The sequence below is a fragment of the Salvelinus namaycush genome, unplaced genomic scaffold, assembly GCF_016432855.1.
Source record: "Salvelinus namaycush isolate Seneca unplaced genomic scaffold, SaNama_1.0 Scaffold117, whole genome shotgun sequence".
NCBI classification, from domain to species: Eukaryota; Metazoa; Chordata; class Actinopteri; order Salmoniformes; family Salmonidae; genus Salvelinus; species Salvelinus namaycush.
This window is the reverse complement of record NW_024057864.1, coordinates 62,915-130,559: the sequence shown is the minus strand read 5'-3', so window position 1 is coordinate 130,559 and position 67,645 is coordinate 62,915. Positions and strand designations below refer to the sequence as shown.

Genomic DNA, 67,645 nt, shown 5'->3' with positions numbered 1-67,645 from the left:
CTGTTCATATCAACTCCTACCCAACCTCCAGGCCTGTTCATATTAACACCTCCTACCCAACCTCCAGGCCTGTTCATATCAACACCTCCTACCCAACCTCCAGGCCTGTTCCTATCAACTCCTACCCAACCTCCAGGCCTGTTCCTATCAACTCCTACCCAACCTCCAGGCCTGTTCATATCAACTCCTACCCAACCTCCAGGCCTGTTCATATCAACTCCTACCCAACCTCCAGGCCTGTTCATATCAACACCTCCCCAACCTCCAGGCCTGTTCATATCAACTGCTACCCAACCTCCAGGCCTGTTCATATCAACTGCTACCCAACCTCCAGGCCTGTTCATATCAACTGCTACCCAACCTCCAGGCATGTTCATAGCAACTGCTACCCAACCTCCAGGCCTGTTCATATCAACTCCTCCTACCCAACCTCCAGGCCTGTTCATATCAACTGCTACCCAACCTCCAGGCCTGTTCATATCAACTCCTCCTACCCAACCTCCAGGCCTGTTCATATCAACTCCTCCTACCCAACCTCCAGGCCTGTTCATATCAACACCTCCTACCCAACCTCCAGGCCTGTTCATATCAACTCCTACCCAACCTCCAGACCTGTTCATATCACCACCTCCTACCCAACCTCCAGGCCTGTTCATATCAACTCCTCCTACCCAACCTCCAGGCCTGTTCATATCAACTCCTCCTACCCAACCTCCAGGCCTGTTCATATCAACACCTCCTACCCAACCTCCAGACCTGTTCATATCAACACCTACCCAACCTCCAGGCCTGTTCATATCAACTCCTACCCAACCTCCAGACCTGTTCATATCAGCTCCTACCCAACCTCCAGGCCTGTTCATATCAACTCCTACCCAACCTCCAGACCTGTTCATATCAACACCTCCTACCCAACCTCCAGGCCTGTTCATATCAACTCCTCCTACCCAACCTCCAGGCCTGTTCATATCAACACCTCCTACCCAACCTCCAGGCCTGTTCATATCAACACCTACCCAACCTCCAGGCCTGTTCATATCAACTCCTACCCAACCTCCAGGCCTGTTCATATTAACACCTCCTACCCAACCTCCAGGCCTGTTCATATCAACACCTCCTACCCAACCTCCAGGCCTGTTCCTATCAACTCCTACCCAACCTCCAGGCCTGTTCCTATCAACTCCTACCCAACCTCCAGGCCTGTTCATATCAACTCCTACCCAACCTCCAGGCCTGTTCATATCAACTCCTCCTACCCAACCTCCAGGCCTGTTCATATCAACACCTCCTACCCAACCTCCAGGCCTGTTCATATCAACACCTACCCAACCTCCAGGCCTGTTCATATCAACTCCTACCCAACCTCCAGACCTGTTCATATCAGCTCCTACCCAACCTCCAGGCCTGTTCATATCAACTCCTACCCAACCTCCAGACCTGTTCATATCAACACCTCCTACCCAACCTCCAGGCCTGTTCATATCAACTCCTCCTACCCAACCTCCAGGCCTGTTCATATCAACACCTCCTACCCAACCTCCAGGCCTGTTCATATCAACACCTACCCAACCTCCAGGCCTGTTCATATCAACTCCTACCCAACCTCCAGGCCTGTTCATATTAACACCTCCTACCCAACCTCCAGGCCTGTTCATATCAACACCTCCTACCCAACCTCCAGGCCTGTTCATATCAACACCTCCTACCCAACCTCCAGGCCTGTTCCTATCAACTCCTACCCAACCTCCAGGCCTGTTCATATCAACTCCTACCCAACCTCCAGGCCTGTTCATATCAACTCCTACCCAACCTCCAGGCCTGTTCATATCAACTCCTACCCAACCTCCAGGCCTGTTCATATCAACTCCTACCCAACCTCCAGGCCTGTTCATATCAACACCTCCTACCCAACCTCCAGGCCTGTTCCTATCAACTCCTACCCAACCTCCAGGCCTGTTCATATCACCACCTCCTACCCAACCTCCAGGCATGTTCCTATCAACACCTACCCAACCTCCAGGCCTGTTCATATTAACACCTCCTACCCAACCTCCAGGCCTGTTCCTATCAACACCTCCTACCCAACTTCCAGGCCTGTTCATATCAACACCTCCTACCCAACCTCCAGACCTGTTCATATCAACACCTACCCAACCTCCAGACCTGTTCATATCAACTCCTACCCAACCTCCAGGCATGTTCCTATCAACTCCTACCCAACCTCCAGGCCTGTTCATATCAACACCTCCTACCCAACCTCCAGGCCTGTTCATATCAACACCTACCCAACCTCCAGGCCTGTTCATATCAACTCCTACCCAACCTCCAGGCCTGTTCATATTAACACCTCCTACCCAACCTCCAGGCCTGTTCATATCAACACCTCCTACCCAACCTCCAGGCCTGTTCCTATCAACTCCTACCCAACCTCCAGGCCTGTTCCTATCAACTCCTACCCAACCTCCAGGCCTGTTCATATCAACTCCTACCCAACCTCCAGGCCTGTTCATATCAACTCCTACCCAACCTCCAGGCCTGTTCATATCAACTCCTACCCAACCTCCAGGCCTGTTCATATCAACTCCTACCCAACCTCCAGGCCTGTTCATATCAACACCTCCTACCCAACCTCCAGGCCTGTTCCTATCAACTCCTACCCAACCTCCAGGCCTGTTCATATCACCACCTCCTACCCAACATCCAGGCATGTTCCTATCAACACCTACCCAACCTCCAGGCCTGTTCATATTAACACCTCCTACCCAACCTCCAGGCCTGTTCCTATCAACACCTCCTACCCAACCTCCAGGCCTGTTCATATCAACACCTCCTACCCAACCTCCAGACCTGTTCATATCAACACCTACCCAACCTCCAGACCTGTTCATATCAACACCTACCCAACCTCCAGACCTGTTCATATCAACTCCTACCCAACCTCCAGGCATGTTCCTATCAACTCCTACCCAACCTCCAGGCCTGTTCATATCAACTCCTACCCAACCTCCAGGCCTGTTCATATCAACTCCTACCCAACCTCCAGGCCTGTTCCTATCAACACCTCCTACCCAACCTCCAGGCCTGTTCCTATCAACACCTCCTACCCAACCTCCAGGCCTGTTCATATCACCACCTCCTACCCAACCTCCAGGCATGTTCCTATCAACACCTACCCAACCTCCAGGCCTGTTCATATTAACACCTCCTACCCAACCTCCAGGCCTGTTCCTATCAACACCTCCTACCCAACCTCCAGGCCTGTTCATATCAACACCTACCCAACCTCCAGACCTGTTCATATCAACTCCTACCCAACCTCCAGGCCTGTTCATATCAACTCCTACCCAACCTCCAGGCCTGTTCATATCAACTCCTACCCAACCTCCAGGCCTGTTCATATCAACACCTCCTACCCAACCTCCAGGCCTGTTCATATCAACTCCTCCTACCCAACCTCCAGGCCTGTTCATATCAACTCCTCCTACCCAACCTCCAGGCCTGTTCATATCAACACCTCCTACCCAACCTCCAGGCCTGTTCATATCAACACCTACCCAACCTCCAGGCCTGTTCATATCAACTCCTACCCAACCTCCAGGCCTGTTCATATTAACACCTCCTACCCAACCTCCAGGCCTGTTCATATCAACACCTCCTACCCAACCTCCAGGCCTGTTCATATCAACACCTCCTACCCAACCTCCAGGCCTGTTCCTATCAACTCCTACCCAACCTCCAGGCCTGTTCATATCAACTCCTACCCAACCTCCAGGCCTGTTCATATCAACTCCTACCCAACCTCCAGGCCTGTTCATATCAACACCTCCCCAACCTCCAGGCCTGTTCATATCAACTGCTACCCAACCTCCAGGCATGTTCCTATCAACTCCTACCCAACCTCCAGGCCTGTTCATATCAACTCCTACCCAACCTCCAGGCCTGTTCATATCAACTCCTACCCAACCTCCAGGCCTGTTCCTATCAACACCTCCTACCCAACCTCCAGGCCTGTTCCTATCAACACCTCCTACCCAACCTCCAGGCCTGTTCATATCACCACCTCCTACCCAACCTCCAGGCATGTTCCTATCAACACCTACCCAACCTCCAGGCCTGTTCATATTAACACCTCCTACCCAACCTCCAGGCCTGTTCCTATCAACACCTCCTACCCAACCTCCAGGCCTGTTCATATCAACACCTCCTACCCAACCTCCAGGCCTGTTCATATCAACACCTACCCAACCTCCAGACCTGTTCATATCAACTCCTACCCAACCTCCAGGCCTGTTCATATCAACTCCTACCCAACCTCCAGGCCTGTTCATATCAACTCCTACCCAACCTCCAGGCCTGTTCATATCAACTCCTACCCAACCTCCAGGCCTGTTCATATTAACACCTCCTACCCAACCTCCAGGCCTGTTCATATCAACACCTCCTACCCAACCTCCAGGCCTGTTCCTATCAACACCTCCTACCCAACCTCCAGGCCTGTTCATATCAACACCTACCCAACCTCCAGACCTGTTCATATCAACTCCTACCCAACCTCCAGACCTGTTCATATCAACTCCTACCCAACCTCCAGACCTGTTCATATCAACTCCTACCCAACCTCCAGGCCTGTTCATATCAACTCCTACCCAACCTCCAGGCCTGTTCATATCAACTCCTACCCAACCTCCAGGCCTGTTCATATCAACTCCTACCCAACCTCCAGACCTGTTCATATCAACACCTCCTACCCAACCTCCAGGCCTGTTCCTATCAACACCTCCTACCCAACCTCCAGGCCTGTTCATATCAACACCTCCTACCCAACCTCCAGGCCTGTTCATATCAACACCTACCCAACCTCCAGACCTGTTCATATCAACTCCTACCCAACCTCCAGACCTGTTCATATCAACTCCTACCCAACCTCCAGGCCTGTTCATATCAACTCCTACCCAACCTCCAGGCCTGTTCCTATCAACACCTCCTACCCAACCCCCAGGCCTGTTCATATCAACTCCCACCCAACCTCCAGGCCTGTTCATATGAGGCCATTGTGATTTCAAACCATACTCCCCATTATTATGACCCTCAAGTTGCTTAGACCGAGCAGTCCCTCTAATTCATGGCGTATTAAAACCCTCAGACTTTATCGGATGACAAGTTACAGGACTAAAAGTCTAGATAGGCACAATGAGACCGTGACTCCACCTAGCGACAACACAATGTCACCGCGTGTTTCTTTGTCACGCCTACTAGCCAGATCGGTTTGTGCTTTAGTCAACGTCTCATTTCTAGCCGTGCTAAACATTCCTGAAGAATGGAAAAATATCAACTACACCATTTCTATACTGTTAATAGAATATATAGCGGGGAGAACAAGTATTTGATACGCTGCCGAATGTGCAAATGTTCCTACTTACAAAGCATGTAGAGGTCTGTAATTTATCAAAGGTACACTTCAACTGTGAGAGACGGAATCTAAAACAAAAATCCAGAAAATCACATTGTATGATTAAGTAAAATAAATTTGCCTTTTATTGCATGACATAAGTATTTGAAGACCTACCAACCAGTAAGAATTACGACTGTAATAATATAATACAATGGGTTCTGTCAAGAAAATCATTGACAATAATAATAATAATCACTAATGAAATACACTCTTACTCTTTTAAAGCAGTGTGTGTTAGTGAGTGAGTCTGTCTGAAAACTAGCCATCAAATGCTTGCTTCCTCTGTCCTTGTTTCCTCCACTACTCTTTTGAAAGTGCATTTGTACTTTGAACGGGAGGTGAGAAATGGAGGAAACAAGGGGATAATCTCAATTTAATTTCCCTGATTGCTCAGGTCCTCTCTCCTTGCCTCTTTTTCAAAAACCCATTGGATAAGAAGGTGAAAGGGGAGGGATGTCTGACCACCTCATCCAATGGGTTTTCAAATCAAAATCCTATTTTATTTGTCACATGCGCACGAATACAACAGGTTTTATTGTGAAATGGTTAATTACAAGCCTTTTCCTAACAACGCAGATTTAAAAATTAAGAAAATGTGGAAAAAGGAAATAGTAACACAATATTAAAGGAATAACGAGGCTTTATACAAGGAGTACCGGTACCGGGTCAATGTGCTGAGGTACCAGGTAGTAACGAGGCTTTATACAAGGAGTACCAGTACCGGGTCAATGTGCTGAGGTACCAGGTAGTAACGAGGCTATATACAAGGAGTACCGGTACCGGGTCATTGTGCTGAGGTACCAGGTAGTAACGAGGCTATATACAAGGAGTACCGGTACCGGGTCAATGTGCTGAGGTACCAGGTAGTAACGAGGCTTTATACAAGGAGTACCGGTACCGGGTCAATGTGCTGAGGTACCAGGTAGTAACGAGGCTATAAACAAGGAGTACCGGGTCAATGTGCTGAGGTACCAGGTAGTAACGAGGCTATATACAAGGAGTACCGGTACCGGGTCAATGTGCTGAGGTACCAGGTAGTAACGAGGCTATATACAAGGAGTACCGGGTCAATGTGCTGAGGTACCAGGTAGTAACGAGGCTATATACAAGGAGTACCGGTACCGGGTCAATGTGCTGAGGTACCAGGTAGTAACGAGGCTATATACAAGGAGTACCGGGTCAATGTGCTGAGGTACCAGGTAGTAACGAGGCTATAAACAAGGAGTACCGGTACCGGGTCAATGTGCTGAGGTACCAGGTAGTAACGAGCCTATATACAAGGAGTACCGGTACCGGGTCAATGTGCTGAGGTACCAGGTAGTAACGAGGCTATATACAAGGAGTACTGGGTCAATGTGCTGAGGTACCAGGTAGTTGAGGTGATTGAGGTAATATGTACAGTCAAAAGTTTGGACTCACCTACTCATTCAAAGCTTTTTCTTTATTTTTTACATTGTAGAATAATTGTGAAGACATCAGAACTATGAAATAACACATATGGAATCATGTAGTAACCCAAAAAAGTGTTAAACAAATCAAAATATTTGAGATTTTTCCAAGTAGCCATCTTTTTCCTTGATGACAGCTTTGCACACTCTTTGCCCTCCTCTCAACCAGATTCACCTGGAATGCTTTTTCAAATTCCAGGTGAAAACATAAAATATTGAATGTATTTTTCCAGATAAAAATATGTTGCATTAATCAAATCCTTTTTTACAATCAGCACCAGAGTTCTCTGACATGGTGGAATAATGCTAATGTGAACATTCATGTGGTGGTGAATGTTTTTCCATGTCAACATCTTATCAATGTCATCAGAACAACATCATTGAATTGTTATACTCCTTTTAACTTGGCCTAGTACACAAATTAACTCAATGACAAAATTCAAGAGGTTTCAAGGTTAGAATCAAGGTCCCATGAGGTACAGTTGGTAGATCTGGGCGCTTGCAACGCCCGGGTTGTGAGTTCGATTCCCACGGGGGACCAGAACAAAAATGTCAGTACTATAAGTCGATCTGGATACCGCCCCAATAGATCCACAGATGATGCAATCGCCACCACACTGCCTTATCCCATCTGGACAAGAGGAATACCTACGTCAGAATGCTGTTCGTTGACTATAGCTCACAGCATTCAACACCATAGTACCCTCCAAGCTTATCACTAAGCTCGATTGCCCTGGGTCTGAACCCCGCCCTGTGCAACTAGGTCCTGGACTTCCTGACAGGCCGCCCCCAGGTGGTGAAAGTAGGAAACAACACCTCCACCTCTGATCCTCAACACAGGGGCCCCACAAGGGTGCGTGCTCAGCCCCCTCCTGTTCACCCATGACTGTGTGGCCACGCACGCCTCTAACTCAAATCATCAAGTTTGCAGACAACACAACAGTAGTAGGCCTGATTACCGGTACAATGACGAGACAGCCTACAGGGAGGGAGTGAGGGCCCTGGCGGAGTGGTGCCAGGAAAATAACCTCTCCCTCAACGTCAACAAAACACAGCGTGGTGAAGGCACAGCAGCCCCTCTTCAACCTCAGGAGGCTGAAGAAATTCGGCTAGACTCTCAAACTTTTACAGATGCACCATTGAGAGCATCCTGTCTTTAGCACCGCCTGGTACGGCAACTGCACTGCCCGCAACCGCAGAGCTCTTTAGAGGGTGGTATGGTCTACCCAACGCATCACAGGGGGAACACTGCCTGCCCCCCAGGACACCTACAGCACCCGATATCACAGGAAGGCCAAAAAGATCAACCACCCGAGCCACTGCCTGTTCACCCCGCTATCATCCAGAATGTCGATGTCAGTACAGATGCATCAAAGCTGGGACCGAGAGACTGAAAAACAGCTTCTATCTCAAGGCCATCAGACTGTTAAACAGCCATCACTAGCCGGCTACCACCCAGCACCTTAGAGGCTGCTGCCCTATATACATAGACATGGAATCACTGGTCACTTTAATAATGTTTACATACTGCTTGACTCATCTCATATGTATATACTGTATTCAATTCTACTGTATTTAGTCAATGCCACTGACATTGGTAGTCCTAATATGTATATATTCCATTCTTTTAGATATGTGTATTGATGTGAATTGTTAGATACTACTGCACTATTGGAGCTAGAAACACAAGCTTTTTGCTACACCCACAATAACATCTGTTAAATATGTGTATGTGACTAATAAAATGTGATTTGATAAGCATCTGCTGAATGACAAACATGTGAAATGTAAAAATGTAAAATGCAAATTACATGTTTTATTTTATTGAATTTGAAAATTCATACAATCTACCTGCAGTGAAGCCACTCACTATTTACATTGCATTCAGTCATCTAGCAGCCAATCCCATCCAGTGACCCACAACAGTAACTAGGGTCAAGCGCCACGCCAAGGAGCAAATCGACAGATCTCACACCCAGTCGAATCGACGACCCAAACCAGCGACCTCTCAGGCCACCGGCCCAAGGTCCCAAACGCCAAGCCACCAACCATCCAAGACCCACACACAGCCCCCCCCCCCCCAAAAAAACCTCGTCAACATCCTGGTACTCAAATGAAACTGGTATACTTACCTATTGATGCTATTTTTGTTTCTCCACCAGTTGATCCTGATCTAATAATTTACACTTTGCAATATCCAAATCATGCATCTAATCAAATGTCTTTAGTAATATCCAAATCATATCAAATCCAAGAGGTTTCAAGGTTAGAATCTAGAAATGCACATTCTATTAATCTATATAATCATTTACATTTTTAAATACCAATATTCAAATCTTTACTTCATAATCAAAATACACATTTAAAAATATGTATTTTGATTTGAGATATTATCATGTCTTAAAGAAAAACAAAAAAGTAACCCTGTTTTTGAGTAAGCTTTCATATACATTGATTTGATGTGGCATAAACCAAAACACAATTTCTTAAGTCAAAAATATAAGTCAGAACACAGCGCCTGTATTCTCTCACGTGATTTCAGGTCCTCTGACAGGGAAAATGTATTTCCACAATGAGAAGATTGGAAAGGCTTCTCTCCATAGTGTCTTCTTTCATGCACTTTCAGGTTCCCTGCATTTCTAAAACTCTTTCCACACTGGGAGCAGTGGAAAGGCATCTCTCCTGTGTGTGACATCTCATGCATTTTCAAGTTCCCTAACTAGGTAAAACTTTTCCACAGTGTGTGTCCACTCGTGATTTCAGGTAGCCTAGCTGGGTAAATCTATTTCCACAGTCTGAGCAGTGGTAGGGCGGCTTCTCCCGTGTGTGTTCTCTCATGCATTTTCAGATTCCCTAACCAAGTAAACCTCTCCTCACTGGGAGCAGTGGAAAGGCATATCTCCTTCTCATGTGTGTGTCATTTCATGCGTTTTCAAGGTCCCTAAGTGGGTAAAACATTTTCCACACTGGGAGCAGCTGAAAGGCTTCCCTCCTGTGTGTGTCATCTCATGCATTTTCAGGTTCCATGAATGGGTAAAACTTTTCCCACACAAGGAGCATTGGAATGGTTGTTCTCCTGGGTGTATTCTCTCATGATCTTTCAGATGCGCTAACTGAATAAATCTCTTTCCACATTGGGCACATTGGAAACGCCTCTCTACTAAGTGTGTTCTCTCATGTTTTTTCAGGTCCCCAGATGAGAAAAATTCATTTCCACACTGGGAGCATAGATATGGCTTCTTTCCAGTGTGTGTTCTTTCATGCAGTTTTAGATTGCCTGAGTGTCCAAAACCCTTTCCACACTGGTAGCATAGATATGGCTTCTCTCCAGTGTGTGTTCTTTCATGCACTTTTAGATGCCCTGAGAGTCTAAAACCCTTTCCACACTGGGAGCATTGATATGGCTTCTCTCCTGTATGTATCATCTCATGCGTTTTCAGATTCCCTGCGTGTCTAAAACACTTTCCACACTGGGAGCAGTGGTGTGGTCTTGCTGGTTTGGTCTTCTGTGGGTCTGGTTTCCCTGAAGGACTTTTCCCGTGAGAGTCTGGTCTTTCACCTGCTGAAGACAAACAGAATATTTGGTTAAACAGAGAGACCTGAAAGAAACCTCTACATCAGTGGTTCCTAAATGTTTTATAGTCCCGGACCCCTTCAAACATTCAACCTCTAGCTGCGAACCCCCTCTTAGCACTAGGGTCAGCACACTCTCAAATGTTTTTCCAAACTTCCAAAAAGCCTGCCACACACACACACTATACATTTATTAAACATAAGAACGAGTTTGTCGCAACCCGGCTCGTGGGAAGTGACAAAGAGCTGTTATAGTACCAGGGCACAAATAATCATAATCAATAATGTTGTACTTTATTTACCCATCTCACATATAAAACTTTATTTGTTAATCGAAAATTGTGAGTAACTCACCACAGATTAATGAGAAGCGTGTGCTTGAAAGGATACACATAACTCTGCAATGTTGGGTTGTATTGGAGAGAGTCAGTCTTAAAATCATTTTCCACACACAGTCTGTGCCTGTATTTAGTTCTCATGCTCGTGAGGGCCAAGAATCCACTCTCGTATAGGTACGTGGTTGCAAAGGGCATCAGTGTCTTAACAGTGCGGTTTGTCTAGGCAGGATACTCTGAGCGCAGCCCAATCCAGAAATCTGGCAGTGGCTTCTGATTAAATAAAATTTTCACAGAACCGCTTGTTGCAATTTCGATGAGGCTCTTTCGTTCAGATATCGGTAAGTGGACTGGAGGTAGGGCATGAAAGGGATAACGAATCCAGTTGTTTGTGTCATCCGTTAATTGTGTAACCCAACTCACCTCAGGTGCTTCGCTATATCACATTTGACATTGTCCGTAAGCTTGAGTTCATTTGCACACAAAAAAAGTATTATACAATGATGGAAAGATCTGTGTGTTGTCCTTGTTAATACAGACAGAGGAGAGCTCCAACTTCTTAATCAAAGCCTCAATTTTGTCCCGCACATTGAATATAGTTGCGGAGAGTCCCTGTAATCCGAGATTCAGATCATTCAGGCGAGAAAAAAACGTCACCCAGATAGGCCAGTCGTGTGAGAAGCTCATCATCATGCAGGCAGTCAGACAAGTGAAAATTATGGTCAGGAAAGAAGTTTAAGCTCGGCCCCCAATTAAAACATTTTTTTTTTTTTAAGTGTCAATACTTTGCCCCTTGATAACCATCACACTTCACTTATGTTGTAAAAGCGTTACATGGTCACTGCCCATATCATTGCATAGCGCATAGCCTTGTTTTAACAAAGTTAACTATTTTCACTGTAATGTCCAAAACGTCTTTCAAGCGGTCAGGCATTCCTTTGGCAGCAAGAGCCTCTCGGTGGATGCTGCAGTGTACCTAAGTGGCGTCGGGAGCAACTGCTTGCACGCGCGTTACCACTCCACTATGTCTCCCTGTCATGGCTTTTGCGCCATCAGTACAGATAGCAACACATCTTGACCACCAAAGTCAATTTGATGTCACAAAGCTGTCCAGTACTTTTAAAATATCCTCTCCTGTTGTCCTGGTTTCCAGTGGTTTGCAGAAGAGGATGTCTTCCTTAATTGATCCCCATAAACGTAACGGACATATACCAGGAGCTGTGCCAGGCCCGCCACGTCTGTTAACTCATCCAGCTGTAACGCATAGAATTCACTCGGTTGTATGCGAAGCAGTAATTGTTTCAAAACATCTCCTGCCATGTCACTGATGCATCGTGAAACAGTGTTGTTTGATGAAGGCATTGTCTGTATAGTTTTTTGGGCCTTTTCCCTCAGCATTGTCCCAGCCATATCCGCGTGGCAGCAGGAAGAATTAAGTCCTCCACAATAGTATGGGGCTTACCTGTCCTAGCCGCTCGGTAGCTCACCATATAAGACGCTTCTAGCCCCTTCTTATTAAATGGTACCTGTTGCTTTTATACATTTCTTACTACTCGAAAGTTGTCTTAATTCTCGCTCAAAAAACTCCCATGGCTTATTTTTCAAACTGGCATGTTTTGTTTCTAAATGTCTGTGCAAGAGTGAAGGTTTCATCGAGTTGTGAGATAGTGTTATGTGCAAAAGTACTGACTGAGGAAAGGCACTACTCCCAATATAAGTGAACCCAAAATCAATGTAGTTATCATATTTGCACCTCTTCGATGGTCCAACATCCCCGTCTATTTGGTGCTTTCCCGGGTAAGGGGACAGTAGCTCTTCAGCTGATTCTAGCATTGGATGTGCTCAGGGAAGCAGAACAACTTGTGTCGTCGACAGGTGCAGTACTGCTGGTAGTAGCAGTACTACCAGTAGAGCTGGTTTGTGTCTCTATGGACGAGGGCCTTACTTTAACCATTTCTCAATTTTCGAGCAAACGGAATGAGCAGCAGCTACGTTTGGCTACATATGGACCGTTAGTGGAATTCCCGCGAGAGAGGAACAGTTAATATGATTGGATGTTAATTATTTGACTAGGCTACCTGTATTTTACATTGTGTTGTTATTTCGCTGAACACTAGATGGTTTAACTTTATTTTTGGTAGTGAAACGAGACTACTAAGGCGATAAAAAATGTAAACTCACCCAAATCTATAGCCCCGTTGGAAAATATAAATGGACTGTTTGAAAATGTGAAGATATATATATAAAAATGTGAATCACATTTTTATTTGGCGTACCCCTGGGGGAATAACTGCTCTACATGATAAAACTGTCTTTCTACAAGGTTTAATCTAAACTAGATCCCTCAAAATGATTAATCTTCAAGACCCTGGTGCTTGGTTAAGGAAGCAGTATGGGGAACTGCTCCTCCTCCCTCCAATACCTTGACTTTGTTGTCCTTAAGCCATTTTGCCACAACTTTGGGCGTCTGCTAAATGACTCAGTACCGTAAGTCTCTCTGGATAAGAGCATCGACTAAATGACTCAGTACCGTAAGCCTCTCTGGATAAGAGCGTCTGCTAAATGACTGAAATGTAAATGTTGAACAGCAGAGTGCGTCATTACAGAGTGGCTGTAGTGTTAGTGATAATACCAAATGCTAACCTCCCCTGTTATTGTAATGGTGAGAGGTTAGCATGTCTTGGGGGTGTGATATATATAATGCTAACCTCTCCTGTTATTGTAATGGTGATGGGTTAGCATGTCTTGGGGGTATGATATATATAATGCTAACCTCTCCTGTTATTGTAATGGTGAGAGGTTAGCATGTCTTGGGGGTATGATATACAGTGGGGCAAAAAAGTATTTAGTCAGCCACCAATTGTGCAAGTTCTCCCACTTAAAAAGATGAGAGAGGCCTGTAATTTTTATCATAGAGACAGAAATCTTGCTTGTTTGTAGGTGACCAAATACTTATTTTCCACCATAATTTGCAAATAAATTTATTAAAAATCCTACAATGTGATCTCATTTTGTCTGTCATAGTTGAAGTGTACCTATGATGAAAATTACAGGTCTCTCTCATCTTTTTAAGTGGGAGAACTTGCACAATTGTTGGCTGACTAAATACTTTTTTTGCCCCACTGTATATATAATGCTAACCTCCCCTGTTATTGTAATGGTGAGAGGTTAGCATGTCTTCGGGGTACGATATTTAAGTGATACTACCAGAGTAGCCGGTGTTCGGAGGATATATTTTAGCACAGGTGTTCTGCCTCGGGCCACCCAACCGTGCCAATATATCCTTCAAACACTGGCTTCCAAGGCATTATCACTTCTAAACGACGGGTTACAAAATATTCAAATAATGACTGATATATTTTTCCTTAAACGTTATTTTAAAGAAATTATTTCATACCATTTCATCCTTCCGTGAGATATAGTCCTGACACAAATCTAGGGTTGCTACCCAAGGCAGTTAGGTTGCTAGAGATGCGCCCCAATCGTGAAATCTTTTTGTTCTCCATCTATGGACGCAACCCAGTCGTTCGTTTCAAAAGGTCCTGCTGCCATGCTGGCTGGCAACCCTCTTATCCCTTGCTTGCTAGCCAGCCAACTAACTATGGTTAACACTGGTCACATCAAACAATGTATCCAGAATAACAGCAAAGTAGCCGTATTTGCCTTTAAGCTGTTTGAACAAAAATATAAAACACAACATAATCCATCCACCTGACAGGTGTGGCATATCAAGAAGCTGATTAAACAGCATGACCATTACACAGGTGCGCCTTGTGCTGGGGACAATAAAAGGTCACTAAAATGTGCAGTTTTGTCACAACACAATGCCACAAATGTCTCAAGTTGAGGGAGCGAGCAATTGGCATGATGGCAGAAAAGTCCATAACAGCTGTTACAGAGAATGAAATGTTAATTTCTCTACAATAAGCCGCCTCCAACTTCATTTTAGAAAATATGGCAGTGTGCCCAACCGGCCTCTTAACCGCAGACCACGTGTAACCAAGCCAGCCCAGGTTCTCCACATCCAGCTTCATCACCAGCGTGATCGTCTGAGGCCAGCCACCCGGACAGCTGTTGAAACTGTGGGTTTTTCCCAACCGAACAATTTCTGCACAAACAGTCAGAAACCGTTGCAGACAAGCTCATCTGTGTGTGTATCGTCCTCACCGGAGTCTTGACCTGACTGTAGTTTGGTGTTGTAACAGACTTCAGTGGGCAAATGCTCACCTTTGAAGGCCACTTGGTGAAGTGTGCTCAATGTTTGAATCCTGGTTTCAACTGTACCGGGCAGATGGCAGAAAGCGTGTATGGCATCGTGTGAGCGGGCGGTTTGCTGATGTCAACGTTGTAGACAGAGTGCCCCATGGGGGCAGTGTGGTTATGATATGGGCAAGCATCAGATACAGACCAACGAACAATTGCATTTAATCAACGGCAATTTGAACGTACATTGTCATCGCCATTCATCTGTCGCCATCACCTCATGTTTGAATATAATGTGCATAAAAATGTCACAAGGATCTGGACACAATTCTTGGAAGCTGAATATTGTCTGTTCTTCCATGGCTTGCATACTCGCCACACATGTCACCCATTGAGCATGTTTGGGAAGCTCTGGCTTGACGTGTACAACAGAGTGTTCCAGTTCCCGCCAATATCCAGCAACTTTGCGCAGCCATTGAAGAGTGGGGCAACATTCCACAGGTCACAATCAACAGCCTGATCATATGCGAAGGAGATGTGTCGTGCTGCTTGAGGCAAATGGTGGTCACAACAGATACTGACTGGTTTTCTGATCCACACCCCTACTTTTTTTTTTTTTAAGCTACACTACATGGCCAAAGGTATGTCGACACCTGTTTGTCGAACGTCTAATTCCAAACTCATGGCCATTAACATGGAGTTTTCCCCCTTTGCTGCTATTACAGCCTCCACTCTTCTGGGAAGGCTTTCTACTAGATGTTGGAACATTGCTGCGGGGACTTGCTTCTATTCAGCCACAAGAGCATTAGTGAGGTTGGGCACTGATGATGGGCGATTAGGCCTGGCTCGCAGTCGGCGTTCCAATTCAACCCAAAGGTGTTCGATAGGGTTGAGGTCAGGGCTATGTGCAGGCCAGTCAAGTTCTTCCACACCGATCTCAACAAACCCTTTCTGTATAGACCTCGCTTTTTGCACAGGGGATTTGTCATGCTGAAACAGGAAAGGGCCTTCCCCAAACTGTTGCCACAAATTCAGAAGCACAGAATCCTCTAGAATGTCATTGTATGCTGTAGAAATTAAGATTTCCCTTCACTGGAACTAAGGGGCCGAGTACAAACCATGAAAAACAGCCCCAGAACATTATTCCTCCCCCACCAAACTTTACAGTTGGCACTATGCATTGGGACAGGTAGCGATTCCTGGCATCCGCCAAACCCAGATTCATCCTTCAGACTGCCAGACGGTGAAGCGTGATTCATTACTTCACAGAAAGTGTTTCCACTGCTCCAGAGTCCAATGGCAGCGAGCTTCACACCACTCCAGCCGACGCTTGGCATTGCTCATGGTGATCTTAGGCTTGTGTGCAGCAGCTGGGCCATGGAAACCAATTTCATGAAGCTCCCAACAAACAGTTATTGTGCTGACATTGCTTCCAGAGGCAGTTTGGAACTCGGTAGTGAGTGTGGCAACTGAAGACAGACGATTTTTACACGCTACGCGCTTCAGAGGTCCCGTTCTGTGAGCTTTTGTGGCCTACCACTTCGCAGCTGAGCCATTGTTGCTCCTAGAAGTTTCCACTTCACAATAACAGCACTTACATTTGACCGGGGCAGCTCTAGCAGGGCAGAAATTTGACCTACTGACTTGTTGGAAAAGTGGCATCCTATGACGGTGGCACGTTGAAAGTCACTGAGCTTTTCAGTAAGGTCATTCTACTGCCAATGTTTGTCTATAGAGATTGCATGGCTGTGTGCTCGATTCTATACACCTGTCAGTAACGGGTGTGGCTGAAATAGCCGAATCCACTCATTTGAAAAGTTGTCCACAGACTTACATACAGTTGAAGTTGGAAGTTTACATACACTAAGTTGACTGTGCCTTTAAACAGCTTGATAAATTCCAGAAAATGATGTCATGGCTTTAGAAGCTTCTGATAGGCTAATTGACATCATTTGAGTCAATTGGAGGTGTACCTGTGGATGTAGTTCAAGGCCTACCTTCAAACTCAGTGCCTCTTTGCTTGACATCATGGGAAAATCAAAAGAAATCATCCAAGACGTCAAAAGAAAAATTGTAGACCTCCACAAGTCTTGTTCATCCTTGGGAGCAATTTCCAAATGCCTGAAGGTACCACGTTCATCTGTACAAACAATAGTACGCAAGTATAAACACCATGGGACCACGCAGCAGTCATACCTCTCAGGAAGGAGACGCGTTCTGTCTCCTAGAGATGGACATACTTAGGTGCTTAAAGTGCAAATATATCCCAGAACAACAGCAAAGGACCTTGTGAAGATGCTGGAGGAAACACGCATCTATATACAAAGTAAAACATGTCCTATATCAACATAACCTGAAAGGCCGCTCAGCAAGGAAGAAGCCACTTCTCCAAAACTGTCATAAAAAAAGCCAGACTACAGTTTGCACCTGCACATGAGGACAAAGATCATACTTTTTGGAGAAATGTCCTCTGGTCTGATGAAACAAAAATATAACTGTTTGGCCAGAATGACCATCGTTATGTTTGGAGGAAAAAGGGGGAGGCTTGCGAGTCGAAGAACACCATCCCAACCGTGAAGCATGGGGGTGGCAGCATCATGTTGTGGGGGTGCTTTGCTGCAGGAGGGTCTGGTGCACTTCACAAAATAGATGACATCATGAGGGAGGAAAATTATGTGGATATATTGAAGCAACATCTCAGGACATCAGTCAGGAAGTTAAAGCTTGGTCGCAAATGGGTCTTCCAAATGGACAATGACCCCAAGCATACTTCCAAAGTTGTGACAAAATGGCTTAAGGACAACAAAGTCAAGGTATTGGAATGGCCATCACAAAGCCCTCATTGTCCATTTGGAAGACCCTTTTCCTTCCTCCATCCTATATAAAATGTGTGGGCAGAACTGAAAAACATGTGTGAGCAAGGAGGCCTACAAACCTGACTCAGTTACACCAGCTCTGTCAGGAGGAATGGGCCAAAATTCACCCAATTTATTGTGGGAAGCTTGTGGAAGGCTACCCGGAACGTTTGACCCAAGTTAAACAATTTAAAGGCAATGCTACCAAATACTAATCGAGTGTATGTAAACTTCTGACCCACTGGGAATGTGATGAAAGAAATAAAAGCTGAAATAAATCATTCTCTCTACTATTATTCTGACATTTCACATTCTTAAAATAAAGTGGTGATCCTAACTGACCAAAAAACAGGGATTTTTTTACTAGGATTAAACGTCAGGAATTGTGAAAAACTGAGTTTAAATGTATTTGGCTATGGTGTATGTAAACTTCCGACTTCAACTGTATATAGTGTAGCTACTCTAGCAAATATGGGCTTCCATAAAGTTGTTCAACAATCTTGGGCAGACGGCCAAGTTTCACATTGTTATTGTCACGTGCACTAATACAGCTAAATGCCGTTCTTGCTTAATGTTCCCCCCCCAAAAATGTATTGCATTCTATTCATGCTGGCTATCGCAGGCTACCTGAGACATGAAACCGATAGGTGGGAGGGCATACAGGCTACCTGAGACATGAAACCGATAGCTGGGAGGGCATACAGGCTGGGCTGAGACATGAAACCGATAGCTGGGAGGGCATACAGGCTGGGCTGAAACATGAAACCGATAGCTGGGAGGGCATACAGGCTACCTGAGACAAGAAACCGATAGCTGGGAGGGCATACAGGCTGGGCTGAGACATGAAACCGATAGGTGGGAGGGCATACAGGCTGGGCTGAGACATGAAACCGATAGGTGGGAGGGCATACAGGCTGGGCTGAGACATGAAACCGATAGCTGGGAGGGTATACAGGCTACCTGAGACATGAAACAGATAGGTGGGAGGGCATACAGGCTGGGCTGAGACATGAAACCGATAGCTGGGAGGGCATACAGGCTGGGCTGAGACATGAAACCGATAGCTGGGAGGGCATACAGGCTGGGCTGAGACATGAAACCGATAGCTGGGAGGGTATACAGGCTACCTGAGACATTAAACCGATAGCTGGGAGGGTACACAGGCTGGGCTGAGACATGAAACCGATAGCTGGGAGGGCATACAGGCTGGGCTGAGACATGAAACCGATAGCTGGGAGGGCATACAGGCTGGGCGGAGACATGAAACCGATAGCTGGGAGGGCATACAGGCTGGGCTGAGACATGAAACCGATAGCTGGGAGGGCATACAGGCTGGGCTGAGACATGAAACAGATAGGTGGGAGGGCATACAGGCTACCTGAGACATGAAACCGATAGCTGGGAGGGCATACAGGCTGGGCTGAGACATGAAACCGATAGCTGGGAGGGCATACAGGCTACCTGAGACATGAAACCGATAGCTGGGAGGGCACACAGGCTGGGCTGAGACATGAAACCGATAGCTGGGAGGGCATACAGGCTGGGCTGAGACATGAAACCGATAGCTGGGAGGGCATACAGGCTGGGCTGAGACATGAAACCGATAGCTGGGAGGGCACACAGGCTGGGCTGAGACATGAAACCGATAGCTGGGAGGGCATACAGGCTGGGCTGAGACATGAAACCGATAGCTGGGGGGGTACACAGGCTGGGCTGAGACATGAAACCGATAGGTGGGAGGGCACACAGGCAGGGCTGAGACATGAAACCGATAGCTGGGAGGGCATACAGGCTGTCGCAAATGTATTAATGAACAATTTGCCTAAATGGGTATTGGAAACACTTCAACCTCTACATTCTCATTAGACACCGTGTTTTTACGAAAATGCTTTTTATTTGAGGTGTGATGTCATTACGTGTTTTTTTTGTTTTTTTTAATCGACAGGAGATAGTCGGAAAACTGTCACATCTATTTTCTAGTGAGATTCGAACCTATGATCTCCTGTTCTCTACCCATAGAATTAGTCCACTGCGCCACCAGGGTGGAGCTAGAACACAACGTTTTACATTTGTATTATTTTAAAACTCATTCAAAGCTGTAACATTTTTAGTCTATCCAATCAGACCCCATTTCCAAGGAAACAAGCACTCATTAAGATCAGGTGTGGCCAATTAGTGGGCGTGGCCAACACACTTAACAAGATACAGGGTAGAGAAAGTTTTGTTGACCCTGAGAACGGAATGTATGTTTTTAAATAACATTTTAAGAACATTCTTTGAATGTTATTTGTTGTTTTTAATGGAAATGTTTCTTAATGTTCTGAGAAATTAACTTTATAATTCAGGGCATTCGGGAAGTATTTAGACCTTGACCTTTTCCACATTTTGATACGTTACAGGCTTATTCTAAAATGAATTGAATTAATGTTTTTCCATCAATCAGGGGCGGCAGGTACCCTAGTGTTTAGAGCATTGCGCCAGTAACCGAAAGGTTGCTAGATCGAATCCCCGAACTGACAAGGTAAAAATCTGTCCTTCTGCCCCTGAACAAGGCAGTAAACCCACTGTTCCTAGGCCGTCATTGTAAATAAGAATTCGTTTTTAACTGACTTGCCTAGTTAAATAAAGGTTAAATATCCATAATGACAAAGTGAAAATGGTTTTAGATTTATGTAAAAAAAAAAATTTTTTTAAATCAAATACAGAAATCCCTTATTTACATAAGTATTCAGACCTTTTGCTATTAGACTCAATTGAGCTCAGGTGCATCGTGTTTCCATTGATCATCCTTGAGATGTTTGTACAACTTGATTGGAGTCCTGGATTAGGCTGATATCTTGTTTAATGAGTTTTTGTAAACAAACTCTGTATAGTTGGAAAACCTGGTTAAAACAAATGTTTTATCTTATGGATGGTGAGGAACCCTAACCCAATCTACCTACCTCATCCCCATATTGTTTTTATTTACTTTACTGCTCTTTTGCACACCAGTATCACTACTTATCATCATCTGCTCATCTATCACTCCAGTGTTAATCTGCTAAATTGTAATTACTTTGCTACTATGGCCTATTTATTGCCTTACCTCATGCCATTTACACACACTGTATATAGACTTTCTTTCCCCCCCTATCGTGTTATTGACTGTACGCTTGTTTATTCCATGTGTAACTCTGTGTTGTTTCTGTCGCACTGCTTTGCTTTATCTTGGCCAGGTCGCAGTTGTAAATGAGAACTTGTTCTCAACTAGCTTACCTGGTTAAATAAAGGTGAAATAAAAATATATAATTTTAGCGTGGTTACATACATACCGGTTTCTCCAGCCCCCATCCCTTAGCTGTTTACCAAAACAAGCTTTGGGCCAGTAACTGAAACGTCGCTGGTTCGAATCCCTGAGCCAACTAGGTGAAACATCTGTCGATGTGCTCTTGAGCAAGTCACTTAACCATAATTGCTCCTGTCAGTCGTTCTGGATAAGAGCGTCGGCTAAATACATGACTACAATGTTTTTTTAAAAGTGGCATGGCGGCCATTTTGTTGTTGTTTGACAAGGTTTTGCTCCTGTTTTTAAAATAGTACTCACTGGTGTTAATCAGATCTCCAGTCTCGTCCTCTTTCACTCTGGAAGCTTCTTCGTTGCCTTTCACTGTGACATCCTTCTCTTCCTCCTCTTCTTTCACGACAACATTAAGCCACAGACCCTGTTTCTCGGTCCAGCAGACATTCTCTTCTTTAACAGGCGGGGATCTTGGTGAGCTCATGGTCAGGGATTTTAGCTAGCTAGTTAGCATAAGCGACTAGCCCTGTGCTAAGTTAGCTGACTAACAACGTAAATACGGGGGGGAATTGGTTAACTAGTAGATACGACAGACGTGTGTTTAAAACACCGAAAACGTCTAAAGAGCTCCAATGTTTCGGCTATGTTGGCTAGCAAGATACCGAGGTGGCTGATTAGCTGTTGTTGAAGAAGCGTCCCGTCCACTACATTTAATGCCACGTCACACTCTGGCAGCATCGCCTGTAAAACGCATATCGCCATCTGCTGACTGGAGTGGGACGGGTAATGCAGTTTAAGGAAATATTTATTTAATTTTTCATGTTGGTCTTTTGACCAATCACATGTAATATTTTAACATTAGATATTTTTCAGAGCTGATATGTTAGGTCCCCCAAAAAATATCTGAAATGGTCTGCCTTTGTAAACAGCCTACTGCTCCTGCATGGTGTAACAATACATCATGTAGATGTATATAATGAACAGACTAGGTCTATACTGCTCCTACATGGTGTAACAATACATCATGTAGATGTATATAATGAACAGACTAGGTCTATAGTGCTTGTACATGGTGTAACAATACATAATGTAGATGTATATAATGAACAGACTAGGTCTATACTGCTCCTGCATGGTGTAACAATACATAATGTAGATGTATATAATGAACAGACTAGGTCTATACTGCTCCTGCATGGTGTAACAATATATCATGTAGATGTATTTAATGAACAGACTAGGTCTATACTGCTCCTGCATGGTGTAACAATACATCATGTAGATGTATATAATGAACAGACTAGGTCTATACTGTTCCTGCATGGTGTAACAATACATAATGTAGATGTATATAATGAACAGACTAGGTCTATACTGCTCCTACATGGTGTAACAATACATACAGCTCTATGAAAAATTAAGAGGCCACTGCAAAATTATCAGTTTCTCTGGTTTTACTATTTATAGGTATGTGTTTGGGTAAAATGAACATTTTTGTTTTATTCTATAAACTACTGACAACATTTCTCCCAAATTCCAAATAAAAATATTCTCATTTAGAGCATTTATTTGCAGAAAATGACAACTGGTCAAAATAACAAAAAAGATGCAGTGTTGTCAGACCTCGAATAATGCAAAGAAAATACGTTCATATTAATTTTTAAACAACACAATACTAATGTTCACTTAGGAAGAGTTTGGAATTCAATATTTGGTGGAATAACTCTGATTTTCAATCACAGCTTACATGCGTCTTGGCATGCTCTCCACCAGTCTTTCACATTGATGTTGGGTGACTTTATGCCACTCCTGGCGTAAAAATTCAAGCAGCTCGGCTTTGTTTGATGGCGTGTGACCATCCATCTTCCTCTTGTTCACATTCCAGAGGTTTTCAATGGGGATCAGGTCTGGAGATTGGGCTGGCCATGACAGGGTCTTGATCTGGTGGTCCTCCATCCACACCTTGATTGACCTGGCTGTGTGGCATGGAGCATTGTCCTGCTGGAAAAAACATTCCTCAGAGTTGGGGAACATTGTCAGAGCAGAAGGAAGCATGTTTTATTCCAGGACAACCTTGTACGTGGCTTGATTCATATGTCCTTCACAAAGACAAATCTGCCCGATTCCAGCACCCCCAGATCATCCCCGATCCTCCACCAAATTTCCAATTGTTACAATTGGTGGAATCATGCCATATTTAGACTAGATAATGTTAAACAAGGTTGGTTTGCGGATCAATGAAATGGGGTATCAGTCGACTCAGTATCCAAATACTTTTTTTCTCAGACTCCAACATTGCATTGTTTTTCCTATGGAATAGTGTTCAATACACATAGGTTGACAATAAATGTGGCTCAATTCACAGTGGTTTGAGTCCCGCAATAAGAGCTAAGACACTAATGTTCTCTGGGTGTCACTGAGTTGACTGATACCCCATGTCATTGATCCACAATCCATAGGTAAGGCTGTACAGTAAAATAAGTATGCCCCCAATGCAATTCTAAAGTCTAATACATCCAGTGTGATTAAAAACAGATTTTTGTCAAATTAACAAATTATCTTTTGTTGATTTTATATAAACAACATTCTACATCTAGAATTATGCCATATTCACTTATGGCATAATTCCACTATTTGTATTCATTTGATTCACTGTCAATTACATACTTTTATTTTGAAGGCTAACCGCAAAGTCCACTATTGTGGCTAATCCTTATTGTGGCTAGCTTCACATAGATGGGTCCAACCATTAATCAAATAAGAACTGTCTTATAAATCAGGGTTATTTTAGATGATGACACCTAGCTATGTAGTTAGCTAACTAACTGTAGCTACTGAAACAGATGTCGTTTTACTATGTTTTTGGGGAAGAACGTTGTTTGCATCCATCAGCTAGCTAGCTTTTTTTTCTGACCAGCACTGTAGGTGCGCGAGACAACTTTACCAGCATCATAGCATACGTATCGATGAAAAGTTTTGACATATGAAATACAAGTGATCATGTAATCAATGTGTAATAATAACTACGTCATTTTTTTTTATGAACGCGTAAAATTATTATGTGACGTGCAGTCATATTCAGGTCCTGATTGGTCAACAAGCTTATTTGACACATCAAGTAGTGTTATTTGACGTGTATCTTTTTTGACCCAAACGTTGTTCCACATCCCCAACACACACAGAAAAACAGAGCCAGAGTAAAAAATAAAGACCATTTAATCACAGAGTGTGTACATAATCTACATAAAAACGGTCACACTCCATATTCAATTCATATCTTGGGATTTTAAAACATAAAACATAAATGTATTTTTGAGTAGGTTTTCTCCAATTTGATTTCATATGGAAATAAGAGCGTAAACAAAACCACAAAGCACCAATTTTCAGTAAAAGATGAGACAAGTGTGGGAGCAATGTGTGTGTTACCTCATGAATTGTAAGTATGTGAAAAATCACTGTCCACACTGGGAGCATGGGTAAGGCTTCTCCCCCGAGTGTGTTACTTCAAGGTCTTTCAGGTGCCTAAACTGGGCAAATATCTTTCTACACTGGGAGCATTCGTAACATTTCTCTCATGTGTGGTTTCTTTCATGTGATTTCAGTTGCCTTAACCAAGTAAATTTAATTCCACACTGGGAGCACTGGAAAGGCTTTTCCCCAGTGTGTCTTTGCTCATGATTCTTCAGGAAGCCTGATGAGGTAAAATTCTTTCCACACTGGGAGCAGGGATGGGGCTCTTCTTCTTTGTGTGTCCTCTCATGTGATTTCAGGTTACCTAACCGGTTAAAACTCTTTCCACACTGGGAACATTGGAAAGGCTTTTCGCCTGTGTGTATTCTATCATGTATCTTCAGGCTCCCGAACTGGGTAAAACTCTTTCCACACTGGGAACATTGGTAGGGCTTCTCTCCGGTGTGTGTTCTCTCATGCTCTTTCAGTTGCCTTACCCAGCTGAAACGCTTTTCACAATGGAAACAGTGGTAAGGCTTTTCCCCTGTGTGTACTCTTTGATGTTCCTTCAGGTTACTTAACCGCTTAAAAGTATTACCACATTGAGGGCATTTGTGAGGCTTATCTCCTGTGTGTATTCTCTCATGTGATTTCAGGCAACTTAACTGTGAACATCTCTTTCCACACTGAGAGCATTGGTAAGGCTTCTCTCCTGTGTGTATTCTATTGTGTATTTTCAGGCTCCCTAACTGGGTAAAACTCTTTCCACACTGAGAACATTGGTAGGGCTTCTCTCCAGTGTGTATTCTTTCATGCACCTTCAGTGTCCGTAATTGGGTAAAACTCTTTCCACAGTGGGAACAGTGGTGTCGTCTTGCTGGTTCAGACGTCTCTTGCCCTGGTTCTTCTGAGTCTGGTCTCTCTCCTACCAAAGACAAACCGTGTGTTTAATTTAACAGTGAGATCAGGGTCGTATTCACTAGAAACTAAAATGAAACGGTGTTCACTAATGAATACGACCTTGAATGAAACCTTCACATGATACAACTGTCTTCTTTTTATGTTTAATTCAAATCAGATCCTTCAATAACCTGAGGCCAAGTATCATATGTGTTTTTCTGGTGCTCATTATGATAAATGAGAAAAAGTTGCCAAAAATCAGACAATAGAAATGTGGAGTCAATTAGGCTCCAATTGTTTTATAGGTTCTCATTGGTCAGCATTTGTCTAATAATTTCACAAGCCCTGAATTCATTAGATTAGCATTTGTTCTACTGTCTTTCGATGTCCACAATCCTTAATTAAACACAGTCCTTGATTAACACAGTCCCTGATTAACACAGTCCCGGATTAACACAATCCTAGTCATATAAGCAGCATCTTTAGATCTCTTTCTAAGTTCCTGACGGAGGTGTTTTTCTTGCGAATTGCATTTTGGCAAATGTTTGAAAATGATGTTTAATTGGCTGCTTCATTACAGGAGTTGCATGTTCTGTTAATATTAATTACCATAATCCTAATCTAAATATGATTTCTGTAATGGCCACATTCATAATTATCCTTAAGGTATATATATTGGAATTCAGTCTTTATTTGAAAAGTTTAAGTAGGGAATTGCATGCATTTTGGCCATTACAGAGTAGAAGGGCAAGTCTCAAAAAAGGCTTTTCAGTCAATCATATTTCATGGCTTTTTGAAAGAGCTCACAGAGCTTGTTTCTCCACTCACAGCTGTCCCCCAGTGTTAGTTATAACATGGATAGGCATATCAAAGGAAAGGCTTGGCTGAACACAAACTAAAAAATGTAAGATTGTGATTTTCATTATTACTTTAGAGAGGAAAACAACAATTATGGATGTTACAGACGGACAGACATTCAGATGTTAAATATTTCTTTATTCAAATCTATCATAACACATTTGCTTACATTTGGAATATTTTTAAGTACATGGGCAAAACAAGTGACCTAAGAGACTGAGCGTCGTCGTCAATGCCAGGCGGGCCTGATCCAGTGTCTCAGAAACGGCTACCCTCCTGGGCTTTTCAAACCTGACAGTGTCTAGGGTTGGAGGCAAAGGAGGGTCTGACCCGGTACTAGATGGGTGTACCTAATAAATTGGCCAATGAGTTTGAGTTTGAGTTTATTTCTATTTTTACAGGGACAGTGCACTTTAATCAACGTTTCAGTAAAAGTGCCGGTTTTAGCCAGCCGGCTAATTTTCAACCGCAGTCCCTGGGCAGGTTATTAAAAACAATTACAATATAGACAATAGCAACATAGAACAAGCAAGACATAGCAACATAGGACAAGCAAGACATAGCATACAGACAGAGCAACATAGGACAAGCAAGACGTAGCATACCGACAGAGCAACATAGAACAAAAAGCAGCAAGACAAAATTCATAAAAGCAACAAAGTGTTTCCACACCTCACAAGTTACAGACAACAGACATGGAAAGCGGCAACACACAGCTAGGGACCATGTTCACAAATCTGATTGACCTTTAGCCATGTCTTCAAGCATAAGCATAAGTGTCTCTTAATTGTTAATGTTCTCTCTAAATAAGCTTTCTGGTACAATTAAAAGGTCAAATACACTGCATTTCAAACAGTCATCAATAATCTAATGAATTCAGGGCTTGTGAAATTTTACCTAGGCTAAATATATACCTTCCACAACCATAAGTTTAAATAGTTTAACCTGCTTTTATGCAATACTCTCAATTGAAGAAAAATAAATACTACAGGACTATTCTCTTCTCATCTTTCAAAAACAAATCTTTACTGCCATGTATGAGAAATTCATTTCAACATATATATATATAAAGAAATATGAAATGTATATAATCTTAGCCAGAACACATAATTTTTCAAGATATCAACAATTGTTTATGGATGTTAGGAATCTCATAGCGCTGAAAAAGTAAACTGAAAGGAGAGAAACCAATATAAACCATGTAAAAACCTTGATGAAAGTTATCTTTACAGATAAAGTTTTAATATGATCCGATGTATGCTGCAGGTTTTACAAAAACATTTCCTCTCCCAGTCACCCCCTCCTTCCTATCTTTACAAGACTGTAGAACACACAAATAAAACTCAAGACACTTCAATGTGGCCTGTACTGCTTCATTAACATCCTCTTAAACTAATACTGGAGGAAAGCTGTGAGTGGAAAAAACAAGCTCTCTGAGCCCTTACTAAAAGCCATGAAATATGATTGACTGAAAATTATTTTATTTAGACTTGGCCTCCTGCTACGTAATGTCAACATTCAGGCAATTTCCTGCCTAAACGTTTCAAATAAAGCCTGAACTCCAAAATATAGACCTTAAAAGGGCTGATTTTGCCACTGAGGCAATGCAGCTACTTCCCCAGAGTCAGACGAACTTGTGGATACCATTTGTATGTCTCTGTGTCCTGTATGAAGGAAGTTAGAGGTAGTTTTGCGAGCCAATGCTAACTAAGCGTTAGACTTCCAGTCATTGTGCTATAGGTATCTGCTAGCATATACCCATAGACTTCCAGTCATTTTGTTAACGCTCGTTAGCAATCTCCCCAAAAAGCTTGTCCATTTCATGTAACATCCATTAAGCTTCTATTTGTTTTATTTCTCCAACATGGCAATATTTAGAAGTCAGATTTCGTGGAATCGCACATAACTTCAGTAGAATGACTCTTTAAAATCACATCAGTTCAACATAAGTAAATATTCAGGGACATCAGTTCAACAACTGCAGAGTTTGTGCCCCTTTTTTAAAAGACAGTACTCACTGGTGTTAATCAGATCTCCATTCTGCTCTTCTTCCTCCTCCAATGTGACAGTAATCTCCCCCTCCTCCTTCACTCCAAAAACGTCTGCCTCTTCTTTCACCGTGCCAGTCGTCTCCTCTTTCACTGTAAAAACTGCACCCTCTTGTTTAACTTCCGCCTCCTCTTTCACTGAAACGTCTTCCTCTTTCACTGTAACAGCCTCATCCTCTACTTCTTGTTTAACTGTGGCCTCATCCTCTACTTCTTGTTTAACTGTGACAGACTCCTCTTCCTTCTCCTCTTTCACGAGAGCTTCTTTCTCCGTACAGTAGTCTTCCTCTTTAGCAGGGGGGTAGTAGCTTTTTGAACTCATCGTCGGGGATGTTAGCATTAGCGATTAGCCTAGTGCTACTGCTACCTTAACCAGACAGCTAGCTGACGTACATACGATATTAAAAGGGGTAACTAGTAGATACGACAGAAATGTGTTTAAAACCCAGTGGCTAATAATCACCGAAAGCGTATAAAGAGCTCACATCTTCCTGCTACGTCGGCTAGCAAGGCTACCGAGGTCGCTGCTGTGGTTGTTGAAGAAACTTCCCGTCCATTAGATTATACGTCACAATGGCAGCATTGCCTGAAAGACGCCATTCGTCATCTGCTGACTAGAATGGGTAACGCAGTTTAGGAAATTAAAATGTATTTGATTTATTTCATAAAATAATCATGTTAAATGAAAACGTACAAACAGAAGCATGTGTTAATCGGTGCAGATCTTGAGTGAGGGCTCCCGAGTGGCACAGCGGTCTAATGCACTGCACCTCAGAGCTAGAGGCGTCACTACAGAATCCTGGTTCGATCCCGGCCTGTATCACAACCGGCCATGATCGGGAGTCTCATAGGGCGGCGCACAATTGGTCCAGCGTCGTCCCAGTTAGGGGAGTGTTTGGCCGGGGTAGACAGTCATCGTAAAAAAGGTATTTGTTCTTAACTGACTTGCTTAGTTAAAGAAAGGTTAAATAAAACCATTATAATAATTTAGAAAATCAGTCAAACAAATATTATAAACAGAGATGTCTACTGCTCCTACATGGTGTAACAATACATCATGTAGATGTATATAATGAACAGACTAGGTCTATACTGCTCCTACATGGTGTAACAATAGATGTATATAAGATGTATATATGTATATATGATGTATATGTATATATAGATGTATATATAATGAACAGACTAGGTCTATACTGCTCCTACATGGTGTAACAATATATCATGTAGATGTATATAATGAACAGACTAGGTCTATACTGCTCCTACATGGTGTAACAATACATCATGTAGATGTATATAATGAACAGACTAGGTCTATACTGCTCCTACATGGCGTAACAATACATCACGTAGATGTATATAATGAACGGACTAGGTCTATACTGCTCCTACATGGTGTAACAATACATCATGTAGATGTATATAATGAACAGACTAGGTCTATACTGCTCCTGCATGGTGTAACAATACATCATGTAGATGTATATAATGAACAGACTAGGTCTATCCTGCTCCTGCATGGTGTAACAATACATCATGTAGATGTATTTAATGAGCAAACTAGGTCTATACTGCTCCTACAAGGTGTTATAATACATCAGTGTATTCGGAAAGTATTCAGACTCCTTAACTTTTTCCACATTTTCTTACGTTACAGCCTTATTCTAAAATTGATTAAATATTTTTTTCCCCTCATCAATCTACACACAATACCCCATAATGACAAAGCGAAAACAGGTTTTTAGAAATGTTTGATGACAGATTTGCACACTCTTGGCATTCTCTCAACCAGCTTCATGAGGTAGTCACCTGGAATGCATTTCAATTAACAGGTGTGTCTGTGTGAAATACTTTCTTACATATATTGGCTATTACAAAACAATGTCACAAGTTCGCATAGCAAAATATTTAGGAGCATATGTGACCAAAATGCTCACTGCTAGATGAGCTGCTATACGTTTTGCAAATATGGGTTAATGGATAAATATTGATTGATCAATAAACTGTTACAGAAGCAGATTGTAGTCTAATCCACTCATTGAATCTGAATCTCCCTCTCTTACCCAGAATGGCCTTATAAAGATATGCTGGCATTTTAAACATGTGTACTTACCTGGAATTAACTTTTAAAAACATGAATGGCTTTTAAAACATATACTTACCTGGAATGGCCTTTTAAAACATATACTTACCTGGAATGGCCTTTTAAAACATATACTTACCTGGAATGGCCTTTTAAAAACCTCAACCAATACTTACCTGTTCTGGAAAGGACCTGACCTGTGCGTAACCTTCTCTGCTCCTGTTGAACAAAGAAAAACATCTCATTACAACAACAACCACTCATCCAACTACTTATTCACAACCACAAAGCACTACCCCAGACCCCCTCGCCACCCTACCCCTAAACTAGGTGCAAATACTGTACTCAACCCTACCGCTAAACCCTTGCACTAAACTGGGTTCATATCCTGTAACCAACCCTACCCCTAAACTTATTTCAAATACTGTACCCAACCCTACCGCTAAACCCTTGCACTAAACTGGGTTCATATCCTGTAACCAACCCTACCCCTAAACTTATTTCAAATCCTGTACCCAAACCTACCCCTAAACCCTTGCACTAAACTGGGTTCATATCCTGTAACCAACCCTACCCCTAAACTTATTTCAAATCCTGTACCCAAACCTACCCCTAAACCCTTACACTAAAATGGGTTCATATCCTGTAACCGAAAAGAGCTTCTTATGGCCTATGATCCTATGACTGAAAAGAGCTTCTGGACATCAGAACTTGTGATTACTCACCTCAAATTGGAATAAGAGTTCTTCTTCAATGAGTCGGATGGGAGGGATATACTACTACAGACACCCGGCCAGGCCCAGATCCCTGTGATTTGCTGGAAAAGGAAACCGAGGTTTCGCGGAAAGAGATCAGGGTGCCTTGTGAGGATCAGGCGATTAGTGGCTAATCTGCCCTTGCCTTCCAGCCTGCTAGCTAACGTTCAATCACTGGAAAAGAAATGGGACAAACTGAAAGCACGTATATCCTACCAACATGACATAAAAATCTACAAATTCTGATGTTTCACCGAGACGTGGCTGAACGACGACATTAAGAACATACAACTGATGGGTTATACACTCTATCGGCAGGACAGAACAGCAGCCTCTGGTAAGACACGGGGCGGGGGCCTATATATTTGTAAACAATAGCTGGTGCTCGATATCTAAGGAAGTCTCAAGGTTCTGCTCACCTGAGGTAGAGTATCTTATGATAAGCTGTAGACCACACTATCTACCTAGAGAGTTTTCATCTGTATTTTTTGTAGCTGTCTACATACCACCACAGACCGAGGCTGGCACTAAAACCGCACTCAATGAGCTGTACTCCGCCATAAGCAAACAAGAAAACGCTCATCCAGAGGCGGCGCTCCGAGGGGCCAGGGACTTTAATGCAGGGAAACTTAAATCAGTTTTACCTAATTTCTATCAGCACGTTAAATGTGCAACCAGAGGGAAAATATTCTAGACCACCTATATTCCACACACAGAGACGCGTACAAAGCTCTCCCTCGCCCTCCATTTGGCAAATGTGACCATAACTCTATCCTCCTGATTCCTGCTTACAAGCAAAAGTTAAAGCAGGAAGCACCAGTGACTCGGTCAATAAGAAAGTGGTCAGATGAAGCAGATGCTAAACTACAGGACTGTTTTGCTGGCACAGACTGGAATATATTCCGGGATTCTTCCAATGGCATTGAGCAGTACACTACATCAGTCACTGGCTTTATCAATGAGTGCATCGAGGACGTCGTCCCCACAGTGACTGTACGTACATACCCCAAACAGAAGCCATGGATTACAGGCAACATTCACACTGAGCTAAAGGGAGCAGGACTCTAACTCGGAAGCTTATAAGAAATCCCACTATGCCCTCTGACGAACCATCAAACAGGCAAAGCGTCAATACAGAACTAAGATCGAATCGTACTACACCGTCTCTGATGCTCGTCGGATGTGGCAGGGCTTGCAAACTATTACAGACTACAAAGGGAAGCCGAGAGCTGCCCAGCGACACGAGCCTACCAGACGAGCTAAATAATTTCTATGCTCGCTTCTAGGCAAGTAACACTGAAACATGCATGAGAGCATCAGCTGTTCCGGACGATTGTCTGATCACGCTCTGCTCAGCCGATGTACGACCTTTAAACAGGTCAACATTCACAAGGCCGTTGGGCCAGACAGATTACCAGGATGTGTACTACGAGCATGCGCTGACCAACTGGCAAGTGTCTTCACTGACATTTTCAACCTCTCCCTGTAATACCAACATGTTTCAAGCAGACCACCATAGTCCCTGTGCTCAAGAACACTAAGGTAACCTGCCTAAATGACTACCGACCCATAGCACTCACGTCTGTAGCCATGAAATGCTTTGAAAGGCTGGTCATGGCTCACATCAACACCATTATCGCAGAAACCCTAGACCCACTCCAATTTGCATACCGCACCAACAGATCCACAGATGATGCAATCTCTATTGCACTTCACACTGCCCTTTCCCACCTGGACAAAAGGAACACCTACGTGAGATTGCTATTCATTGACTACAGCTCAGCGTTCAACACCATTGTGCCCTCAAAGCTCATTACTAAGGGACCCTGGGACTAAACACCTCCCTCTGCAACTGGATCCTGGACTTCCTGACGGGCCGCCCCCAGGTGGTAAAGGTAGGTAACAACACATCCACCATGCTGATCCTCAACATGGGGGCCCCTCAGGGGTGCGTGCTCAGTCCCCTCCTGTACTCCCTGTTCACTCATGACTGCACGGCCAGGCACAACTCCAACACCATCATTAAGTTTGCTGATGACACAAAAGTGGTAGGCCTGATCACCGAAAACAATGAGACATCCTATAGGGAGGAGGTCAGAGACCTGACCGTGTGGTGCCAGGACAACAACTTCTCACTCAACGTGATCAAGACAAAGGAGATGATTGTCGACTACAGGAAAAGGAGGACCGAGCACGCCCCCATTCTCATCGACGGGGCTGTAGTGGAGCAGGTTGAGAGCTTCAAGTTCCTTGGCGTCCACATCACCAACAAACTAACATGGTCCAAGCACACCAAGACAGTCGTGAAGTGGGCACGACAAAACCTATTCCCCCTCAGGAGACTGAATAGATTTGGCATGGGTCCTCAGATCCTCAAAAGGTTTTACAGCTGCACCATCAATGGCATCCTGACGGGTTGCACCACTGCCTGGTATGGCAACTGCTCGGCCTCCGACCGCAAGGCACTATAGAGGGTAGTGCGTACGGCCCAGTACATCACTGGGGCCAAGCTTCCTGCCATCCAGGACCTCTATACCAGGCGGTGTCAGAGGAAGGCTCTAAAAATTGTCGAAGACCCCAGCCACCCTAGTCATAGACTGTTCTCTCTGCTATCGCACGGCAAGCGGTACCGGAGCGCCAAGTCTAGGTCCAAGAGGCTTCTAAACAGCTTCTACCCCCAAGCCATAAGCCTCCTGAACAGCTAATCAAATAGCTACCCAGACTATTTGCATTTCTCCCCCCCCCCCTCTTCTTTGCTGCTGTTACTCTCTGTTATTATCTATGCATAGTCACTTTAATAACTCTACCTACATGTACATATTACCTCAATTACCTGCCCCCACACATTGACTCTGTACCAGTACCCCCAGTAAATAGCCCCACATTTGTTATTTACTGCTGCTTTTTAATTATTTGTTATTCTTATCTCTTAAAAGGTATTTCTTAAAGATATTTCTTATCTCTTTAAAAGGTATTTTCTTAAAACTGCATTGTCGTTTAAGGGCTTGTAAGTAAGCACTTCACTTCACAGAAATACCTGTTGTATTTGGCACATGTGACAAAAAACATTTGATTTGTAACCAACCGTACCCCTAAACCGGGTTCATATCCTGTATCCAGCCCTACCCCTAATAAAATGTGATTTGTATCCAACCCTACCCCTAAACCAGGTTCATATCCTGTATCAAACCCTACCCCTAAACCAGGTTCATATCCTGTACCCAACCCTACCGCTAAACCAGGTTCATATCCTGTATCCAACGCTACCCCCTAAACCAGGTTCATATCCTGTATCCAACCTTATCCCTAAACCAGGTTCATATCCTGTACCCAACCCTAAACCAGGTTCATATCCTGTATCCAACCCTACCCCCTAAACCAGGTTCATATCCTGTACCCAACCCTACCCCTAAACCAGGTTCATATCCTGTATCCAACCCTACCCCCTAAACCAGGTTCATATCCTGTATCCAACCCTACCCCCTAAACCAGGTTCATATCCTGTATCCAATCCTACCCCTAAACCAGGTTCATATCCTGTATCCAATCCTACCCCCTCTTTATTTGTATTTTCTTCTTTGCATCTTTTAAACCAAATAGTTTGTTTTCATGAAGTCAAGCCAAAGACAACAAGAAACCGTGAACTACAATGCCCCTCACCCTTGTCCAACCCCAAACCTGATCTGGAAACAGAGAAGACGGAACAAAGCCCTGAGCTGTACCTACAAGACCTGATCCAGAAAGAGAGAAGACGGAACAAAGTCCTGAGCTGTACCTACAAGACCTGATCCAGAAACAGAGAAGAGGGAACGAAGTCCTGAGCTGTACCTACAAGACCTGATCCAGAAACAGAGAAGAGGGATAGAAGAGATAACGAAGTCCTGAGCTGTCCCTACAAGACCTGATCCAGAAACAGAGAAGAGGGAACGAAGTCCTGAGCTGTACCTACAAGACCTGATCCAGAAACAGAGAAGAGGGATAGAAGAGATAACGAAGTCCTGAGCTGTCCCTACAAGACCTGACCCAGAAACAGAGAAGAGGGAACGAAGTCCTGAGCTGTCCCTACAAGACCTGATCCAGAAACAGAGAAGAGGGATAGAAGAGGGAACGAGGTCCTGAGCTGTCCCTACAAGACCTGATCCAGAAACAGAGAAGAGGGAACGAGGTCCTGAGCTGTCCCTACAAGACCTGATCCAGAAACAGAGAAGAGGGATAGAAGAGATAACGAAGTCCTGAGCTGTCCCTACAAGACCTGATCCAGAAACAAAGAAGAGGGATAGAAGAGGGAACGAGGTCCTGAGCTGTCCCTACAAGACCTGATCCAGAAACAGAGAAGAGGGATAGAAGAGGGAACGAAGTCCTGAGCTGTCCCTACAAGACCTGATCCAGAAACAGAGAAGAGGGAACGAGGTCCTGAGCTGTCCCTACAAGACCTGATCCAGAAACAGAGAAGAGGGACCGAAGTCCTCAGCTGTCCCTACAAGTCCCAAAGTTCTTTGTCTCTCTCAGGAAAATGGAATATTAAAAATACCTTTTGGAGAAATAAAAAAAAAATACACACAAAGACTGAATGGGGGCTTTAATGCCACATTCTCTAAGATAAATATCCATCACATATGTAAACAACAGATCACGCTTAACAACATATCACTCGATTAACAACATATAACACTTGATTAAAACCCCCCACAAAAAACAGTGTCAGAGTAAAAAAAAAAAGACTATTTAATCACAGTGTGTACATAATCTACATAAAAACAGACACACTCCATATTCAATTCATATCTTGGGATTTTAAAACATAAAACATACAAATGTATTTTTGAGTAGGTTTTCTCCAATTTGATTTCATATGGAAATAAGGGCATAAACAAAACCACAAAGCACCAATTTTCAGTAAAAGATGAGACAAGTGTGGGAGCAATGTGTGTGTTACGTCATGAATTGTAAGTATGTGAAATATCGCTCTCCACACTGGGAGCATAGGTAAGGCTTCTCCGCTGAGAGGGTAACCTCGGTCTTTCAGGTGCCTAAACTGGGTAAATATCTTTCTACACTGAGAGCATTCATAACATTTCTCTCTCGTGTGGATTCTTTCATGTGATTTCAGTTGCCTTAACCAGGTAAATGTCATTTCACACTGGGAGCAGTGGAAAGGCTTTTCTCGTGTGTCTTTGCTCATGAATCTTCAGGAAGCCTGATGAGGTACTATTTCCACACAGATCAGTGATGTGGCTTTTCTCCTGTGTGTCCACTCATGTGATTTCAGGTTACTTAAGCGGTTAAAACGCCTTCCACACTGGGAACATTGGTAGGGCTTCTCTCCGGTGTGTGTTCTCTCATGCTCTTTCAGTTGCCTTAATGTGCTGAAATTCTTTTCACATTGGAAACAGTGGTAAGGCTTTTCCCCTGTGTGTACTCTTTCATGTTCCTTCAGGTTACTTAGCCGCTTAAAAGTATTACCACATAGAGGGCATTTATGAGGCTTATCTCCTGTGTGTATTATCTCATGTGATTTCAGGCAACTTAACCGTTTACATCTCTTTCCACACTGGGAGCATTGGTAAGGCTTTTCTCCTGTGTGTATTCTATTATGTATTTTCAGGCTCCCTAGCTGGGTAAAACTCTTTCCACACTGGGAACATTGGTAGGGCTTCTCTCCGGTGTGTGTTCTCTCATGCGCTTTCAGTTGCCTTGACCAGCTAAAACTCTCTTCACAATGGATACAGTGGTAAGGCTTTTCCCCTGTGTGTACTCTCTTATGGTCCTTCAGGTTACTTAACCGCTTAAAAGTATTACCACATTGAGGGCATTTGTGAGGCTTATCTCCTGTGTGTATTATCTCATGTGATTTCAGGCAACTTAACTGTGAAAATCTCTTTACACACTGGGAGCATTGGTAAGGCTTCTCTCCTGTGTGTATTCTATTATGTATTTTCATGCTCTCTAACAGGGCAAAACTCTTTCCACATTGGGAACATTGGTAGGGCCTCTCTCCAGTGTGTATTCTTCCATGCACCTTCAGTGTCCGTAATTGGGTAAAACTTTTTCCACACTGGGAGCAGTGGTGTCGTCTTGCTGGTTCAGACGTCTCTGGTTCCTCTGAGTCTGGTCTCTCTCCTGGCAAAGACAGAGTGTTTATTTTAACAGAGAGATCAGGATTGTATTCACTAGAAACTAAACGGAAGCAAACAGGCCGAGATGGAAAGGGACGACTAGCGGAACTTGTCCAATAAGAAATGCTCGTTTCTGCTTTCCATTGCAAAACATTTTGCTACAGTGTGCACAAATGAATACGGCCCTGAATGAAACCTCCACATGATAAAACTGTATTCCTGTGAGGTTGAATATCAGATCCCTCAATAACCTGAGGCCAAGTTAATCACTAGGACAAATACAAGCAGTACAACAGCTGGAAACCAAGTCTCATCTAGAAAAGTAAGCCCCCTTCCTCCCCCCACACTCGTTGTAGCTTTAAAGGAGGACTGAGCGCAGCGATTCCACATGTGTTTTCTGGTGCTCATTATAAAAAAATTTGATTTGGGTCTTGGGGATGTGGTTGGGGGTGTGGTTTCAATGTGGGAGTGTTATGTTGCAAATCATACCCTGGCAGTTACTGTTGTTTGTTGCTCCAAATTCACCATAGCAACAAGATAGCCACGACCACTTCCTCAAAATAGGCTAGTCAGAATGAATCTAAGATAGATCAAGAAATCTGTCATTCATTTTGATGTTTTTGCTAAGGTCTTCGTCACGTAATTTTACATCCAGCCAAGGTGTTTGGTGCAGTATTTCTCATGTTAAAAAATGTACATGGAAAACTAGTCAGTGCAGTGCATACAGTAAGTATGCGGACTGATTTCTGAGAACACGTTTATAACATCACCAGCAAGCTGTCAAACTACTGTTAATAGAGCACAAGCTGCTACACGCTGTTTATCAGTGCCTTGCTAGCTAGCTAAATTAGCTGTTTATCAGTGCCTTGCTAGCTAGCTAAATTCACTGTTTATCAGTGCCTTGCTAGCTAGCTAAATTCACTGTTTATCAGTGCCTTGCTAGCTAGCTAAATTCACTGTTTATCAGTGCCTTGCTAGCTAGCTAAATTCACTGTTTATCAGTGCCTTTCTAGCTAGCTAAATTCGCTGTTTATCAGTGCCTTTCTAGCTAGCTAAATTCGCTGTTTATCAGTGCCTTGCTAACTAGCTAAATTCGCTGTTTATCAGTGCCTTGCTAGCTAGCTAAATTCGCTGTTTATCAGTGCCTTGCTAGCTAGCTAAATTCGCTGTTTATCAGTGCCTTGCTAGCTAGCTAAATTCGCTGTTTATCAGTGCCTTGCTAGCTAGCTAAATTCGCTGTTTATCAGTGCCTTGCTAGCTAGCTAAATTCGCTGTTTATCAGTGCCTTGCTAGCTAGCTAAATTCGCTGTTTATCAGTGCCTTGCTAGCTAGCTAAATTTGCTGTTTATCAGTGCCTTGCTAGCTAGCTAAATTCCAATGTTGTTTGTAAATGAAGCTAGAAAGTAGGTAGACACATTGAGCAGCCATGCCACAATCAGCTTATCAAGTCACTGGCGTCAGACCCATTTAGTTATTTACAACTTTCTCACTATATCTATTACCAGAGTGAGAGTCTGTCTGGCAGTGTTTCATTGTGAACAATTTTACAAAACAGGCAGCCGGATACAAAATGGTCACGAATAGGTTTAGAATTTTGGAATATTGACAAGTGGCAGTTGTGAGCGATTCTATGTTGCCCCTCTGAGTTTACTGTGTTGTCTGTCATCACCTTAAAACCAAGCGTTTGTACTATTTTCAGTTGCACTCTCTCTGTTTCTCTCTGATACATATTTCCACCCACAACTTACTTATTTTCACCAGGTCATGCTTTTTTAGCCATGGCTAAATCATTGAAACCAAGCCCAAACTCTTAACCAATACTCTTCCTCTTTAGGATGGTCTATTTAAAAAGGACCCTTCCCTTTGCTTTTGAATGGCACTGGAGGTGGAGAAATAGCCATAAGCGCTCACTCCAAAACAGTCGCAGACTCGAGGTAATAAATATAATTGCCGCCAGCCAAATTGAACGTTATACATGTATTTTCTTTTTAAACATAGCAAAATAATGCTTTCATTAATTCATGGACATACCTGTCACTGTTAATGCATTCAACCTGTCAGTCTATATGTACACGTGCATCATTTAGCGGAATGAAATTACAGTGTGTGTATTTTCTTTAGTCACCAAGTATCTCATCACACAGCATACAGAGCCTATGAACGGAATGTCACCTGTCAGACAGCACCAAGTATCTCATCACACAGCATACAGAGCCTATGAACGGAATATCATCTGTCAGACAGCACCAAGTATCTTATCACACACAGCCTACAGAGCCTATGAACGGAATGTCACCTGTCAGACAGCACCAAGTATCTCATCACACAGCCTACAGAGCCTATGAACGGAATGTCACCTGTCAGACAGCACCAAGTATCTTATCACACACAGCATACAGCATACAGAGCCTATGAACGGAATATCACCTGTCAGACAGCACCAAGTACCTCATCACACAGCATACAGAGCCTATGAACGGAATATCACCTGTCAGACAGCACCAAGTACCTCATCACACAGCATACAGAGCCTATGAACGGAATATCACCTGTCAGACAGCACCAAGTATCTCATCACACAGCATACAGAGCCTATGAACGGAATATCACCTGTCAGACAGCACCAAGTATCTCATCATACAGAGCCTATGAACGGAATATCACCTGTCAGACAGCACCAAGTATCTTATCACACAGCATACAGAGCCTATGAACGGAATATCACCTGTCAGACAGCACCAAGTATCTCATCACACAGCATACAGAGCCTATGAACGGAATATCACCTGTCAGACAGCACCAAGTATCTTATCACACACAGCCTACAGAGCCTATGAACGGAATGTCACCTGTCAGACAGCACCAAGTATCTTATCACACACAGCATACAGCATACAGAGCCTATGAACGGAATATCACCTGTCAGACAGCACCAAGTATCTCATCACACAGCATACAGAGCCTATGAACGGAATATCACCTGTCAGACAGCACCAAGTATCTTATCACACACAGCCTACAGAGCCTATGAACGGAATATCACCTGTCAGACAGCACCAAGTATCTCATCACACACAGCCTACAGAGCCTATGAACGGAATATCACCTGTCAGACAGCACCAAGTATCTTATCACACACAGCATACAGAGCCTATGAACGGAATATCACCTGTCAGACAGCACCAAGTATCTTATCACACACAGCCTACAGAGCCTATGAACGGAATATCACCTGTCAGACAGCACCAAGTATCTCATCACACACAGCCTACAGAGCCTATGAACGGAATATCACCTGTCAGACAGCACCAAGTATCTCATCACACACAGCCTACAGAGCCTATGAACGGAATATCACCTGTCAGACAGCACCAGAGCTGCCCCTGAGAGCCTGCTTCAGCTCTTTAAACAGCTTGTTGCTGCTGGAGTGAACCATCTGCTTTAATAAGCCCAGACACTGCCAGCTTGTTGCTGCTGGAGTGAACCATCTGGTTTAATAAGCCCAGACACTGCCAGCTTGTTGCTGCTGGAGTGAACCATCCGCTTTAATAAGCCCAGACACTGCCAGCTTGTTGCTGCTGGAGTGAGCCATCTGGTTTAATAAGCCCAGACACTGCCAGCTTGTTGCTGCTGGAGTGAACCATCCGCTTTAATAAGCCCAGACACTGCCAGCTTGTTGCTGCTGGAGTGAACCATCCGCTTTAATAAGCCCAGACACTGCCAGCTTGTTGCTGCTGGAGTGAACCATCTGATTTAATAAGCCCAGACACTGCCAGCTTGTTGCTGCTGGAGTGAACCATCTGATTTAATAAGCCCAGACACTGCCAGCTTGTTGCTGCTGGAGTGAACCATCCGCTTTAATAAGCCCAGACACTGCCAGCTTGTTGCTGCTGGAGTGAACCATCTGATTTAATAAGCCCAGACACTGCCAGCTTGTTGCTGCTGGAGTGAACCATCTGATTTAATAAGCCCAGACACTGCGCAACAATTCTAAATGCAATCACATGTAAAAAAAATATATATAAAAAAAAAAAAAAAAAAAAAAGATCTACAATTTGTATTTCTCAACTGGTAATTGAAGTGCACCTCCCATTCGCCATTTAACTGCATAACCAACGGTAGGCAGACTTGCAATGTGAGCTGGAGGCAGTATGCATTTTGAAAACATATACCTAATTGTTTGAAACCCAAACTTTTTACTTCATATTATGAAGGCGGTCTTACTTTGCTTCAAAGTAGCTGAGCCAAAATCCGACAATAGATACGTGGGGTCAATTAGGCCTATTTTATTGGTTCTCATTGGTCAGCATTTGTCTCCTGTTCTACTGTCTTTCGTTGTCCAGAAGCCAAAGGCACCATCCTAGTCATATTAGCAACCCGTGCATCTTTAGATTTCCCTCTCTTTCTAAAATCCTGACGGAGATGAAAAAATATATCTGTCACATTTAGAACCGCTAGCATCAGGTGAGCTGTTTAAAATGGTGTTTTCCCACAAATTGCATTTTAGCAAATGTTTGAAAATAACCTTTTATTGGCTGCTTCATTACAGGAGTTGCATGTTCTGTTAATTTGTATTTGCATAATCCTAATCTAAATATGATTTCTGTCATTCTGAGCATCGTGGGTGGACGCTCTAATTGGTTACACCACCCAATGCATATGGGTCCGAAAAATTTCTCAAATGACAAGTAAGTTAAAAATATTCACGGTCACGTTGTCCGGCGCCACATTTTCCTAACTGAAACAATGCCACGTTCACAATTATCCTTAAGGTATATATATATTTTAGAATTCAGGGTTCATTTTAAAAGTTTAAGTCGGAAATTACATGTATTTTGGCCATTACAGAGTAGGAGGGAAAGTCTCAAAAAAGGCTTTTCAGTCAATCATATTTCATGTCTATTTGAAAGAGCTCTCAGAGCTTGTTTCTCCACTCACAGCTGTCCCCCAGTGTTAGTTATAACATGGATAGCCATTTCGAAGGAAAGGCTTGGCTGAACACAAAAACTATACATTTTTTAAGATTGTGATCTCCATTATTAATTCAGAGAGGAAAACAACCGTTATGGACGTTACACCCTTCGTTATGGACGTTACACCCTTCGTTATGGACGTTACACCCTTCGTTATGGACGTTACACCCTTCGTTATGGACGTTACACCCTTCGTTATGGACGTTACACCCTTCGTTATGGACTTTACACCTGTCATGACGTTACACCTGTCATGACGTTGCCCTCTTTGGGTACAGCAAGCACCACCCCCCCTCTCTCTATACTCCCTACACCAGGCTCTGTTAGGCAGGTCATAAATTCCTGGAGGAGATTCTCTCCTCATGGCCAGAGTATAGAGAGAGAGTGAGTTTTCATAGAGAGAACAAATGAATTTCTTCCACCTCACAGAATTCGAGAACTGAACAATATTCCCGTTCTGGAGAATGTATAAAAGGTTGTGAGGTGGCTAGCTACGAACTGGTCCGTTTGGTACAATTTTGTGAAACTCATGAGAGACAATACAGCCACATTACCATAACCCTGTTTATACAAGAGTCTCAGTTGTGAGGCTTGCATCTAATTGTGGTATAAAATTAATGAGTAAAGATGAAACTATTTGTGAAATTATGTGATGCTATGTAATGATGTTGATGTGAGAGAATTGTATTTCTGTTTAAAGTCTCACTAAGTCATTGGCACGCCCCCAGGAGCACAGACATGACCTGGTGTCATGGGACAGCCCTTTTCTATGTTCTGAATAAAAAACCCACCGTGGGAATTTATCTTGAGACCAGCTTACCTCGATAACCACGAGAGGGCTAAGGTTTCAGACCAGTACCTCATCACAGAGGGCTACGGTTTGAGTAGAGACCATGCATTTCTCTAGCTGAATTCTTAACCATACCACATTGTTAAACTCTTAGACTATCGAACCGGCAGAATAAGAACAAATCTTTGATACTAATTACTGGTCTGCAGATAGGAATTCGGTATCATTGAACGCAAAGACCGACAACCGCCGAAACATCTACCCTATAACAACATTGCTGAATGTTACTCTGAACTATCCATTCTAACCACGGCAGAGAGAGAGAGGGCGGACAAACTCTCCAACAGAAACAAACTTTCCAACAAAGATCAGGACGACACACTGAGCGTAAATATATATATTGATTGCAATTATTCCCGAATGGTTGAGCGTTCATGTGCAAAGGATTAGTATTTCAATTGTTATAATTATCAACTTTGTAGTGTCTTCTCAGTCGACACCCATTTCCCTTTTGTCCACCAAGCCGCGATACCGGTTTAGCCCACTAGGGCACATCCACTATCATTTCCTTGTAACTATAATCTACTGTTTGTTTATGCATTTCTGTGATTTATTTAGTTAGTAATTAAATGATTTAAGACAATTGATGTATGGGTGACTCATAGTGAAGACAGGGTTCGTGCAGATAACCAACAATTTACTACGTTCAGAATGAGACTAACGTGAGGTAAAGAATAATTCATTAATAAGAAGACTAATTAATCAGATATTAAAATATCTGAAAGTTATATTAGGAAAATTATAACTTTGTAATCTGAATATTTTCCTTGGTGCCCCGACTTCCTAGTTAATTACAGTTACATGATTAAGTAGTTTAATCATGTAATAATAATTACAGAGAATCTTTTATAAAGATTCATCTTCAGTTTAATGATGCCAAAAACACAACACACCCTCCGTTGTGGACGCTACGCCCTCCGTTGTGGACGCTACGCCCTCCGTTGTGGACGCTACGCCCTCCGTTGTGGACGCTACGCCCTCCGTTGTGGACGCTACGCCCTCCGTTGTGGACGCTACGCCCTCCGTTGTGGACGCTACGCCCTCCGTTATGGACGCTACGCCCTCCGTTGTGGACGCTACGCCCTCCGTTATGGACGCTACGCCCTCCGTTGTGGACGCTACGCCCTCCGTTGTGGACGCTACGCCCTCCGTTATGGACGCTACGCCCTCCGTTGTGGACGCTACGCCCTCCGTTATGGACGCTACGCCCTCCGTTATGGACGCTACGCCCTCCGTTATGGACGCTACTCCCTCCGTTGTGGACGCTACACCCTCCGTTGTGGACGCTACACCCTCCGTTATGGACGTTACGCCCTCCGTTATGGACGCTACGCCCTCCGTTATGGACGCTACGCCCTCCGTTATGGACGCTACGCCCTCCGTTATGGACGCTACGCCCTCCGTTATGGACGCTACGCCCTCCGTTATGGACGCTACGCCCTCCGTTGTGGACATTACGCCCTTCGTTATGGATGTTACAGATGGACAGACATTCAGATCTTAAATATTTCTTGATTAAAATCTATCATAACACATGTGTTTACATTTGGAATGTTCAGTAGTAGTACCTTAGGTTTGCATAATTATAGGTAGGGCTGGGCTATATGGCCTAAAAATCACATTAAAAAAACATTTAATTTATGGGTGTTTTATTATATCCAGTCACTGGCCAGTTTATTAGGTACACCACCTTGTTCACAAAAATGGATCGCTCCTACAGACAGTGAGTCACGTGGCCGTGGCTTGCTATATAAAGCAGGCAGACCGGCATCAATGAATTCAGTTATTGTTCGATTGAACGTTAGGATGGGAAAACGAGTGACCTAAGAGACTTTGAGCGAGGTATGGTCATCAGTGCCAGGCGGGCCGGATCCAGTGTCTCAGAAACAGCCCGGATCCAGTGTCTCAGAAACAGCCGCCCTCCTGGGTTTTTCACGCATGACAGCATCTAGGGTTTACAATAGAATGGTGTGACAAACAAAATCCAGTCAGCGGCAGTCCTTTGTGGGCGAAAAGAGCTCGTTGATGATGTCAAAGGGTGGCAGGTAGCCTCGTGGTTAGAGCGTTGGACTAGTAACCCAGGTGTAAGAGGGCGGCAGGTAGCCAAGTGGTTAGAGCGTTGGACTAGTAACCCAGGTGTTAGTGGGCGGCAGGTAGCCTCGTGGTTAGAGCGTTGGACTAGTAACCCAGGTGTTAGTGGGCGGCAGGTAGCCTAGTGGTTAGAGCCTTGGACTAGTAACAGAAAGGTTGCAAGATCGAATCCCCGAGATGATAAGGTAAAAATCTGTCATTCTGCACCTGAACAAGTCAGTTAACCTACTGTTCTCCGGTAGACCGTCATTGTAAATAAGAGTTTGTTGCTAACTGACTTGCCTCGTTGATGAGGTCAAAGGAGAATGGCAAGAATCGTGCAAGCTAATAGGCGGGCGACAAAGAACGGCATCTCAGAATGCACAACTGGTCGATCCTTGTCATGGATAGACTATTGCAGCAGACAACCACACTGGGTTCCATTCCCATCAGCTAAGAACAAGAAGAAGCGGCTAGCATAGACCCATAGACCTCCAGTCATTTTGCTATAGGTATCTGCTAGCATAGACCCATAGACTTCCAGTCATTTTGCTATAGGTATCTGCTAGCATAGACCCATAGACTTCCAGTCATTGTGCTATAGGTATCTGCTAGCATAGACCCATAGACTTCCAGTCATTGTGCTATAGGTATCTGCTAGCATAGACCCATAGACTTCCAGTCATTGTGCTATAGGTATCTGCTAGCATAGACCCATAGACTTCCAGTCATTGTGCTATAGGTATCGGCTAGCATAGACCCATAGACTTCCAGTCATTTTATTCCTGCTGGTTAGCAACTTCCTTCAAACTACTCGCAGAGACATACAGATTATAGCCACGAGTTCATTTGACTCTGGGAAAGTAGATAAAGGGCCTCATTGCCAAAATCACGAAGTATCCCTTTAAGAATAATTATTTATGTGGTTTCATTTTGAAATTAACTTAATTTGTGCATTTCTCAAGTTGACCTTCCCACATAATCGACCAGACTTTTGCTAATATGTTAATTCTCCTCAAAAAGATTGTCGATTTCATGTAACATAAAGCTTCTATTTGTTTTATTTCTCCAACATGCCAATATTTAGAATTTCGATTTCCTGGGTATACTCTGCCCAAGGGGTATTACAGACAAACATCAAACATTGAATTTATATTTTGTCTGTGATTTTGCGTGCAAATGTAATGTCCATAACGCTGGAATCACCCATAACTTCAGGAGAATGACCCTTTAAAATAACATCAGTTCAACAGAAATACATATTCAGGGGCATCAGTTCAACAACTCCAGAGTTTGTGCCCCTTTTTTTAAGACAGTACTCACTGGTGTTAATCAGATCTCCATTTTGCTCTTCTTCCTCCTCCAATGTGACAGTGATCTCCCCCTCCTCCTTCACTCCAAAAACGTCTTCCTCCTCTTTCACCGTGACAGTCGTCTCTTCTTTCACTGTAAAAACGGCACCCTCTTGTTTATCTTCCCCCTCCTCTTTCACTGTAACAGCCTCATCATTTACTTCTTGTTTAACTGTGACAGCCTCCTCCTCCCTCTCCTCTTTCACGAGAGCGTTCCTCTCCGTCCAGCAGTCCTCCTCTTCAGCAGAGGGGTGGTAGCTTTTTGAAGTCATTGTCGGGGATGTTAGCTAGTTAGCATTAGCGACTAACCTATAGCTACTGCTACCTTAACCAGACAGCTAGCTGACTAACACCAACGTAAATGTGCTATTAAAAGGGGTAACTAGTAGATACGACAGACGTGTGTTTAAAACAGTGGCAATTAATCACCGAAAGCGTATAAAGAGCTCACATCTTCCTGCTACGTCGGCTAGCAAGGCTACCGAGGTCGCTGCTGTGGTTGTTGAAGAAACTTCCCGTCCATTAGATTATACGTCACAATGGCAGCATTGCCTGAAATACGTCATTCGCCATCTGCTGACTAGAATGGGTAACGCAGTTTAGGAAAATACGATGCATTTTATTTTCAGACTAAAAGTTTACTTCCCATTTATTTCATTAAAGAGTAATGTTAAACAAGAATTTGTTCTTAACTGACTTGCATAGTTAAATAAAAAATAAAACAATAATATACATTTTGGAACTCAAACAAACAGATAATATCACAATAAGAAGAGATATCTATACTGCTCCTTCATGGTGTAACAATACATCATGTAGATGTATATAATGAACAGACTAGGTCTATACTGCTCCTACATGGTGTAACAATACATCATGTAGATGTATATAATGAACAGACTAGGTCTATACTGCTCCTACATGGTGTAACAAAACATCATGTAGATGTATATAATGAACAGACTAGGTCTATGCTGCTCCTACATGGTGTAACAATACATCATGTAGATGTATATAATGAACAGACTAGGTCTATAGTGCTCCTGCATGGTGTAACAATACATCATGTAGATGTATATAATGAACAGACTAGGTCTATACTGCTCCTGCATGGTGTAACAATACATCATGTAGATGTATATAATGAACAGACTAGGTCTATACTGCTCCTGCATGGTGTAACAATACATCATGTAGATGTATATAATGAACATACTAGGTCTATACTGCTCCTGCATGGTGTAACAATACATCATGTAGATGTATATAATGAACAGACTAGGTCTATAGTGCTCCTACATGGTGTAACAATACATCATGTAGATGTATATAATGAACAAACTATAGTTTTGGCAAGTCGGTTAGGACATCTACTTTGTGCATGACACAAGTAATTTTTTCAACAATTGTTCATAGACAGATTTTTTCACTTATAATTCACTGTATCACAATTCCAGTGGGTCAGAAGTTTGCATACACTGAGTTGACTGTGCCTTTAAACAGCTTGGAAAATTCCAGAAAATGATGTCATGGCTTTAGAAGCTTCTGATAGGCTAATTGACATAATTTGAGTAAATTGGAGGTCTACCTGTGGATGTATTTCAAGGCCTACCTTCAAACTCAGTGCCTCTTTGCTTGACATCATGGGAAAATTTGAAAAAAAATTGTAGACCTCCACAAGTCTGGTTCATCCTTGGGAGCAATTTCCAAACGCCTGAAGGTACCACGTTCATCTGTACAAACAACAGTATGCAAGTATAAACACCATGGGACCACGCAGCCATCATATCACTCAGGAAGGAGATCAGTTCTGTCTTCTAGAGATTAATGTACTTTGGTGTGAAAAGTGCAAATCAATCCCAGAACAACAGCAAAGGACCTTGTGAAGATGCTGGAGGAAACGGGTACAAAAGTATCTATATCCATAGTAAAACGAGTCTTATATCGACATAACCTGAAAGGCCACTCAGCAAGAAAGAAGCCACTGCTCCAAAAGAAGTGAGATCTGTAGAAAGACAGAGTGGCTGAGGACGGGAGGAGATCAGAGGAATGCTATTGGGGAGGCAGATGGACATCTATGGAGAAGGAGGGGTTGAGGTGTGGTCAGATCCCCTGAAGGGACTAATAAAGATTTACTACCCTCTTCCTGTGGAACCATAAGATGTAAGGATTGGAGAGAAGGTGGAGTGTCTTAAGTGGGATATATATATCTGAGATGGTGAGAAATGTTTGGTTGTCTGAATTACAGCTGTACAGACCCTGTGGGAAGAATTTACTTGGTTAAAGCTTCTCTAGTGTCCGTGAGTTATTTACTCTAAAAAATAAAAACCTGACACTACCATGTTATGTTGTGTTGCTATCATTCTGTGTTGTCATGTGTTGCTGCATTGCTATGTTATTGTCTTAGGTCTCTTTATGTAGTGTTGTGTTGTCTCTCTTGTTGTAATGTGTGTTTTTATTCATATTGTTTTTGTTTTTTTAATCCCAGGCCCCCGTCCCCGCAGGAGGCCTTTTGCCTTTTGGTAGGCCGTCATTGTAAATAAGAATAGTTAAATGAATAAATAAATAAAAATAAAATAGGAATCACTACAAAACTTATTTTATGACCTCTTATACACAATATTAGGCCCAGCCTTTGGAACTGTGGTTTTCCTAGATATGGCTACTATATTGTGATCACTACATCCGACGGATTTGGACACTGCTTTCAAACAAATCTCTGCAGCATTAGTAAAGATATGATCAATACATGTTGATGATTTCATTCCTGTACTGTTTGTAACTACCCTGGTAGGTTGATTGATAACCTCAACCAGGTTGCAGGCACTAATTACAGTTTGAAGATTTTTCTTGAGTGGGTATTCTGATGAAAGCCTGTCAATTTTTAAATCACCCAAAAAAGTAAACCTCTCTTTTGACATCACATACATTATCATGCATTTCACACATGTTATCAAGATACTGACTGTTAGCACTTGGTGGTCCTTAGCGGCTTTCTACCAGAATGGGCTTTAGGTGAGGCAGATGAACCTGCAGCCATATTACTTCAACACTATTGAACATGAAATCCTATCTAATCTTTACAAGAATGTGGTTCTGAATTATATACAGCAACACCTCAAACATTTCTATCTTCTCTGTTCATGTTATAACCATGTATTGCTGTATGTATACTGTATGTATACTGTATGTATACTGTACTCCATGTATACTGGAGAGTATTGCTACCACTGTATCATCAAAGGTATTATTTAAGTGAGTTTCAGAATATGAATGTCATCTGTTAGGAGCAAATTATTGATTTCATGAACCTAGTTTCTTAAGCTATACAGTGGGGCAAAAAAAGTATTTAGTCAGCCACCAATAGTGCAAGTTCTCCCACTTAAAAAGATGAGAGAGGCCTGTAATTTTCATCATAGGTACACTTCAACTATGACAGACAAAATTAGAAAAAAAATCCAGAAAATCACATTGTAGGATTTTTTATGAATTTATTTGCAAATTGCCCCACTGTATATGTTAACGTGGGCTATTTTGCGCACTTTTCTTCCGGGATGCTTACATGTTTTTATTGCTTTACTGGGAAGCTTAGCAGTAGACATGCTCATGTTATTTATACTAGTGCAGGGTGAGCTGCACACTGGACTTCCTCCTAGGGCACACCGGCTCAGTGCTAACAGTATAAATCGGGTTCGTAGGCACATGATTATGGGTTGGCGCCCCCCCCCCTGGGTTGTGCCGTGGCGGAGATCTTTGTGGGCTATACTCGTCCTTGTCTCAGGATGGTAAGTTGGTGGTTGAAGATATCCCTCTAGTGATGTTGGGGTTGTGCTTTGGCAAAGTGGGTGGGGTTATATCCTGCCTGTTTGGCCCTGTCTGGGGGTATCATCGGATGGGGCCACAGTGTCTCCTGACCCCTCCTGTCTCAGCTTCCAGTATTTATGCTGCAGTAGTTTATGTGTCGGGGGGCTAGTGTCAGTCTGTTATATCTGGAGTACTTCTCCTGTCTTATCCGGTGTCCTTTGTGAATTTAAGTATGCTCTCTCTAATTCTCTCTTTCTTTCTTTCTCTCTCTCGGAGGACCTGAGCCCTAGGACCATGCCTCAGGACTACCTGGCATGATGACTCCTTGCTGTCCCCAGTCCACCTGGCCGTGCTGCTGCTCCAGTTTCAACTGTTCTGCCTGCGGCTATGGAATCCTGACCTGTTCACCGGACGTGCTACCTGTCCCAGACCTGCTGTTTTCAACTCTCTAGAGACAGCTGGAGCGGTAAAGATACTCTTAATGATCGGCTATGAAAAGCCAACTGACATTTACTCCTGATTATTATTTGACCATGCTGGTCATTTATGAACATTTGAACATCTTGGCCATGTTCTGTTATAATCTCCACCCGGCACAACCAAATCTCCACTGGCCACCCCTCATAGCCTGGTTCCTCTCTAGGTTTCTTCCTAGGTTTTGGCCTTTCTAGGGAGTTTTTCCTACACCTACATTGCTTGCTGTTTGGGGTTTTAGGCTGGGTTTCTGTACAGCACTTCGAGATATTAGCTAATGTACAAAGGGCTATATAAAATAAACTTGAGTAGTATCTTTAATAAGTGTGTTGTTTAATTTCCAATATCCTCGAGTACCTTTTGATTTTTTAGTAGCTTGTAAATTCAGGGAAATCAAGTGATGATCAGAAAAGGGAGCCAACTGATAATCTACATCTATAACAAATTGTAACAAAAAGGGGGAAATTAGGAATAAATAAATTCTAGATTTACGTGACATAGTTTTGTTGGTCCAGATATAACCCTTTGCATCCGGATTGAAATAACGCCAGGCATCCTCAACACAGAGATCCTTGCATAATGTAGTGATGATATTGCTATTTTGAAGGCTTTGACTCGTTCTAGGAGGAAAACGATCAACAGATGCATCAGGTGTTTCATTAAAATCCCCTGAAATAATTAGAAAAGCCTCTGAGTATTTGTTGCTTAAATCCTGTAGTTTCCTGGTAAATTGGGTAAAAGGGGTCTTATTTGGATCATGTGAGTTATGTCCATATACATTACAGATGATGAAAATAGCATTGTCAAGTTTAACAGTTACTATGACCCATCTCCCATCCTGTGAAGATGTGGATTCTAGAACGTCACCTTTAAACTTGTGAATAAGTGTCAAAACACCAGCAGAATGATTTGATCCATGACTGAAATTAGCCATGTCTCCCCATTGTGATTTCCAAAATTTCAAATCACTTTCAACCGAATGAGTTTCCTGAAGAAGGACATAATCTGCATTATTGCGTTTACAATATAACAATAAGGCTTTCCTTTCTGTAAGATCTCTCAAACCCCGAGCATTCAGACTAACGATATTGAGTGAGTTGAAAACGAACTCCTGCATTAAAAAAAGAAAGAACACAAACTAGATATCAGAAGTAGTAATGTGAACAATAAAACAAACAGTGAACCTTTAGAAGATTACTCCAACGGAAAACTACGCTCAGCTGAGATAGCGGTGGTTAACAGTATAACACATCTATTTACTTCCTTTTTTTTAGTTGGCAAGTGTTCATCAGTTGTAGTTAGAACGGTACATTTACTCGTGGCAGTACATTAACTGTACTCTTGGCACTTCCTCTCACAGCGACGCCATCTTGACTTCCCTGAGATGGCGATGTGAGTACTTCAGGTGATGCTTCTTGCGTGACGTGTATTCTAGTGGACGGGACAGGAGGCTTCTTCAACAGCGACAACAGATTCAACTACGCAGTAGCTTGCAATCGAAAATAAACCGAAACATTGAACCGTTTAAGACCAACCTTGTGTATATTACTCTTTGTGTTTTGAACATAATTTTGTTTGCCTATCATCTAGTTAATTTAATCGTAATTTGCTTGTTAAATTAGCAAATGTGTTTCATTGATACTGCACTAGGCTAATCTCCCGGAGCATGAGCTCACTAAACTCGACGGAGAAAGAATCTCTGGTGAAAGGAGAGGAAGAAGCTTTCAGGATGAAAAAGGAGGAAGAGGAGGCTATCACATTGAAAGAAGAAGAGGATGATATTACAGTGAAAGAGGAAGATGGGAAAGAGGTTGTCAAAGTGGAAGAGGAGGAGGTAGAAGCTTTCAGAATCAAAAAGGAGGAAGATGCCATAACATTGAAAGAAGAGAATGTAGTGAAAGAAGAGGAAGAACCTTTTAGAGTAAAAGAGGAAGAGGAGGCTATCTCAATAAAAGAGGAGGAAGACGTTTTGGGAGTGAAAAAGGAGGAGGCTGGAGATCAGATTAACCCCAGTGAGTACTGTCTTAAAAACAGGGACACTATGCAGTTCTTGAAATAATGCTTTTATTTAAAGGGGCATTCTACTGAAGTTCTACATTGTCGGAATTGTTTAAGGGCCAATGTGCCTTTGGTACATATTTTTAGGACTTTTAAATGGTTTTTATTGCATTCCCCACGTGGTCTATATTAAAGTGCACTTGATCTAGTATAACAGGCTTTTAAAATTCAATATCGGTGCATCATTTCTACTTAAAATATCAAAGGGACTTAAAAGGAACCCATTTTGCTGAACGACCCTTTTACATTGATTTAATCACAAACAATATTAAAAAAGCATAATTAAGTTGGTCAATTTAGGTCCTTTTTAGACATATTAATACCTTATGTAAGACCCTATGTTTGGAATAGATGATCATAAGTGTACCGTCTGTTTGATGTTCTCATTCACACAGGAGAGAGACACGACTATCATGGATCCTCTGGGGAGCCTCAACAACATCCTGATGCTGACGCGTCAGAGAAGAGTCTCTCCAGATCAGAACACCAGATGGTACAGCTTGGTCTGGTCTAGCATACAGCTTGCTCTATCGGGATCTGGGCTGCGTTTCTGTAAAGGACTTTATGTCAACCGTGACATCTGCATCCATAATGATATGTGTCTGTGTCCCCTCTTTATGGTTACCAGGACAACGCTAGCCCTTCCTCCCTCCCGGAGTCCCCGTGTCGTGCCTCTCCCGGTAGCACCTTACTGCTGGGTATGAAGAGGTTGTCTGTGCTGCTGGTGGACTGCAGGAAAACAACGGGGCTGAGTGGAACTGTGAGAGGAGGAGAACAGAAGAAAGGATCAGATTTGACACATCAAAGTAAGTGCTGTAGTTTAGTTTGAACAAATAAAATAGATCTGCCCACTGGTATGAATTAAATCAAAATACAAATCAAATTTGATTTGTCACATGCGATAAATACAACAGCTGTAGAACTTACAGTGAAATGCTTACTTACAAGCCCTTAACCAACAATGCAGTTTTAAGAAAAATAAGTGTTAAGTAAAAAACAGATAAGTAAAAAGAAGAAAAATAACAAATATTTAAAGGACAGCAGTAAAATAACAGTATCGAGGCTGTATACAGGAGGTGCCGGTACAGAGTCAATGTGCGGGGCACAGGTTAGTCAAGGAAAAATACTACTATTACAGAGCAAGTGGTAAAGATTCATATGGCACCCATTGTTGGAGGACTGTAGCATCTAATGATGAAACATTATGGAGTCTTAAAGGACTGTAGCATCTAATGATGAAACATTATGGAGTCTTAAAGGAGGACTGTAGCATCTGATGATGAAACATTATGGAGTCTTAAAGGAGGACTGTAGCATCTAATGATGAGACATTATGGAGTCTTAAAGGAGGACTGTAGCATCTAATGATGAAACATTATGGAGTCTTGAAGGAGGACTGTAGCATCTAATGATGAAACATTATGGAGTCTTAAAGGAGGACTGTAGCATCTAATGATGAAACATTATGGAGTCTTAAAGGAGGACTGGGATGAAAAGGGAAAGGAAAGGGGATGTCTAGTCAGTCACAACTGAATCCATTCACCCTAAATGTGTCTTCTGCATTGAACCAAACCCCTCTGAATCAGAGAGGTGCGGGCGCTTGTTAATCAATGTCCACGTCATCGGCGCCCGGGGAGCAGTTGTTGTTGGGAGTTAACTGCCTTGCTCAAGGACAGAACGGCAGATTCGAACCAGCGACCTTTCAGTTACTGGCCAATCATTCTTAACTGCTAGTCTACAAATGTTACAACTTCAATTCATTATTTCTCAATGATGCTTTAAAGGAGAAGTTTACCCAACATCCAGAAACTCCTAAGTGATTCCATACATTGAAACTAGTCCAGGGAAGTTTGTCCTCTCCCCCTCTCTCTCCCTGTAGTGCTGTACTGAAACAGCTGCAAACACGTGACTTGTGACGTTGCTGGATTACGCGGGCCTCGCTCTGCTGCTTTGCCAGTTAATTTGTTATTTTATTAGTTATGGCTTTTTTTTCAACCCATAAAACATATACAAATATGATGATGTCATCGTGAATTCATGATGTGAATGAACAAACCTTTTCATACTTCACAACATGGCTGTATACATTATTATATACACTATATACATTATTAAATACATTATTATATACAATATATACATTATTATATACATTAGTATATACACTATATACATTATTATATACACTATATACATTATTATGTACATTATTATTACACTACATACATTATTATATACATTATTATATACATTATTATTACACTATATACATTATATACATTATTATTACACTATATACATTATTATATACATTATTATTACACTATATACATTATTATATACACTATATACATTATTATATACATTATTATATACACTATATACATTATTATATACACTATATACATTATTAAATACATTATTATATACACTATATACATTATTATATACATTATTATATACATTATTATATACATTATTATATACAATATTATAGACATTATATACATTATTATATACATTATTATATACATTATTATATACAATATTATATACAATATATACATTATTATAGACATTATTATTACACTATATACATTATTATATACATTATTATTACACCATATACATTATTATATACATTATTATATACACTATATACATTATTATATACACTATATACATTATTATATACATTATTATATACACTATATACATTATTATATACATGATATACATTATTAAATACATTATTATATACACTATATACATTATTATATACATTATTATATACACTATATACATTATTATATACATTATATACATTATTATATACATTATTATATACGTTATTATATACATTATTATATACATGATATACGTTATTATAGACATTATTATATACATTATTATATACATTATTATATACATTATATACATTATTATATACATGATATACATTATTATATACACTATATACATTATTAAATACATTATTATATACACTATATACATTATTATATACACTATATACATTATTATATACACTATATACATTATTATATACACTATATACATTATTATATACACTATATACATTATTATATACACTATATACATTATTATATACACTATATACAGTGCCTTCGGAAACGATTCAGACCTCTTTACTTTTTCCATATTTTGTTAAGTTACAGCTTGATTCTGAAATGGATTTTAAAAATAAATATTCCTCATTAATCTACACACAATATTCCTTAATGACAAAGCAAACAGGATTTTAGAAATTTTTGCAAATGTATTAAAAAATTAAAATTATTCAGATCCTTTGCTATGAGACTCAAAACTGTGCTGGTGATCATGCTTCCTTTGATTAACCTGTGTAGCGATGCTCCACATTCAACCTGACAGAGCTTGAGGGGATCTGCAGAGAAGAATGGGAAAAACTCTGCAAATACAGGTGTCTCAAGCTTGTAGCATCATACCCAAGAAGACTCAATGCTGTAATCGCTGCTAAAGGTGCTTCAGCAAAGTACTGAGTAAAGGGTCTGCCTACTTATGTAAATGTGATAATACAGTTTGTTATTTTTAATAAATTAGCAAACATTTCTTTAAAGTTTTTGCTTTGTCATGATGGGGTCCTGTGTGTAGATTGATGAGGGGGAAAAAACAATTTAATCAATTTTAGAATAAGGCTGTAACCTAACAAAATTTGGACAAAGTCAAGGAGTCTGAATACTTTCCGAAGGCACTGTATATATCTACTGAATAAAAATATAAATGCAACAATTTCAATGATTTACAGGTCAAATAAGTCAAAGTAAATAAATTCATTAGGCCCTAATCTATGGACTTGACAGGAGGGCAGCCATTGGTGGCCCTGGGAGGGCATAACCCAGCCCAGCCAATCAGAATTCGTTTTCCCCCACGAAAGGGCTTTATTACAGAGATAAATACTCCTCAGTTTCATCAGCTGTCCAGGTGGCTGGTCTCAGATGACGTGGACCTCCTGGGCTGGCATTGTTATAAGTGGTCTGCGGTTGTGAGGCCGGTTGGATGTACTGCCAAATTCTCTAAAAGAATGTTGGAGGCGACTTGTGGTAGAGAAATTAACATTCAGTTCTCTGGCAACAGCTCCGGTGGATGTTCCTGCAGTCAGCATGCCAATTGCTGTTTTGTTGTTATTTTGTTTCTAAATGTCTGCGCAAGAGGGAAGGTTTGATCGAGTTGTGAGAGACTACTTTTGCACATAACACTGTGACTGAGGAAAGGCAATACTCCCAGTATAAGTGAGCCCCAAATCAATGTAGTTCTCATCATATTTGCGCCTCTTCGCTGGTCCAACGTTCCTGTCTGTTGTTTGGTGCTTTCCCAGGTAAGGGGGCAGTAGCTCTTCGGCTGCATCAGATTCACAACTGTCAGTGTCCATGCTAGCTGGGCTAACAATAAATGTAGAATTACTGATGCTAGCATTGGATGTGCTTGTGGAAGCAGAACAACTTGTGTCGTCGACAGTTGCAGGTGTTGTACTGCTGGTAGTAGCAGTACTACCAGTAGAGCTGGTATGTGTGTCTATGGACGTGGGCCTTACCTTTTTTAACCATCTTTCCATTTTAGAGCAAACGGAATGAACAGCAGCTACGTTTGGCTACATAATTATTTGACTAGGCTACCTGTTTTTGACATTGTGTTGTAATTTAGCGAGAACACTAGATGGTTACATTTTATTTTTGGCAGTGAAATGAGGCTACTCAGGCGAGAAAAAAACCTCACCCAAATGTATAGCCTCGTTGGAAAATATAAATGGACTGTTTGAAAATGAAGAATATTTTTTTATTATTTGTAAATGTCAATCACATTTTTATTTGGCGTACCCCGATGGCATTGCCCCAGTTTGTGAATACCTGCCTGATGTAGAGGTTTCATTCAGGTCTCTCTTTAAATAAACACTGTCTTTGGCAGGAGAAAATACGGAAGAACCAGAGACGTCCAAACCAGCAAGACTACACCTCTGCTCCCAGTGTGGAAAAAGGTTTGCCACATTAGGAACCCTGAAAAGACATGAGTTGACACACGCAGGAGCGAAGCCACACCATTGCGCCCAGTGTGGAAAGAGTTGTAGCCGCTTAGGACACCTGAAATCTCATGAGCGAATACACACAGGGGAGATGCCATATCATTGTGCCCAGTGTGGAAAGAGTTTTAACCAGTTAGGTAACATGAAAAAACATGAGAGGATACACACAGGGGAGAAGCCTTTCCATTGCAACTGTTGTGGAAAGAGTTTTAACCAGTTAGGTAACATGAAAAAACATGAGAGGATACACACAGGAGTGAAGCCACACCATTGCTCCCAGTGTGGAAAGAGGTTTAACCAGTTAGGTCACCTGAAAGCTCATGAGCGAATACACACAGGGGCGAAGCCATACAATTGCTCCCAGTGTGGAAAGAGTTTCAACCTGTTAGGACACATGAAAGCTCATGATCGAATACACACAGGGGAGAAGCCTTACCACTGCTCTCAGTGTGGAAAGAGTTTTAACCGGTCAGGAAAGCTGAAAGAACACATGAGACTGCACACAGGGGAGAATCCTTACAAATGCTCAGACTGTGGGAAGACATATTTCTCATCACAGTCACTTAAACGTCATGCAAGAAATCACACAGGGGAGAAGCCTTACCACTGCTCCCACTGCGGGAAGCGTTTTAACTATTCAAGAAAGCTGAAAGATCACACGAGACTGCACACAGGGGAGAAGCCTCACAAATGCCCAGACTGTGGGAAGACATATTACTCATCACCGTCACTTAAACGTCATGTGAGAATCCACACAGGAGAGAAAAATTACTTCTCCTAGTGTGTAAATTGATATTTCACATCACATTGACTTCATTACTTCTACTAGTGTGTACATTGATATTTCACATCACATTGACTTAAAATTCATCAGAGAACATACACAGTGCTCCCATTGTCTTATATTGTTGACTGGTAATGTGTTTACCTGTTTTTACCGTATGAAATTGAATTGAACACAGTATACTCAAACATATATTTGTATGTTTTTATTAGAGAACATTAATTGAATATGGAGTTATGTCAGTTTGAATATAGAGTAGATCAGATTCTATGTGTTTAAATGGTCCTTTTTAAAATTCTGACTGTGTGTGTTTATCTGGGTGTGTCATTCCTCCAGCACTACAGATAATCAAGTGATATTTGGATGTGATGCTTTTGTTCCATTGTTCACATTTGCATTGTTGGCCCACTGAAGATTTAATGACATGAAAATGTTCACAGACTGTAATGGAAAATGTTAATTGTATGTGTCCACATAACTGAGTATGTGACTAACCTTGTGAAACTGTCCTATTATAATCTCCTGTTCCTGGGAGTATCATTCTGTGTTGCAAACCAGCTGCACCTGTGTCCTTGTATGAATGAAGTTCCTCCCAGGAACAGGAAACTATAAAGATATGTGCTCATCACCCAATGCTTCAGGAATTCAGACTGTCTACACTGCGCTGTGTAACTCTGTTATTCTTTCTGAGCTCAGAAATAAAGAATCTTGGTTTGACTTGGACTCCAGCAGATCCTTATTTTATAATATCCACCACAACTCGCCCACGGATTGCTGTTTCATCATTGTCTCAATGAAGAGTTCCTCTTTCGACTTTCAGGGGGAATGTGCAAGCCTCCCACTGGTTGAATAAACGTTGTTTCCATGTTATTTAAACAAAACAAATCAATGTGATGATGTTAGATCAATGTAGAAAACTGATTGGATCTGTAAAAAGCCATCAACACAGGAATGTTTATCTATTTTTCACCCAATTGGCAACCTAAATCCAATGACAGGTGACATTTTGTGTTGATTTTGTGTTGAATTCACTTTAGTTGACGACTCAAAGAAATGTAAATAGAACTAGATGTTGAACTGACGTCTGTGCCCAGTGGGCTGGTTTGAATAAACGGCAGGTGTTGGATCAATATCCACCTTAGTATCTAAGTTTCCGTACAATTTGCCCCACCAGAAATGTTTCCATCAAACCACAAGCACCGTGGTCTAGCTGAGTAAAGAGAGAAAGACAATATCTAAGAGATAGAAGGAGAATTGAGAGAGATTTTTTTTTTTTTTTTTACACTTTCAGTTTCTCTTACTTAGTTAGCAAATGCAGCTATCTAGTTTAGCCTACTCAAACACCCAGCTCAAACAGAGGGATGCTATGTTAGCTAGCTGGCTATGACTATCCAACACAACACTGGAACTCTTCCAAATCAAGGTAAGCTTTTGGTTTGACTAATTAGTTGCCACTGGGGCCCTTTTGGTGTAATTGCTAAAACTGCTTACTGTACACTGCATATGAGATGAGTAATGCAGGATATGTAAACATGATTAAAGTGACTAGTGTTCCATTTATTAATGCGGCCAGATATTAATAGTCTATGTATATAGGGCAGCAGCCTCTAATGTGCTAGTGATGGCTATTTAACAGTCTGATGGCCTTGATATAGAAGCTGTTTTTCAGTCTCTCGGTCCCAGCTTTGACTGTACACTGTAACGTTTCTGCATGATTGTAGCAGGTTTACTAACGCGTTAGTTCTATTAGCTATGTTGACTATGACATTACTTTAGCTAATATGGTGACAAGGATGTAGGCTGTGTGTAGCAGTTATGGTATGGTTTTACTTGGAAAGGTTTTTTCGCCTGGTCACATACAGCTGATGTGTTGTGCATTGAAGTCCAGAAGCAAAGGGTAAAGGTCAGAGGAGGAGAGAAGGAATACAACGTGGCTGTTATGAAAGTGAACTGTGTTCATGTGTGATCAGGGGTGTATTCATGTTGCCGATTGTTGTTGAAAAACGTTTCTTAAACAGAACAAAACGGGGATAAACATACCTGAATTTGTCCAATAGAAACTCTTGTTTGCAACTGTTGGACTAATGATTACACCGTATATCAGATAGATGCAGGCAAGCGTGTGCAAGGCGGTATTGAATGTGTCACTGTCACTGACCTGTGTGCACCTACTTTGTAAACTTCATTCATAGGCTAGGTTGTAGCAGCCTCATGATTGGTAAAGGGAACATTTGAGAATCATGTAGTAGTCTAAACCCATCGCTGTTACATTGAACAGGGTGAATGGAATATGAATGACAGTTGAATGACAGTCATCCAATATGCTGTAATAGAAATAAGGCCATGCTCATGATAAACAAAATCGTCCTCCCTCAACAACGGCACTGACTGCCACTGTTTGGGTGGTGGACCATTCTTTGTACACATGGAAAACTGTTGAGGTGAAAAACTCAGCAGTGTTGCAGTTCTTGACACAAACCGGTGCGGCTGGCACCTACTACCATACCCCGTTCAAAGGCACTTAAATTTTTTGTCTTCCCAATTCACCCTCTGAATGGCACACATTCACAATCCATGTCTCATTTGTCTCAAGGCTTAAAAATCCTTATTTAACCTGTCTCCCCCCCTTCATCTACACTGATTGAAGTGGATTTAACTAGGGACATCAATAAGGGATCATAGCTTTAGCCTGGATTCACCTGGTCAGTCTAAGCCATGGAAGGAGCTGGTGTTCTTAATGTTTTGTAGACTCAGTGTATAGCACTACAGATATTCAAGTGCTATTTGCATGTGATGCATTTGCTCTATTGTTTACAGGATGATTTGTATCTTATAGAGCGTGACTTTAAGGGAAAAGTGCCGTCACATCTAGATAAAAACGAATGTGAAAAATTAACAGAGAAAATGTGTATTAACACACTACCTATTCATAGAAGTATTTATTCATCATCTACATATTCCTGTTAAGACCTACGTCTGTGTACAGGAAAATCTTAAATCAAATCTTATTAGTTGTAAGACGTAAGTGAAAATATATCAGCTTATTGTTGAATTATTATGACCTTCTTTCCGACACAAAAAGTGTAGTAACTGTTGTTTCCAAACTGCGTTACCCACTCCAGCCAGCAGATGGCGATGTGCGTCTTTCAGGTGAATAATCTAGTGGACCGGGACGCTTCTTCAGAAACAACAACACGGCTACTCTTTCTACCGCCTCGGTAGCTTGCTAGCCAACATAAAACTGAAAGATTGACGCTTTAGACCATGTTAATGTACATTAGCTAATCTCAGTGTTTTAAACAAATTTCTGTTGACGTATCAATTGGTTAACTTGAACCTAATTTGCAAACTTGTTAAAGACTTACACTGAGCCTAGCACTAGGCTAATGCTAACTAGCTAGCTAACCAGCTAACTAGCTAACCAGCTAACTAGCTAGCTAATATCTCTGACCATGAGTTCACAAAGCTACTCCTCCCCTGCTAAAGAAGAGGATGTCTGCTGGACGGAGAAAGAAGCTCTGGGGCTGAACATTGTCTTTGAAGAAGAAGAGGAGGGTGTTACAGTGAAAAGAGAAGAAAAAGCTTTCAGAATGATAAAGGAGGGGGAAGAGCATATTACAGTTAAAGGAGGGGAAGGAGCTTTCAGAATGGTAAAAGAAGAGGAGGATATTACAGTAAAAGGAGGGGAAGAAGCTTTCAGAATGATAAAGGAGGAAGAGGAGGCTGTTATGGTGAAAGAAGAGAAAGAACCTTTTAGAGAGGAAGAGGATGCTATCTCAATAAAGGTGAAGGAGGAAGACGTTTTGAGAGTGAAAGAGGAGGAGACAGAATATCAGATTAACACCAGTGAGTACTGTCTTAAAAACAGGGACACAAACTATGCCATTGTTGAACGAATGTGTCTTTTAAAGGGGCATTATACTGAAGTTCTACACTTGAATATGTTGTTCAGTACTGTAGGAATTGTTAAAGGGGCAATCTGCCATTGTTAGTTTTAATCTGCCATTGGTACATATATTTTTGGGAGATTTAAATTAGATTTATTGAATTAGATTTATTAAAGTGCACTTCATCTAATATAAAATTCAATACTGGTGCGTAATTTCTTCTTAAAATATCAAAGCGACACAAAAGGCACCCATTTCATATAACGACCCCTTTACAATTGCATCACACAGTATTTTATAAAATCATGATGAAAGTGACCATTTTAGGCCATTTTTAGACATATTCATGCCTCTTGTAAGACTCTGTGATTGCAGTAGAAGATCATAAGTTTAACATCTGTTTGATGTTCTCATTCACACAGGAGAGAGACATGACTATTGTGGATCCTCTGGGGAGCCTCAACAACATCCTGATGCTGACGAGGCAGAGAAGAGTGTCTCCAGATCAGAACACCAGATGGTACAGCTTGGTTTGTTCTAGCATACAGCTTGCTCTATCTGGGTCTGGGCTGGGTTTCTGTAAAGCACTTCATGACAACAGTGGCATCAGCATCCATAATGATATGTGTCTGTGTCCCCTCTTTATGGTTACCAGGACAACGCTAGCCCTTCCTCCCTCCTGGAGTCCCTGTGTAGTGCCTCTCCCGGTAGCGCCTTACTGCTGGGTATGAAGAGGTTGTCTGTGCTGCTGGTGGACTGCAGGAAAACAACGGGGCTGAGTGGAACTGTGAGAGGAGGAGAAGAGAAGAAAGGATCAGATTTGACTCATCAAAGTAAGTGCTGTAGTTTAGTTTGAACAAATACAACAGATCTGCCCACTGGTATCTGTTACCAGGACAACCAGCAGAGTTCTGTTAGTTGACAGGAAGATAGACTGGTGGATATGGATGTTATGAATATCATAACACTGAAAAAGGATTCTGCCAATGAAAAGAGAGAAACCAATAGACCATATAAAACCTTAATGAAAGTTAGCTTTAGAGAGAAAGTTTCAAGATTACAAAAAACTGTTCCTTAAAACATTATGGATGTTACATTGCCTGTCCCAGTCAACCCCCTATCTTTACAAGATTCTAGAACACACAAACTAAACTCCAGACACTTCAATGTGGTCTGTATTGCTTCATTAACATCTGATCTACAGAACTTGTTAAAAATGGCAAATATATATATTTAAAACAAGCTCCATAAGCCTTTTCTAAAAGCCATGAAATATGATAAAATGAAAAGCATTTATATTTATATATAATAGCTACACTACACTATACCTAGATTCTTCAAATATTATAGAGTCTTAAAGGAGGACTCTAGCATCTAATGATGAAACATTATGGAGTCTTAAAGGAGGACTGTAGCATCTAATGATGATACATTATGGAGTCTTACAGGAGGACTGTAGCATCTAATGATGAAACATGATGGAGTCTTAAAGGAGGACTGTAGCATCTAATGATGATACATTATGGAGTCTTACAGGAGGACTGTAGCATCTAATGATGAAACATGATGGAGTCTTAAAGGAGGACTGTAGCATCTAATGATGAAACTTGAAGGAGGACTGTAGCATCTAATGATGAAACTTGAAGGAGGACTGTAGCATCTAATAATGAAACATTATGGAGTCTTAAATGAGGCCTGTAGCATCTAATGATAAACATTATGGAGTGTTACAGGAGGCCTGTAGCATCTAATGATGAAACATTATGGAGTCTTAGAGGACTGTAGCATCTAATGATGAAACATTATGGAGTCTTAAAGGAGGACTGTAGCATCTAATAATGAAACATTATGGAGTCTTAAAGGAGGCCTGTAGCACCTAATAATGAAACATTATGGAGTCTTAAAGGAGGAGTTTTCCAACTTGCTGGCGTGGGGATTCGAACCGGAGACCTTTCGGTTACTGGCCCAACATTCTTTATCTCTAGTCTACAAATGTTACAAATGTTGCAACTTCAATTCATTATTTCTCAATTTAAAGGAGAAGTTTACCCATAATCTAGAATATCAATATTAACATAATCACTAGTTACACATAGTTGTACTGCGTTACATATGATCAATGATGCTTTAAAGGAGAAGTTTACCCATAATCTAGAATATCAATATTAACATAATCACTAGTTAACTACACATAGTTGTACTGCGTTACATATGATCAATGTGGTGCCTGTTAATTTATCATCGAATCACAGCCTACTTCGCCAAACGGGTGATGATTTAACAAAAGGGAATTCCCCGTCAGGGTATATGCTGCAGTTTGGGCCGCCTGGCTCGTTGCGACCTGTGTGAAGACCATTTCTTCCTAACAAAGACCGTAATTAATTTGCCAGAATTTTACATTATTATGACATGACATTGAAGGTTGTGCAATGTAACAGCAATATTTAGACTTATGGTTGCCACCCATTTGATAAAATACGGAACGGTTCCGTATTTCACAAAAATAATAAACGTTTTGTTTTCGAAATTATAGTTTCCGGATTTGACCATATTAATGACCTACGGCTCGTATTTCTGTGTGTTTATTATACACTGCTCAAAAAAATAAAGGGAACACTTAAACAACACAATGTAACTCCAAGTCAATCACACTTCTGTGAAATCAAACTGTCCACTTAGGAAGCAACACTGATTGACAATAAATTTCACATGCTGTTGTGCAAATGGAATAGACAACAGGTGGAAATTATAGGCAATTAGCAAGACACCCCCAATAAAGGAGTGGTTCTGCAGGTGGTAACCACAGACCACTTCTCAGTTCCTATGCTTCCTGGCTGATGTTTTGGTCACTTTTGAATGCTGGCGGTGCTTTCACTCTAGTGGTAGCATGAGACGGAGTCTACAACCCACACAAGTGGCTCAGGTAGTGCAGCTCATTCAGGATGGCACATCAATGCGAGCTGTGGCAAGAAGGTTTGCTGTGTCTGTCAGCGTAGTGTCCAGAGCATGGAGGCGCTACCAGGAGACAGGCCAGTACATCAGGAGACGTGGAGGAGGCCGTAGGAGGGCAACAACCCAGCAGCAGGACCGCTACCTCCGCCTTTGTGCAAGGAGGAGCAGGAGGAGCACTGCCAGAGCCCTGCAAAATGACCTCCAGCAGGCCACAAATGTGCATGTGTCTGCTCAAACGGTCAGAAACAGACTCCATGAGGGTGGTATGAGGGCCCGACGTCCACAGGTGGGGGTTGTGCTTACAGCCCAACACCGTGCAGGACGTTTGGCATTTGCCAGAGAACACCAAGATTGGCAAATTCGCCACTGGCGCCCTGTGCTCTTCACAGATGAAAGCAGGTTCACACTGAGCACACGTGACAGATGTGACAGAGTCTGGAGACGCCGTGGAGAACGTTCTGCTGCCTGCAACATCCTCCAGCATGACCGGTTTGGCGGTGGGTCAGTCATGGTGTGGGGTGGCATTTCTTTGGGGGGCCGCACAGCCCTCCATGTGCTCGCCAGAGGTAGCCTGACTGCCATTAGGTACCGAGATGAGATCCTCAGACCCCTTGTGAGACCATATGCTGGTGCGGTTGGCCCTGGGTTCCTCCTAATGCAAGACAATGCTAGACCTCATGTGGCTGGAGTGTGTCAGCAGTTCCTGCAAGAGGAAGGCATTGATGCTATGGACTGGCCCGCCCGTTCCCCAGACCTGAATCCAATTGAGCACATCTGGGACATCATGTCTCGCTCCATCCACCAACGCCACGGTGCACCACAGACTGTCCAGGAGTTATTTTTTTGAGCAGTGTATTATAGTTAAGTCTATGATTTGATATTTGATAGAGCAGTCTGACTGAGTGGTTGTAGGCAGCAGCATGCTCGTAAGCATTCATTCAAACAGCACTTTTCTGCGTTTGCCAGCAGCTCTTCGCAATGCTTGAATCACAGCGCTGTTTATGACTTCAAGCCTATCAACTCCCGAGATTAGGCTGGCAATACTAAAGTGCCTATAAGAACATCCAATAGTCAAAGGTATATGAAATACAAACGGTATAGAGAGAAATAGTCTCATAATTCCTATAATAACTACAACCTAAAACTTCTTACCTGAGAATATTGAAGACTCATGTTAAAAGGAACCACCAGTTTTCATATGTTCTCATGTTCTGAGCAAGGAACTTAAACGTTAGCTTTTTTACATGGCACATATTGCACTTTTACTTTCTTCTTCAACACTTTGCTTTGGCATTATTTAAACCAAATTGAACATGTTTCATTATTTATTTGAGACTAAATAGATTTTATTGATGTATTATATTAAGTTAAAATAAGTGTTCATTCAGTATTGTTGTAATTGTCATTATTACAAATATATATATAAAAATCGGCCAATTAATCGGTATTGGTATTTTTGGTCCTCCAATAATCGGTATCGGCGTTGAAATATCATAATCGGTCGACCTCTAGTCTGCACCAATGGCTCTACTTTACATATTGCTCTAGTCTGCACCAATGGCTCTACTTTACTTATTGCGTTTATATTTTTGTTCAGTAGAGTTACTATCAGTTTTAGGAACATATGATGATGTCATAGCGAATTCATAACATGTGAATGACCAAGCCTTTTCAGACTTTATAATATGGCTAGATGTACTATATATAGTTACTATCAGTTTTAGGAACGTCTCCCCAAAATATTTCACCTTATTTTTTACTTTACCCAAACTGTCATGACATCAGTGACAGTTAAAATGTTGAAAATGTGTTAACGTCTAAATAAATTGGGCCATTTAAATAGCGTGTCGAACCCTTTCAACAACGGGGAGATGTAACTGATGTGCTTTGTGTCTTCAACGTAAAAACATGTTTTGGACTTCCACTTTAAATTACTTATTTACTTATTTTAGGTTCAAGGAAGTGTGTAGGTCACATTCTGTATCATACAACTATGAAGGTTATATAT

At 42.1% G+C, this 67,645-nt stretch overlaps 2 protein-coding genes and 1 long non-coding RNA gene across 4 annotated transcripts; all 3 read right to left on the bottom strand.

The window, feature by feature from the left end:
* Positions 1-8,394: 8,394 nt before the first annotated feature.
* LOC120035966 (gastrula zinc finger protein XlCGF17.1-like) lies at positions 8,395-21,857 on the bottom strand. 2 transcript variants are annotated; one of them, XM_038982453.1, is made up of 2 exons: positions 21,450-21,857; positions 8,395-10,462 (listed from the first exon to the last, which is right to left on the bottom strand). In XM_038982453.1, the coding sequence occupies exons 1-2, from the start codon at positions 21,625-21,627 to the stop codon at positions 9,807-9,809; spliced, it is 834 nt and encodes a 277-aa protein (XP_038838381.1). In that variant the 5' UTR covers positions 21,628-21,857; the 3' UTR covers positions 8,395-9,806. The 2 variants fall into 2 exon arrangements, with proteins under 2 accessions (XP_038838381.1, XP_038838382.1); XM_038982454.1 differs by having other exon boundaries at positions 8,395-10,459.
* A 2,484-nt stretch (positions 21,858-24,341) lies between these two features.
* Positions 24,342-28,940, bottom strand: LOC120035961 (zinc finger protein 239-like). Its single transcript, XM_038982447.1, has 2 exons — positions 28,370-28,940; positions 24,342-25,518 (listed from the first exon to the last, which is right to left on the bottom strand). Exons 1-2 carry the CDS (start codon positions 28,737-28,739, stop codon positions 24,716-24,718), a joined length of 1,173 nt encoding a protein of 390 aa, XP_038838375.1. The 5' UTR covers positions 28,740-28,940; the 3' UTR covers positions 24,342-24,715.
* A 6,864-nt stretch (positions 28,941-35,804) lies between these two features.
* LOC120035969 lies at positions 35,805-46,606 on the bottom strand. Its single transcript, XR_005474378.1, has 2 exons — positions 46,573-46,606; positions 35,805-37,360 (listed from the first exon to the last, which is right to left on the bottom strand). It is a non-coding gene; the product is annotated as an uncharacterized LOC120035969 (long non-coding RNA).
* Positions 46,607-67,645: the final 21,039 nt, after the last annotated feature.

What these genes read in the sequence shown, in the direction of transcription:
- LOC120035966 (XM_038982453.1), bottom strand. Translation starts at nt 21,627, where the DNA reads ATGAGCTCACCAAGATCCCCGCCTGTTAAAGAAGAGAATGTCTGCTGG. An exon ending in TGGAGATCTGATTAACACCA is followed by an intron (nt 10,463 to 21,449) that starts GTGAGTACTATT and finishes GTTTGTCTTCAG; the next exon opens with CAGGTGAAAGACCAGACTCT.
- LOC120035961 (XM_038982447.1), bottom strand. Translation starts at nt 28,739, where the DNA reads ATGCTAACATCCCCGACGATGAGTTCAAAAAGCTACTACCCCCCTGCT. An exon ending in TGGAGATCTGATTAACACCA is followed by an intron (nt 25,519 to 28,369) that starts GTGAGTACTGTC and finishes TGTCTTTGGTAG; the next exon opens with GAGAGAGACCAGACTCAGAA.